Source organism: Tursiops truncatus, chromosome 17 (genome assembly GCF_011762595.2).
Source record: "Tursiops truncatus isolate mTurTru1 chromosome 17, mTurTru1.mat.Y, whole genome shotgun sequence".
Taxonomy (NCBI): Eukaryota; Metazoa; Chordata; class Mammalia; order Artiodactyla; family Delphinidae; genus Tursiops; species Tursiops truncatus.
The window spans coordinates 55,377,458-55,449,546 of record NC_047050.1 but is presented as its reverse complement, the minus strand read 5'-3'; positions in this window follow the sequence as shown (position 1 = coordinate 55,449,546).

Genomic DNA, 72,089 nt, shown 5'->3' with positions numbered 1-72,089 from the left:
CTTGACACCTCCTGCTTCTTCCCTGAATTATCCATAGTCTCTGGATCTCACTCTACCAAGTGGCTCAGTCCTACTTCTGGAAGATCTGCTCAGTTTTCCAGTTATAAGCATTTGTTATTATTGCGTAGTATATCAGTTGGTGATCTTGTGGAAAATGCTTGTACAATTATAGAATGAGTCTGTAGTTAGTCTAGGTCCTGGCTTGGTCACAGTGACCTCTGGTTTCAAGTTTCAGTCTATGTGGTTCAAATTTACATGCTCATCAGTTTTTCAAAAGTCTGAAAGGAAATTAATCAAGAGAAAGTTGAGAAAACCAGCAATAATATGATGGTGTTAGTAAGAATGGAGAACAGACAAAATCAAAGGCTTTTCTTGTTGGTAGAATCAACAAGAAGACTTGGCATTTTCTTGGGAATGTTGGGTAAAAAATGAAAGATGACTTCTGTCTTGAGGAATTGGGCGGGTGAAGGTATTGTTTACAGAGGTAAGAAAAACTAGAAGAAGAGCAGATATGGAGCAGGAGAGAATGGGTTTACTCTGAAACATACTGAGTTTTAATTGTTTCCGAACAATCTAAACATACAGAGGGATTGATATCTGGATATATGGTTCTGAAGTTTAGGTGAGAAATACTAGACTAAAATTCAGGCTTTGTCATAAATATATATACATCATTTATTCCATAGATATAGTTTTTAAAACGTTAGAAATTCACCTTACTGGAATTAAATGCCTTTAATGTACTGATCTCTTGTCATTGAAAGGATTCAAGCAGAAGTTGAATGGTTTTTGGTCACCGTTATAGTAAATGGACTCATTGGGCAACTTCAAATTCTCTAATTTTCTTTCCACATTCTTTCTTAATTATGTAAAAATTGGAAAATTTCAGATGCTGGTAGATATAAACGTTTTTCACCACAAAAGTCAGTACTTATGTAATTCAGTAAAGGTCTTGTTCAAAGACCACGAAGAGAGCGCTTATGCTACCGCCAGAGACAAGCCTCAGATCATATGCAATGTTTAACTGCTTAGAGAGATGATAGATGAGAAAAATACTGTCAGTGAAGTAGCAGAGTAGGAGGTGCAAAATGAAAAGTTCAGGGGAGGTGAGAGTCAGACAGATTTTTGTTCAAATCCTGGTCATGCAACTTATCTGCTACTTAATGCCAGACTACTTACGTAATCTTTAAATGTTCTCATGTTAGATCAGGGAAGTGAAATCTACTAGTTGTGATGATGAAATATAATATCTATAATGTACTTAGCATGGTGACTTTCATATATGTGGAGCCTAGTAATATCAAGTGGTTACTACTATCAGCAGTTCGCAGGTTATGACTTAGATTAAACAAATTTAAAAAATTTGTACAACATCTGCATTTTGAATAAACTCTGTAAGTGCAGGAAGTAAATTAAAATATATATATTGTTTAGTTGAAAGTAAAATATGAACATGTGGAAACAATAAAAATTTTTACTAAAATTTTATGGTTACTTGACACTGAAGCATTTAAAGAAAACCTGCATTCATTCGTTTATTTTTTTCCTTGCTATGATTTGCATAAAGTGATGAGAAATTCAATTTTGGACACCATTTGGAGTAAAAATAACTGGATTGGGTTTATGGTCAAACATAGAACGTTTAATTATCTATATTCCCTGAACTGGAACTAATATTAAGATACAGTGCTCACTTTTAAGCTAGTTAAGGAAGGACGGAAGCCATGCACAATGTCATATTTCCTGTTATTAAGGGTGCCCTGATAGCAAATCACTGAAAGCCAGGAAAGATGGGGAAAATCAGTGTCCTTTACTGCATGTTCCCTTAGTGGAAAGATGGAGGGTAAAGTTCTGAGAAGAGGAGGACATGCCTGGTGATCACAGCTCAGGCTCCCAGACCAAAGTCTCCTGACGTCAACCCCTTCTTCCCTTTCACAAACCTGTACTCCTTCTATAAACTGCCAGGCAGTCTACACCACAGCAAAATAAACCCACATGACAGAGAGCCTGTATGGGTTCTTAAGCTTGAGAAAGCATGCTGGGAAAAGCTGTGTTGGATAAAACTATATTGCCTTCTTTTGGATCTAGACTAATTATTCAATGAGTCCATTATGATGAGTGCGTTATGTCCGTCCAAACTGATCCATGCAGCTTGCTGGGGCTGTAGTTACAAGGCTATGGCTTGGCTCGTCATGATTAGATCTGTTCTGTTTACTTTGAATTTTCCCAGGTCTGAAGCTTGTTCTAGTTATAAGTGTTCAGTTGTAAGTGATATACCTCTGCACCTGAAATCCATTTAAATTCTCAGCTGCCCATGGGGTTACAACTCAGTCTCTGCATTGTTTTGAAATGACCAGCTCCAGGACGCCAGGCCATCGAGATAGCTGGTGAGTAGTAGCTGATTATCTCACAAATGTTCCAGCCAGACACTTCCCAGCTTCAGGGCAGGAAATGGTATTTAAAAATGGAGATCTTACTTCCAGATACAGATACCCTAGCAGATACAGCATCTTAGATATTCAAGAAAGAGCATGATCTAAAAACTATTTTTATGGGAACCATGCACACAAACAATGAAGAACTCCAGCCAGCAAACACTCATTTTCAAGTTTTTCAAATACATGATAAAACCTATGAAAAACTGCCAACTATTTTTCAGTTGCATCTGGGGTGGAGGGTAGGGAGTTAGTCTACTTCTACTTTATTTCTCTATCCCATATAAATGTGGATATTCTCCAAGACTGTATATTAATTTCTTGTTTCTCTCTAACAAGAGTATCTTAAATTACATGGATCCTAGAACAATAACATGGACAGTGCTTGGACAGCATTGCTTTAGATAACAGGAAGACATTTCACTCCAGGGAGAGACATTTTCATATGTCTAGTCACATTTAAAAAGTAAATAAAGAAAATCAGGTGAAGTTAATTTAATGATATATTTAATTTAACCCAATAATATTCAATGTATTATCATGTCGACATGTAATTACTTTGGAAATTTTCAATACTTCACTTTTTTGGTACCAAGTCTTCAAACCCTGATGTGTATTTCACACTTTAAATATTTAAATTAGGATGCTAAACTTTTAGCATTTAAAGTGAAATGAAGTCCTGCTTCCTAATCATTATGTTTAACAAGCAACAACACAAAATTTGCATTGCTTCAGCTTTGACATTTCAATTAACTGAAGAGAAGTATCAACAATTTAATTTCCAGTCACACTAGCCACATTTCAAATGCCCTGGAGCCACAGATGGCTGGTGGCTACTGTATTGGAAAGCTCATATTTATAAGATAAAACTGAAACTCTATTCTATGAGTTATGGAAAATGGCTCTTGCTGCCACCTCTTCCAACACACCTTCCAGCCATAGCAAACGTTTTTCCATTGCCCATATGTACCGCGGTGTACTCATGCCTCCATGTCTGAATATCCTTGTCTCATATTTTTACAAAAACTCTATTCACTCTCAAATATTTGGCTCTTATATTAAGTCTCTCATGACAACCCTTTTTATTCTGCTGCTGTCCCAGCCCAAATACGAACACAATTCTTCCTCTCTTCTCCCACGGAAATGCGCTGTTGCTGAGTACCTGCAATGGGTATGTATAAGCCTCTTTCACACGTGTTTTCTCATATTAACCTGTCACTACAGGGAAAATTGAAACTCAGAGAAGTATTTTGTCCACAGTCGTTTGTCTAGAAAGTAGGGAAGGAAACAGAAGTCATTAGCCAGGAATTACCACCATGTTCTGAACACCACATATACAAATCCATCTACATTTGTATACGCCTTCTCTTTTATCTTCTGTGACATTGGAGGAAATAAATCTCCAATATAAATGGTGGCTTGTATTATTACCTTGTAAAATAGAACTATTATGTTACTTTCATAAGTACTTTAGATAATATAACTTTTCGTATTATCAAGGACTGTGCTTGTTACTACAACTTGGTATCATCTAAGACATAGAAGAAACATTTAGCAGTTGTCTAATTCACAATTTTCTCCTATCAACCTTCTCCACCTTCTATTTTGTTTTTGTTTTTAGCTCCAGAACATTTTGTTCACACATAATGCTAAAGATATAAAAGCTAAAGGCATAAAAGAGTAAGAAGAAAGAAAAGACTAAAAAGAAGCAGAATATATTGTCCAAGATCATTAAGCATACCACTAGCAGAACAAGGACAAAAACGTGGACTTTTTAGTTCTTGGTTTGGTGCTCTTTTCATTTTGTTGCAGCTTTTTCTCCCAAAGCCTTTACTTCATGAAGAAGTAAACTGTTTCCCTTAAACTTCAATGAGTAGAAAGATATATTTATGGAATTTCATCAAAAAAGCTAAGACAAAGCCCAAGAGTTATAAAAATCAAGTATTTGGCGCTAGGTACTGATGTTTTCAAACTGCAGGTAATTTAAATTTCTGCAACCATCAGGATACAATTACGTATTCAGCAGGGGTTAAAGAGCTAATTTTCTTTTATTACTATATTCCTTTGGCATCCAAGGTGTTCTTGTAATTATTTTCAAGAGTTAAAACTTAAATCTTATTTCTTTCTAATGCCTATAAAGTATTTCTCTTCATGTCTCTCTGTAATTTGTGTAGGAAAAGCAAGTGAAAATGATTAACTTGGTGAGTAAAGTACTTTCAGGATGTCCACTTGTTAAAACATTTCCCAACTATCAGTACTTAAAATTAAGCTTTTAAGTGAATGAAATAGAAAGCGTTCATGTATCGAAATAAATAGCAAGATCTTCTAACCAAACATTTTTTCTTTTATTGCAAAAGCGTATAAAACCTCTTTATATTTTTTAAACAGGTTTTAAAAATATTTTATTGGAGTATAGTTGATTTACAATGTTGTGTTAGTTTCAGGTATATAGCAAAGTGAATCAATTATACGTATACATATACTCTTCTTTAGATTGTTTTCCCATATAGACCATTACAGAGTATTGAGCAGAGTTCCCTGTGCTATACAATAGGTCTTCATTAGTTATCTGTTTTATACATAATAGTGTGTATATGTCAATCCTGATCTTCCAATTTATCCCTCCCCCCACTTACCCCCTGATAACCATAAGTTTTTTTCTACATCTGTAACTCTATTTCTGCTTTGTAGATAAGTACCCTTTTTTAGATTCCACATATAAGTGATATTATATGATATTTGTCTTTCTCTGTCTGACTTACTTCACTAAGTATGACAATCTCTAGGTCTATCCATGTGGCTGCAAATGGCATTATTTCATTCTTCTTTATGGCTGAGTAATATTCCATTGTAGATATGTACCACATCTTCTTTATCCATTCCTCTGTCAATGGACATTTAGGTTGTTTCCATGTCCTGGCTATTGTAAACAGTGCTGCAATGAACATTAGGGTGCATGTGTCTTTTCAAATTATGTTTTTCTCCAGCATTTTTTTCTTATCAGAGTGGAGTGTGTATTCTGGTTAAAGTCAATGAATAAAAGAAGAATGGAGACTATGTCAGATTGTCCATAAAAACATTTTCAGAATTTTCTACATCGTAAAGTGTATGGTCCTGCATATGGACTTATAATAACCAAAAGGGCTTTAAAATACATCTAAGAGATTATCTTGATTATTAATTTGTAAACCATATATACTATTTTATATTATTTAGGATATGGGGGTCAGACAGATTGACTGAATATGACATGGCTAAAACAGGGGAGATGTTGGCTACCTATGTTACCCAGGTATCATGGAGGATTTTTCCTGTCCTTTGTGACCAGATAAACCTGGCTTAAACTCTCAGTTTCTCAATTTATTAAATGTATGTCCTCCTGTGATTCTTACAAAGTTATAACCGTTAGATCACTTTCTTTTATGCTTCTCCTCTTGGGTATAGAACACTGCCCCTTAAAAGAAAGTGGCACTTAAATATGGCCATTAAAAGAAACGTAACTATAACAGGCAGAACATTGTTTTAGTTACTTCACTGGGACTACGTGGCGGCTTATTTGCAGCAGGTAGAAATGAAATGGGAGCTACTGTTTTTCTGTTTGGCTTCATCCCTGTTTTCTCTTTTTGGAGACAATATATATCCCACCTGCAGCATAAAACCACCTGGAAAGGGGCCAGAATTAGCTCCAGCGGCTCTTTTCATGGAACCTGCCTTATTAAAGCTTTAACATCTTTCCTAGCCAGCAACCACCCCCATTCACCCACTAACCCACCTGCCCTAGAATTCTGATGGAAAATGTGTCTTCCTCCTGTGCAAATCCTGTGATCAGCCCTTGTTATAGCCCTCCTTAGCCCTGATTCTCACTTTTGTTTACAGAAAGACGGCTCTCAGTGTCATTAAGAAAAATCAATCTCTCTCTCTCCAATTCTATTCAACACACACACACACACAATTACCTTCTCTGACTTCTACATTACAGTGGATATTCAAAAGCTATGAGGCTATGAGAAATGGATATTACACTACACCACACCACTGTACAACTCAACGCAACATGATACAATACAATACAATTTAATGTAAATAAGCAGCAAAGCCAGCTCTCTCTGACTTTTAACATTCCTGACTGTTAACTGCCCAGAATAAGGAAAGGTTCATTGTTTAATTCCACAAACATTTATTTAGAGTCATCTAGACGTCCTGTCTTGCACTGCCCTGTGTTGGATGCAAGAAAGTGCAATGAGTTTGACTCACCCTCTTACCTTGAAGGAGTTCATGGTTTGATAAAAATTACAGATAATATCTTTCTATTAATTTACCATTAACAAACCAGTAGACACAACTGTTATCTTTGTTACCTTTACAACACCCTGTGGAGGAAACACCCTTATCCCCAATTTGCTTATGATCACAGCTCAGGGAGTTACTTTTATAACAAGGTGCCCATTCTCCCCAGTAACCCCTGGCTTCCCACTCCTCTCATACCTGTCAGTGCCAAAGGCCTCGGATTGCTTGGGACCAGTGGGAAGTTTACCAGCCTCACGCTTGATTTCTCCCTTCCTGCACACAGTAGAAGTTCCCAGAAAAATCTCATTCAAAGGGCGCTGAAGCCTGGATCTCAACTAGTGAGTGTCTTGTCCTGCTTTTGTCATTTCACATGTCTGTTGTGTCTCTGGACTATGGGAAGGCCATTTTATTTCACCTCCAACAAAAGGTGGGTTACAAAAGAGAGGCTGAAAATTTGAATCAACTTATAAAGCACTCTAAAAAGAGTCTTAAAATCAGAAACAAAAACAAACAGACAAACAAAACCCTCTGCGCTAATAGAGGTTGAATCCATGAAACGAAGAGAGGCTTAGGTTTGTGAGCAGTCCCGAACCGTTCCTGCATCGTCAGGGAACTCATACAAACCAAATGCATACTGTTGGTGGAAAATAGTTGGGATGAGAAGTGAGAACAAAGGGACAAGAAAGGACTTTCGGATTCTGGTTCTGCATGTGGGGAGCTTAGAAACTGCCACTCCATCCTGATAAGCCCAAAGTTGAACAGATTGAAGAATCAGGAACTGCCCCCAATATTGGAGAAACAGGCAAATACAGGAAGTCACGGCTTCTTTGAGTCCGTTAAACGCACCAAGCTCTAATGAGGCTCAGAATATTCACACCTGCTCTTCTCTATTTCCTCAGGGTGTTAACGATCCTTCACCCTTCAGATCTTAGCTCACTCCCCAATCTAATCTGAATCCACGCTTTTTGTTCATTCTCACGGCACACTGAACGAATGAATGCATGGGAACATACTTCATTGCATTGCACCTCTCCTTTTTCCATACGCCCCACAGTAGCCCCCTTTTAACAAACTCATAGTTAATGTATAGCAGTCATTTTTAGGCCTTGGACCTTGAATCCGTTTTCACTGTATGGCCTGTTTCTATTTACAAAGCGGTTTCGTAAGCAGTATGCCATTTGATTCCTATGAAGTAGGCATTAGTTTTATTGCTGTTTTACAGGAAGGAAGAGCTTCAGAAATAGTCACGTCCATTACATGGTAAATAGAATTCTCTGTTCTGATAAAAATGCTGGTGTCTGCTCCTAACATGAGGGATCTTTTGCAGCAGCGATGAGAGGTGTTACAGGACCCAGAGACGTAGTAGAGGAATACAAATCAAACAACCTAAGGGTATGTTACCAGGCTAGTGTAGGCTTTCGAAGCAGCTACTGATAGGTTTCAATATTGGCTTTTCCATCCTTTAAATTAGTTCATCAGTAAAAATGTAGCTGCAATGAAATCAAATACCAAAGACATTTTAAAAATGGAGATGAAAGCAATCCAGGGCCTGGATAACCTGAATTGTTTATTCAATTCCACGCTCTCCTTGAGTAGGTAAAGCTAGTTTGAGTTTCAAAATGAATTTTCTTCTTAGCTATACGTGAAAAGATGCCAACCATCAGACCCAAGGAACATTTGAGGCAGATATCAGAAAAGCCTCCCTTTAAGCACTAAACACATAGTGACAATCATGAAAAAGACAACTCTTCTCCCACCTCCCTTGGAACCATCCCCTCACCACAAACACTCAAACAGGCCATTAACTAGGAGAGAAAATGCGTTCCAAATACTCTACTCCAATTTTGATTTCTCGATGTGATTATAGCAATGAGGAAATCACTCAGAACAGCTGTGTGGAAATTTCAGATGTTTATCAGCTTGGCATTTCTGGAAAAAAAAATACATCTCTGAAACCTAATCATTCTGTGTAACATGAGATTACACAGACCCCTAAGAAATAGTGGGGCTTTTAGGATTGTGATATCCATTAAAATTGGAATGTTATCTCCAAGTAGATTCAGCAAAGCAGGAAATAAAGGAAAGCTCATTATGATTTTCTCATATACATAATTTTCTCATTATCACTTGTATGTAAATTAAGTGTTAACATAAATAGTAAATAGATATTTTAATATGTAGGCTTTTATTTTTGTCTGTTTTTTTTGAAGTAGGTAACTAATCTTGCTGGAAATGTTCAAGTAGAAAAATATGTTGAGTAATAACTACATAGTCTTGGGGATTTTCAATAATGTTTGACCATAAACCTAGATAATCCTCTTTGGTTTCAGAAGAGAAATAAGTTTCAAACAAGATGGAAACTACAGATTGAAAAAAAGAAAGCCAGTTTTGCTCAGCTGTCAAAGTACAAAATAAATCAGTGGACCCTGTGTAATAATTCAGTCAACCACTTGCTGTTCAGTCCAAATAGGTAGGCCAGACTCTCGTTTGGTGTAGAGTAAAAATTCTAAGTTTTCAAATGGATATTTTTTTATAAGCTAATGTAACCTGAAAACTAGGTTTATTCTAGCTTCTCTTGATGTCTTAAAAAGACATGTGTGGCAATTTCTACAGGAGATATTATCAAAAAGCTTATTATATTCATATAAATACATGGAAAACACCTTTGATATTTGCTACCATCTTTATTTTTTTTAAGGTAATATTCTTTTCATAATAAATTTATTTATTTTTATTTATTTTTGGCTGCATTGGGTCTTCGTTGCTGCGCACTGGCTTTCTTTAGTTGCGGCGAGCGGGGGCTACTCTTGTTGCGGTGCGCGTGCTTCTCACTGCGGTGGTTTCTCTTGTTGCAGAGCACGGTGTCTAGGTGTGCGGGCTTCAGTGGCTGTGGCACGCGGGCTCAGTAGTTGTCGCTCATGGGCTCTAGAGCACAGGCTCAGTAGTTGTGGCACACGGGCTTAGTTGCTCTGTGACATGTGGGATCTTCCCAGACCAGGGATAAAACCCGTGTCCCCTGCATTGGCAGGCAGATTCTTAACCACTGCACCACCAGGGAAGTCCCACTACCATATTTAGATGAGTTGCAGGTTTAAAGAATTCTGGTTGAGCTTATGACTACTTCAGCAGATAGAACATGGTTGAAGTGACACCATATGGTTTATGAGACGGAATCAAAAAGGTAATGCTCTTTCTCCCTTATTCATTTAAATACTTGCAAAGGATAACCTCAGTTGCCATGTAAAAAATTCCAGCTACCCCGATGCCACCACGCTGTGAGGACCCCAATCACATGGAGAAGCCATACATAATGGTAGGTGTTCCTGGCAGCATAAATCTGCCAGCCCAGGGGTCATACGTGCGAGTGAACAAATCTTTATATGACTCCACCTCCCAGCCTGCAAGTCATCTTCAACCTCTAAGTTTTTCCAGGGAGGCCCCAGATACTGTGGACCAGAGACAGTCCGTTTCTGAGGTTTCCTATCTAAATTCTTGTCCTACAGACTCTGTGAGAATAATGAAATGATTGATTTGAGCCACTCAGCTTTGGGTTAATTTTGTGATGCAGAAATAGGAATTGGAAAAATGGGAGACTGGAATTTTCTTCCAGTGACCACAGCCTTCAGAACATAACCCAAATAGACTTCCCAACTCTTTGGCAGGCTTCCTCTTGGATGATGTTAGCAAAGAGGCCCAGCTGAGCTTGCAGAAGCAGAGGTGCTAATCCTGCCTTCCCCACAGAGGCACCAACAATGTACAAGTGAAATGGAGACTAGAGGAAACAATTCACATGATTGAAGGAATATTTTAAATAATATTGTCTCAATGACCTGGAGGTATCAGGCAAAGTTTTTATATAGTTTGAATTATCTTGATATTAGTTTCAATTCTACTTCATTTTGCATATATCATCTGATCATGGTACGAAGACTACAGAAATGTCTGAATTTGCAAAGACCACATGGAAAAGTCCTCATCTGTGAATAGCTAATACTAGTCAGCTCTTATGAGCTTTGACATAGGGATTAGTAAACTGTGTGAAAGCATCTGGTCCCCAGAGAATAACTCCACAATAACTATTCTACAATAATCATCAATCTGCTTTCCGAACTCTGTGACCAATGCCCAGATTAGGCCAACTCAGCAGCAGGCAAGTGGAAGTGATAATCATTTACTTTGTATCATTGGAAGGAATAGTGCTTTCTCCTCTCTTATCGTAATGATGTAAAGAGAGAAGGAAAAATCCCCTATGTTCATATTCAGTTTCCTCCTTTACCCACTCAGTAAGGTGCTGGAAACCAGCACCTCACTGGTTCCTCAAATACTATCAATACATGTCAAAGTCATTAAAGAACTGAGGCAACATTTAGGCTAAAAGAGGGTAAATATTCAGGAGTGAATTGATTCATAAACTCACTTGCAATTCTCTTCTCTCCAAGAGAGGACAGAATAATCACTGTGGCCAAAAGAAACTTATTTAAGAGTGGACATATATTATTTTAAAAATACCTAAGTCCTTTTCCTTTTATTTGGAAGAAATTGTTTAGTGAGAATATGCTGGGAAGGATATACATTGAGTGTCTCCCTCCCCCTAAGTATAAAATTTGATCTCCCAATAAAATAAAATTCCAACCATAAATCTTTGGTAAGGCAGGGTAACATTTGATTTTATTCTTGAGCTTAGTAATGTCTGCTTCTATAATGATAAAATTTGTGTTAAGTCACACATACACGCACAAACACAGCCAAAAAAGGGGGTGGAGAATTAGTAAACTTTGTTCATTTCAGGCTGTGTAAACAGCTAAATTTGACAACTCAGAGACACACACTAAACCTATATTCATTGTAGCAAAGTGGTGGGTAAGCAAATTTTCAACTTCACTTTGGACAACTAGGTCCCTTTAGCTCTACTAGGTGAGTGCATGTACCAGGAGAACCCAGGACATTAGTGACTTCTGAATGTAGTGGAACAGAAAATGGCCAGTCTACAGGCGTAATTAGTCATCAAGCAAAGATTTTATTGCTGTGACACTACAGGCATGGAGGGAGTCCATCATCAGGTTAAAACTGAGATCAGGCCTCTATTTTAGGTCAGTACAATGTAGACTTCTATACAGGCAACCTGTATAAACTTGTACTTCTAATGGATTCATTGAATGCTACAGGTATTTTGTGAAATAGACCTTTTTTTTTCAATTCAGTAAAGAAAAGGAGTAGTTATATAACTCACTCATTCCTCAGTGGAATCTCTGTAGGTAGGTTTTATAAACAACTTATTTTTCAGCCTGTGTATAGCACGTGTATGTGTGTGTATGTGTGTGTGTGTGTGTGTGTGTGTGTGTAAGCATGCATAAACTCACACACAGATATAAAACAAACCAACCCCAACCAACTTTTGTAATTTTCTTTTTGTATAGATTTAAGAAATTTACCTAATCTGGAATAAGGAATTCTTATTGTTCATGAATAAAATCATTCTATAATAAGCCCATGAGTTTTATAAGCATCATTATCGACCTGCATCCATTTGTGTTTTGGGGAAGTGGTATCAGTCATAAATATTTTTTCCAATGTGGGCTTAGCTCAGTTGGTTTCAAAGATAACTTGGCAACCACACTTTCCTTCCCACACTGTTCATTCAATATACAGACCCAATCTGCCTTCCTTTCTTTCACTCAACCTATGTGTATGTGTGTCTGTGTGTGTGTGTGTGTGTTGGGGCAAGAAGACTTTTTCTCAATTTCCCCTCCTTTACATAGCCGCTTAATAATTCATTTAATTAAGAACAATATGTATATGACACTGTTCCTTGCTTACATGAATCTACTTTAAAAATAAGTTCATGGAAAAATTTTAAAAGTTTCTTTTTTTACTGCAAATAATAGCAGATATTAACAAATATAAGCTTTGATTATTAGCAAAACGGTTGAATAATCTGTGGTATATTTCTTTGATGAAATATTGTATAACACAGAATGAACAGACTTTTCCTCCCTGCAATGGCATTAATGGATCTCACAAACCTAACATTGGGCGAAAGAAGTCAGAATCCCAAAGAATATATTCTGTACAATTCCACTTATATGCAATTAAAAATCTACTCTATGATGTTTGAAGGCAAGTTATGTTTACTCCTAGGGGTCTTAGGGGAGTAACATAGAGGGGGCTTCAGACTGGCTTTTGGGGTGCTGATAATATTCTTGTTCTTGATCCGGGTGCTAGTCACCTGAGTGTGTTTACTTTACAAAAATTCACCAAGCTGTACACTTATTATTTGTGCATTTGTAAATAATACCTTAATAGTTTAATAAGAAGTTCAGAAAATAAACCCAAACCAAAAAACTTAAAATAGGGAATTCCCTGGCAGTCCAGTTGTTAGGACTTTGCCCTTTCACTGCAAGGGGCACTGGTTCTATCCCTGGTTGGGTATGGTACCCCCGTATACCATGCAGCACAGCCAAGAAACGAAACAAACGAAACAAAAATTACAAAAAGCTTAAAACAAGAAAACCGTTTAAGCCTATTTCTGCATCAGGCAGGCGGACTCTCAACCACTGCGCCACCAGGGAAGCCCATGTTCCATTTTGGATATGAATTTTTTTTTTAAGTTTCTTTTCACAAGGCCTGCAGAATGTTTCCCTACATCAGTGGTTTCCATCTGATGTTTGCCATTCAGGTAGGTAAATGGTGCCTTCAGAGCTTCCTGGGCCAGAACTACAAAACATTTTCCAAGGGTTAATCAATTTATCTGAGATTGGCCACTCTTGGCAGTAATTAAAGCAGATGAAGTTAGTGTGCAGTCACTTTTTCCTCCTCCTTTTTCTCCCTTTCTTGTTCATATTTCCTTCCCTCTTTCCTTCCCTTTGTCATTTTTCCCAACTTGTTTTTCAGTACCTTTCTTGATCCCTGGGTTAAGTCCTTATAAGATATCAGGATTTACAAACCTTCTTTCTTTGATGGAAACCTACTTTGCTAATGGTGGACACATGTTCTTACATTTGTCCAAAACCATAAAATGTACAACCCCAAGAGTGAACCCTAATGGAAACTATGGACTTTGGATAATAATGATGGGTCCATGTAGGTTCTCAGTTGTAACAAACGTACCTCTCTTGTGGAAGATGTGACTAACAGGGGAGACTATGCATGCAGGGAGAGCAGGGAGTATATAGGGAATCTTCGTATCTTCTGCTCGATTCTGCTGTGAACTTAAAACTGCTCTAAAAAATAAAGTCTATTTAATACAAAAAAAAAAAACCACCCTACTTTGCTAAAAGGAAAATTTCTAACAACTTTCCATGTGAATTAATGTATTTATACTCACAGTCCCTTTTTAAAAGAGACAAAAATCAAAGAAATACATGATGACTAAATGAAAGAAGGATGATCAAGGTGTTCTGAGACCAACATAGGTAAATCATTTGGGGGAAAAGATTTGTAACTAACCCCTGCCATCTCCCCACAACTACCCTCTTGCCCCTATACACACGTACAACATATTAGAGGTCAATAGTGCAGAGAAGGTATGTTGTTTATCTTTGATCCCCAGCATTGATCACCTTAACTGGTGCACAGTAGGAACTAAAAAAATGTTTAACAAAGGACGAACGAATAAATAGATGGTATAGCCTGTTTCACTTTGTAAGTACAAAATGGCTCAATCTCTCTTATTTTTCCAATCACTGTTCCAATAACTGTTTTTCTGAGCATCACATGCTCAATTACAAACATATTTAGTATTTACATTAGTGGACCTTTTTTTCTAGCCCTCAGCTTTTTTTTCTCTAAATAGCAGAAGACATAATCCAAAGAGGGTTATTCCAGTTTGCAAACAAATAATGAGAAAAGACTAGACTATAATTAACCTGGGTGATGCCTCCTTTCGTGAGCATTAGACAAAGCGTTCCTTCCTCAAGTGAAAATGAAATTTGCTGGAAGTGAGTTTATTATTGCACAATCTGAACAGCCTGGTCCAGGAGAGCTTTTTAGAGCCATAGAGGCTGTGCACACATATACGCCCTCTCAAGTAAAGCAACCTGTCACATTCAAAGTAGGGTGAAAGTGAGTGAGCAGGTGGAATTGATGTCCACAAGCTGAGACTGGACGAAAGAAGCAACCTTAGGAGAGCAAGGGCCAGGAACAGCTGCTCCAGTGAGCGGAAGACTGTGCTCCTCCAAATGTGTGTGCGTGACCATGTGGATTCATACGTATTATGCTGGGGTTGCCTCTCCTGCAGCTCCAGCATCTAGCCAGGACGCCTACATTTTACTCCATCATTGAAGAGATAAAAGGTGTCTCAGGCTTCCCTGGTGGTGCAGTGGTTGGGAGTCTGCCTGCCGATGCAGGGGACACGGGTTCGTGCCCTGGTCCGGGAAGATCCCACATGCCGCGGAGCGGCTGGGCCCGTGAGCCATGGCCGCTGAGCCTGCGCGTCCAGAGCCTGTGCTCCACAGAGGCCACAACAGTGAGAGGCCCGCGTACCGCAAAAAAAAAAAAAAAAAAAAAAAAAAAAAAAAGAAACACAACCTTTTGAATGCCCTGTAAGAGGAGTCATGGCTCTTAAATCCTGCTTCTCCTATTAACTGTCCTGCCGATCCAATGGACTCACTCCTGCCGGGGAATGTTGCTCTATATTAGGCACGGTGGAAGAATGTTACTTCATACTTCCATGCTCAGTCAGTCTCCGGTCAATCTCATGGTATCTAAGTATATAGGAGCTTTCAACAATACGCATAAACTCTGCCAAACCAAATCAACTATCTCCCACCAAATACACCCCTTTTCTTGAGCCTGGGTTACCAGCACAACCTCCTATTCCCTCAAGGTAATTTTATTTCAAGGAACGTATTGACTTTTCCTAACTTTGGTGACAGTCACTAATAAGATTGAGCATTGGTTCTTTTGCTTCCCAAATCCCCTCAGTTCTCTATGCAAATGGATCCACTTCCATGCTAGATTCCATTTGGAAAACCAGATATCTCAGAGTAGTTGTTTTGTTAAAGTCAGAAAATATTCTTAGCCTCACTCCCACTAATCTTTGCCAGTAAGTGCTTCCTTGACTTATATTTAAGTAACTAAGAGACCTGGTGCTAGTGTTTCATTCTAGAAAATGATCTACTTAAAGGTGCACAATATCTCCTTTAGCTCTAACTACACAGAGGAAAAAAATAGTTTGTTTTTCAAAGAAAATATAAAATAAAATTCTGTCTTTGCTTTTAAAGGTATTTTATTAAAAAAAGATTGTGCAAATGAGAGTTTGGAATAAAGAAGCTATAATGAGAAAGTTTTTACAGAGTTATAGCTTGTTAGTTTCTATCAAATCAGAAGACATTTATTTCACTCAGACCAGCCGAACTGGTTAATATTAATAAAATAGTTGCATTAGAAAGAGTAGATACATTTTTACTGATAGCCATCATTTGGAATGAAGTTGATTTTAGTCCACAGTTTATATTATTTTTTTCCTCACAATTTAGTTTAACATGCTCTGAATGACTTGCTATGAATAAATAATAAAACCATGATTTCTGCCGGCAATCACATTTTTTAAGTGCAAAATGTAGGAAATTAATTGACCACCTCTCTCCTCTTTTATCCCTACACTTGTATAATCTGGTTTTATTTTTAGAAACCAAATATCAGATTAGTTGAACATATTTTGATAGGTTTAAATGTCTTCGGTGCAAAGGAAATGTCTGAGGCTTTCTAATTTGAGTGAATTTTAAAGACAAGCTGGCTGGCATTAGGCAATCTGATAAATTCTTTTCCTGTGGAGAGCTGTAAGAAGGTCAGAGAAACAAAGCACTTACAAAACTCTTTCCCTGGAGAGAGAAGGGGAGGAGGGGGACAGCAAGAGAGCTGAGAGCCAGCTTGTTCAAGATGTTTCCATCCACTGGGTGTCACTGCTGATATGAGACTGAACAAACTGAAAGATATTCCTGTGGTAGCAAGAATTTCTGAGAGACAGGATGTGAAAACCCCAGAGGTTTACATGCTATCACTTTGACCTGCTGCACGACTGAAAATACCTTGCGTTTATTGTGTCAGAGTGGTGAGCATTCTGAAAAGGGTCATGGTACTCTATATAAAAAAAAAAAAAAGAAATATTAGAATTCCTCCTTGTGGCGGAGTAAGCCTTGTTAATAGTTACATTCTTGCATGGATTAAATACGCTCTTATGATATGTGTCTGTTTTTCTCAGTTTAGCAAAAATGTGTTTAAGAGAACAGAGCTCCACTGAGGACTTTGGCATTGGAACGTGCCTGCAGTTTATTCCTCGGGCTTTCCAGCTTGCAGGTAGTGAACTTAACAAGCCTCTGGGCTGCCCAGACAGACAAGAATTATGTTAACACTGGAGTTTTCTTCTCATTTTGTTAAACAGAGTTGGCATCTATTCATGACTTAGGCTTCCTCTGGAGGTTTTTTTTCCCTTTTTTCTTTTTTTTTTTTTTAACCCATTAATCTTTTGCTAGAAATAGTTTTAAAAAGGAGATAGAAATTGAAACAATTTTCTCATTATGTGATGTTCTGTGTCTTGCTTGTGATATAAGACTAAAGTACTGACATAAAATAATGAGGTACAAATTTGGTGATAGGAATGGAAGGAGCATCCATTAGAAGATGCAAGGGGGAGAGGAGTATCTTTCAAATAAAGAAGGAAATATGGAAATAAATCACTAGAAGGAGGTGCAGGAAGAGGATAAGGGATAAAAGCAAAGGAAGTAAGAAGATAAGAAGAAGAAAAAGAAGAGGGGGGAGGAGGGGGAGAAAGAAGAAGAAGAAGAAGGAGAAGGGAGGAGGAGGGGAGGAAGAAGACAGAGGAGAGAAGCAGAGAGAGGGAAAAAAAGAGGGAGGAAAGGCAAGAGGAAAAAGAGGAAATATTTTCCCACCCTCTTATTTAATGATTTTGAAGTGGGTAACTTTTGGTGCTATGTGTGCTTAAGTTGGTGACAGGTTGGGGGACAGCAAAGGGCACCACCTGTCACTTAAGGTAATTCAGAAACCCAGGAGTTGAATTGGTTATTAATCAGAGTAACCAGAGATGCAAGTTCAGGGCTGGCAGAGAGGAGACTAGCTTGAGAAAGAAATGAGGGATTCCATGACCATTTTCAAGGCACAGAATATTTGAAAGACTAACAGCTGAACTTTGAATTGAGGGTACTGCAAAATGCTCCTACGCTTACTTCATCCTTGCTAGCTTCTTGCATTCATACGAACAGAACTGCCATAGCCGACTGTGACGGTTGTTATTCCACAGAAATGCCTTCAGGTAAAACGTGGATCCTATTTAGGGTTCCCTAGTAAGCTTCCTGGCATTCTGAAATAAGTTGATAAGGGTGGAGGTGACAGGTTTGTGTAGGATATGAGCTTCAGAAGATAGGTATTTACCTGGCTGGTTTGTTCACTGCTACGTTCTTAGCACTCAGCATGTAGGAGATATTTAGTCAATTTCTATTCAATTGTTCAATTGACAAGTCTCCCAGAAGACTGAGTTTGGCACCTGTGACTCCCAAACATTTAGTTACATCTTGCCTTCCCCAGCATATGCCCTTGTCTCAGAAGTGGATATCCTTGTATATACTTCAGATGTCTCATTAGTACTGAGACTCTTGTATCCTATTGGATACTTCCTGGATCATTCAGCAGAGGGAGGCTTGAAAGTCTGTCTATTAATTAAGTTTCAGCAATGCTGGAACAACTGAAAGGGGAAAGAGCATGGTGTCAAGTCACCAGAAACGGTGCTACAAGTATCTTGTTAAAGGGTTATCTTGATGACTAGGTGACGCCATAGACACAATGCTTCCTTTGTTCAAAGTTAACACTCTTATTTTTAGAACACTACTTAATATGTTGGTTATGCCTGCCGGAATATTTTTTCTTTCCAGAAAAATTAACCCATTCTTGTGCTTAAAAATTAGAACAAGCCTGGTATGGCCAACAAAAACAGTGAAGTCCAATTGCTTTTTAAATTAATTAATTAATTAAAAAAATTTATTTATTTTAGACTGCGTTGGGTGTTCGTTGCTGTGCTCGGCTTTCTCTAGTTGTGGTGAGTGGAGGCTACACTTCGTTGCGGTGCACGGGCTTCTCATTGCGGTGGCTTCTCTTGTTGTGGAGCATGGGCTCTAGAGCGCAGGCTCAGTAGTTGTGGTGCACAGGCTTAGCTGCTCTGTGGCATGTGGGATCTTCCCGGACCAGGGCTGGGACCCGTGTCCCCTGCATTGGCAGGTGGATTCTTAACTACTGCGCCACCAGGGAATTCCCCCAGTTGCTTTTTAATGTAATTTTGGTTTGGTTAAATGTAGTTACACACAGGTTGCAGCAAATAGATTGCTTTAATTCTATTCATTTAAGTTATGGTATTTAAAACCTTTTCCCCTCCGTCCCCAAGTGGGCAACTCTTGTATAATTATTGGCATTGGAAACAGAAATGACAGAATGCCACCACCTCCTCTGCTCTCTGTTTTCCACAATGTGAGGCTATGATTACCTTAACTGTACATCTTAACTGGAAATATTCTTGAGAGAAAAAATGTTTTCTCCTGCATGTTCTCAACCATAAATAATGTTGCAAACTTAATTGATATTAAAATTTGCTCTGGTTGAAATCAGTAATACTGATTTCAATTTTCGTTTAGGTCTCTTTTCTATAAAGTATGTGTGTGCATGTGTGGAGGTGTGTATGTGTGAGTGTGTGTGTGCTTACAGGCCTTATATAATATATGCACATGTTCATTTATATATATGTGTATATATGTATATATATATATTTACTTTATTTAGCTGAATTGCCTCAGAGGAATGGCAAGAAAACTAGTCATAAATATAAAAGAGCAGTAAACAGCAGTGAGCAAAGCATTATTACCCAATGCCAGGGAAGTCAGAGTAGGACAGTTAGTTAAAATCTTTTGATACTACTGATTGGATTTTGAGATAATCTCCTGGGGGAAGAAACAGAGACTTCCTCACTAAAGACATATACAAACTAGATTACTGAAAACATCAGTGGCTGTATTATTGAAATAGTTCTCTATGGATGTGGGTCTGTATTAAAAGTCTCCTTAGTTTTTTAGGTTTACCTCGGGCTTTGTATTATTTTTATGTTCAGTTTTGTCCTTCTCCACTTTTTTCCTATAATTGCTTGAAAATAGTACCAGAGGCTAGTCTTTCATTTTCATGCTTATGGTGCAATTTTCTTTAAGTGCATACATATCATTATTATGATGATTCAATGCATGTGATTAAATCAACACGATTAAAAGTTAATGAGAAAAAATTTCTAAGATCTTGTTTAATAATTTACACCTCGATTAGCTATTCTTGGTCTATTTTCACATAATTCGTGAGGCAAAATGTGTGTGTGTGTGTGTATGTTGCCCGTATGTGTTTTCACTGGCAAATAAGCATACAGTTGAGAAATGAATCTGTAAGCAATTCAGGGAAAATGAAGGAAACAAACAGTAGGGTAATAGTAAAGGAAAAGGCGATTGGGATTAACATATACACATTACATATATAAAATAGATAACTAATAAGGACCTACCGTATAGCAGAGGGAACTCTACTCAATATTCTGTCATGGCCTATATGAGAAAATAATCTACATATATGTATAACTGATTAACTTTGCTATACACCTGAAACTAACACAACATTGTAAATCAACTATACTCCAATAAAAATTAAAAAAAAGAAAAAATTATTTTTTGGTACAGCAACACCATTATTCTGAATACTGAGCTGTTTTGCACACAGGGAGCTGACAGTTTCTATACATGGATCAGTATTTTCTATGAAGCACTATTTGGAACTGGTGAAAATGTGTCCCCATATAGATAGGAAGAATAAAGAGTTACCCTAATGTCCCTTAATGAAACTTCCTCTGTGAGAGATTGAGCCTACATTGCTGGGGTAAAAGCAATACGTTTCAGGCTGGAATGTGTACGCACAAGAGGCTTTATTGATGTTTCATGGCAATTTAATGCAGCATAACTTGCAATCTCTAGGGCAGTGCCGCCCCAAAACATAATTTTCATTGACTTCCTAGCATTTAAACTTCCTAACAATTTACATCTTTTTAAGCAGGTCAGCATAAGCGAAAGCCTTATTGCCTACAAGTAGTTTCATGGTGGGCATAAGCTTTAATTGCCTCTGTCGGCGAATATTTAGTAGTATTGCATGTTATGTGCAAAGAAAATTATAACCAACAGTAACACGAATAGTTACCTGTTAAAAAGAGTTATAGTTGTTCTGTTCTTTTTGGTTTGACTATATTAGATTATTAAATGCTCTGGTCTCTCAAATTTATTAGGTAGAGACCTTAAAGAAAACAAGTCTTAAAGATAAGATTACTAGCTAAGATATTACAAGCTCTATTTTTTCCCTCATTTGGACTTTCCCAGTCCATGAAAAAGATCATAAACCATGACATGAGTTTAAATTTTTTATTTTTCCTCCCTCAGTCAGAAGACAATGTTAATGTGGTGAGTGTACTATGTACTTCTCCTATTTCATTTCACTGAACAAAGTGTTTCCTTTTGGATTTTAAAGAATACAGGTTTTCTTATCTTTCATGAATAGTTAACCATGTCTCTAAACAGTAAACAAAATATTGCCAAAGAATTGGGATTTAAGATAAAGTTCATCTTATTTCCACCGAGCCAATGAACAACATAAGGTCTCCTGAATCTGTTCATTTCACGTTCTCTCCTGTTATTCCCAAGTAAACAGATTCATTCTCTCAATTTGTCTAAGTCGTCTCAGCAGACAGGAGATAATGGAATCCTTTAACCCAGTGGTATCACCCCTCTCCCTGGGAACACTGGGCAATATTGGAGAATGATTTTATCACATGCCTGGGGATTTCCACTGCCATTTCTTGGGTATTGGCCAGGGGGCGCTAAATGACCCGCCATACAAGGTACAGTTCTATACAGTGAAGGCTATTCTCATCCAAGGTACCAAAAGTGCTTTGTAGAGAACCAGTTAGCTTTATCCTTAATAAGAGAGATACCTCTGGTCTTCTCTGATTCCCACCTAGGTCATGTTAAGTGTTCCTATTCAGTGTTTCCATAGTAGCTTTCATATATATTTAGCACACTATTCCACACTTAAAAAAAATTGTCACTCTGTGACTATCTCCCACGGGTAACTTTTAGCCCTTGCAGCATATGGCTGTTCTTTGTTAATTTTCAAGGTGGGAACTCAGTGCAAAGATTTTTAATGGAATAAACTAGTGGGGCATCCAGGAAGCTTTTTAGACAGTATGATTTTAAAAGGACAAGAAATGTAAAATGTGTTAAAAAGTGAAATAGGATTTAACATTAAAAATTTTTATTATTCAGATAAAAAGAGGAGTAATGTTATTTTGTCTTGTGTTGAATCATGAAGCATCATATTTTGATGAAAATATGGTGTGTTTAGAACTTAAGGAAGAAGTTTCCTCCAAGGTATTAGGATCATGATATATTGGTGGTTACCTAATCTATCTCATTTCATGGGCTTCCCTGGTGGCACGGTGGTTGAGAGTCCGCCTGCCGATGCAGGGGACACGGGTTCGTGCCCTGGTCTGGGAAGATCCCACATGCCGCGGAGCGGCTGGGCCCATGAGCCATGGCCGCTGAGCCTGCGCGTCCGGAGCCTGTGCTCCGCAACGGGAGAGGCCACGGCAGTGAGAGGCCCGCGTACCGCAAAAAAAAAAAAAAAAAAATCTCATTTCACAAGTGACAATCCAAAATCAGAGTCTTTAACTGATGTGTTTAATGTCACATGACTTCTTGTTCACATAGATACTTTATGATGGGGTTAGCACTAACATGTGGAAGTATTAAAACCCACAGGGACAGGGGCTGGGCTCCCCAGCACCTAACATGGGGAGCCTGCCATTTGTGAGAACTCTACAGCATCAGTTGAATGAGTGATGCTTCTCGTCCACAGCTCATTCAATTACACCATATGGCCTCTCTGGGATGAAGGTGATGGATGATTTGAAGATAAAACAGATACCCATTGGTCCGGAAAAGATAGTTTTCTTTGAGCCAGGATAAATGTCTTCTGTTAACTCAAATCTTAGAAGGCGGTAAATCGAGCAGCTCCTTAATAGCAAAGTTCACATACTGCAGTCAATTATATTATCAGTTGGACTCTGTTACATGATGACCAAAAGAATCAAACTACATAAAAAAATTACTACATGAAACTTGTTTCTTGGAATTCACCTGCACCTGCACATGGATGGATCAATTTATGTGAACGGGATGAGCCATACTAATAATATTTTAGCAGCAATCTGGTTCCCTGCTGTGATTTATATTCCGATGTATAAAACAAGACTACATATTAACTATATATTATCTTCTTTTAGCTGCATATTTCCTCCCTAACAACAATGTGAAGTTGACAAAAGCAGTGGCTGATTATCTTTAATAGCAAATGATAAAGGGGAGTAGCTTCTCTTTATCCACGATTTATCAATGTGTGAAGAGCAGCATTATGAATAAAAATATAAATGTGCTTACATCTTATTAAGCATATTAACTTCCTCAATCATACTGTTCAGAGTTGTCTTTCAACCATTCTCATTTATATTCTAAGCTTCATTACCTGCTGTGCTGTTCTTATTTTTTCCCCTCTCTTACGGCTCACAGCTCAATGGAGAGTAATTTGATGAGTGATATTGTGTACATAAAACTGCACCAATTCTCTGGTTTGAAATTCAGATTTCTCCAAATTTGGGTTGATCAAATTGCATAGGTAGAGAGGGAAAGACTTTCGTGGCTATTTCTAGCACATTTGAGGAGTAAATCTACATTCATATGGCTTGAAAAGAAGTGATAGAAATAATAACAAATAGCAAAAGATATGTCTAATATGCACTCATGTATATTTTGTCACTGTGATTGATACCATGACAAAGTGAGAGAGCGGCATGGACATATGTACACTACCAAACGTAAGGTAGATAGCTAGTGGGAAGCAGCCGCATAGCACAGGGAGATCAGCTCGGTGCTTTGTGACCACCTAGAGGGGTGGGATAGGGAGTGGGGGAGAGAGACACACGGGGGAGGGGATATGGGCATATACGTATGCATATAGCTGATTTACTTTGTATACAGCAGAAACTAACACAACAATGTAAAGCAATAAAAAAATATATTAATAGGAAAATAAAAAAAATTAATGCATGTCAAAAAAAAAGATTGTTTGAAATGAACATTAGTATTTCTGTTATCTTTTGATGTAAAGAGGGCCACCTCAAAACTTAGCAGCTTAAAACAATAATTTATTATTCTCTTCAGAGTTCTGTGGACGGATCAGGTTCAGCTGGACTCTTCTAACTAAGAGTCTGTCATGAGATTGCTGTAAAATGGTGGCTGAGATGAGTTATTTGAGGGCTCAGCTGAGCCAGACATCTAAGACAGATGCTATATCCACACGGCTGGTGCCTCAGATGGGCTGGCTCGAGCCCCTGGAAGGTTCCTGGGTAGCATACTCTCTCTACCTGACCTCTCCACGTGGCTAGTTTGGCTTCCTCAAAAAATCGCAGTCTCAAGAGAATTGAACTATATATATGGTGACGGATTCTCCCCAGCATGTTTCAAGAAACCGAGGTAGAAGCTTGTGACTTAGCTTCAGAAACCAAGCAATTCTATTGTTTACACAGGGTCAGACCAAATTCACTACGGGAGGCATAAATTGCAGGGAATGTGGTTCATTGGGGAAACTTCTTGTAAGAGACTTGCTATCTTAATTTGTCTAGGTCATCTGCTTTTGCTGTCTTAGTCACTTTCAGGACCCTCCATGAAGTGTATTGGGTTATCACAGGTCAGTAATACTGTTTAAGTGGAAAATAAATAAAATTGTAAATTTCTTATTAACAAATTATTTTTCAGTTTTACATATTTCACGTGAATTCTTATTCTGATATTTCTTTAATTTTTATCTTTTCTGAGGCACCGTGTCCAGATGATCTTTTCTCTCCTTGACCACTCTCAATGCATAAATGTGCCAGTTATTGATTTCCAGTGGCAATACATTGACAAGTCATGTAATAAACAGTTTAAAAATTCTGGGGCTTCCCTGTGGCGCAGTGGTTAAGAATCTGCCTGCCAATGCAGGGGACACGGGTTCGAGCCCTGGTCCGGGAAGATCCCACATGCCGCAGAGCAACTAGGCCTGTGCGCCACAAGTCTTGAGCCTGCGCTCTAGAGCCTGCAAGCCACAACTACTGAAGCCTGTGTGCCACAACCACTGAAGCCCGTGCACCTAGAGCCTGTGCTCTGCAACGAGAAGTCACCACAATGAGAAGCCTGCACCCCGCAACGAGGAGTGGCCCCCGCTCGCTGCAACTAGAGGGGGCCCATGTGCAGCAGTGAAGACCCAATGCAGCCAAAATTTAAATAAACGAATAAAAAAAAAATTCTGTCAAGGCATGAAAAGAAAATTTTACAACCTGCAGATATGAAAATAAAGACATATGTGGGCTTTAAAACTGCAGATAGTGCCACTGCTTGATCCCCACTTATTGCTTTATTGAACATTTATTAGACAGCTATAATATGCTGGAAAATCTGAATGCCAAGCGACATACAACATGGTTTCTGCCATGAAATAAATGCTTTTGTAAGGTGTTCTTCTACATCAGTGGTTCTCAATCTTAATGTGCAGCAGAATCACTGGAAGGCTTATTAAAACACAGACGGCTGAGTCCTACCCCAAGTGTTTCTGATCCATTCAATCTGGGAGGGGATTTGAGGATTTGCATGTGAAACATACTACCAGGGGATGCTGTTACTGCTGGTCGGGGGACCATACTTTGAGAACCACTCTGCTAGACAATAATCTCATGATGCCTGCTTCTCACTTGATTCAGGACGAAGTCAAGGTCAGGCAAATTGTGCCAGTTAGAAATAAACAACCAAACAGCCCTCCGTTCACCTCCAAAACGATGCCTGTGGACTGAGAACAATTCCTCGGTTCAGTTTTTCCTTGAGTAAACCCAGACTGACCCCAAGGGTTTTACACTCTTACTGAATCAGAGTCGGGAATGACTGAAAAAGTCAATTGGTCAAATTCAATTTTCAGTATTGGAAAAGCCATCAACTGTTTCCTCATAATTGATTTACACAGACAAGGCCTTAGAGACAACCTAATTTCCAGAAAGGCAATAATATAATGGAGAGACCATGGAATTTCAAATTAGAAACTAGGATGAGAGTTTTGATTTTACCACTTACTGGCTATGGCACCTTGGGAGTATTTCCTTTCTTCCTGGGAATATTTGTTTCCCTTTCCAATAAAATAAAAAAACATAATGAAATTCACATTATAAAAGTTGTATGAAAATAAGCTGAGGTGGCATACAGGAAAGCTCCCTACAAGTTAGTATACAGGCCTACCAGATATTCGAGGTCATTATTGACTAGGAATTGAGTTAATGCTGTCTTGTTTTGCTGCTAATTGGAATGCAAAGACCTTTTGGTCTTTACTTTCCATAGTTATTCAGGCCAACTCAGATGATTAATTGATTCATCCTTGAACATACCTTTTATCTCTCCTGTTCTTTTCTTTTCTATGGTTGCATCAATGTTGTCAACTTTATTATTTCCATTCCGGTTAAATGCAGTTTTCTGCCTGCAGGCCAATATCTCTCTGAAACCCACCCCCCCTGAGACCCCACATACATACCCAAATAAGTATTTATTTATACTATAAATGATCCTCTCAGGAAGAAAAAGAAGAATGCTAATAAAGATGATAATCAAGTCATTATTTACTAAATACTATGTTCCAATCATTGTGATCAAAAACTATCTGTCCATTATCTTTTTTTAACATTTACAACAACTCTTTTAGGTAGACTCTATTATTTTCTTGATTTGATCATTGAGGAAGCTGAAATCTAAACAGATTTCCAAGATCAAGCACAAGTAAGGACTGAAACTAGAATGCAAATGCAGGTCTGTCTTAGTCCAGAGGCCTTACTTTTAACTACCCCATAGTTGACCCTAAGCCCTTCATGTAAACCTTATCTGTACAGCTGGTGTTCAGAGCCTGAATAGTAGGATAAGAAAACAATCTAGGCTTTGGAAGGATCCTCCCAATTACAGTTCTCACCTCCTCTACTCAGTCTGAGCTTGTTTCCTTATTGTTCCTCTAGCTATCATTAATTCACACATTCTTGAATGCTTTGATTCATTTAACACACATATCCTGGAGCCAATAATGATGATGATGATGTTGATGATAACAATAAGAATTCATCTTTATTGAGTACTTGTGATGTGCCAGAACTGTCTTGAGTTCTTTGTCTTTACTAATTTTGTAGAGCAACATTTAGAAGTAAGTACTATTATCCCCATTTTGTACATGATTAAATTGAGGAACAGGGGTGTCTAGTAATTTATCCTAAGTCACATGCTAGTAGGTTGAGAAGCTGGTGTTCAGGACAGATTCTCTGACAGCAGTCCATGATCTTAATGCCTATATTATTTGGACCCACGGTGCCCCATAAGACCTACTACCTTTTCCCCTCATATATCTCCTCCATTTAAAAATACCATGCTCTTTTTTCTCTACCTATCAAAATCCAAAAATATTTTAAGGATTAAGCTAAAATTACCCTTTACAAGTATCTTAGGCTGGACCACATCACCCAGCCTTTACACCATTCATTTTATCTGTGTATCTCCATAAGCATATTTTTAAAATTTCTCTCAAGTTAATAACCAAACAAGTTTCAGTCACAGGGGATATTTTCTACTCCATTTCTATGAAGCTTTTTATAGATTCTTCCCCCTAGAGTGAATACCTTCATCTCTGATTTTATAGCAGTTGTTGTCACAACATACATTTGATTGTTCTGTTAGAGTTTTATTACAAAAATTTCTGATGTGAATTGACAGAATACCAATCAGTATTGAGCTCTTTAGGTGGCACTGGTTGGAGTTGTTTAGTCTTCTTTATGAAATACTCAGAAGATTACTAGCTTTAACTGCTAGTGATGTAGGTGCAAGAAAAAAAAATGTACAAGAAAGTAAATTCCTGGAAAGGGTAGATATTAAAAGACACATGCAATAAGTCTGAAAATCCTATGAGGAACAGGATTATACTGCAGATACTTAACATTTATAATATCCCTCATATCCTAGAAATGAGAAGGAGAATTGACGGGTTTCAGTGCCATTACCAGTGAAATCCTGTCTCTCACATTAAATGCAGGTTTCCCTGATCCTCTACATGGTGTACTAGAACTGCTGCTGGCTTTTCAGTTCTTTTTCATTTTGCTTTTCTGAAAGTCATATTGAGAAAGAAAAGTCTGAAATCGACAACGCTAGTATTCACACCAAGTACACGGACAGATGGATATCCCAATCCATATTACTTACCATTTTAAGAAAACTAATATTGGTTAAAGTGAGGTATCTGTAGAGCAGATGTCCATCTTTCCCCAACAGCTCTGAACACCAGCTGTTCAGATGAGGTTTTCATGAAGCGTAAAGTCTGAGTACTGCTGTTCTGTGTCCTGTATATTCTTTTTATTTTTTCACAGCAGTAAAAAAAAAAAAAAGAAGAAAAAAAATGGGCTTCAGGAAGAAAGTGAGGCAACTTATTGGAAAGGTATTGCACTCGTTTCATGCTTTTTCTCCATTCATATGTGTGCAAAGTCTCTAAGACAGGACTTAGGAGCAAAAAATTGAAGGGATACCAAATATTTCCTTTTCATGTAGGAAATATGCAGAACAACTTTCCTTGCTTGATGATAATTCAATTTTATAGGATTAGCAAATATTTTTCTCTCCAAACTTTAATATCAAGAGGACTTTTCAATTTAGAAATAAATATCCTGCCTCTACCAAGGGCTTTCCCGTGATTAACCTTTCTAACTAGCTGGGGAGGTTGCTTACTATGAGTGTGTTTGCATGTGAACTTCAAGCTGGTTTTATTGACATAAGAGGTCAGTGTAACAAGGTCCTAGCATCAAGGGAGGAGAGCAGAGAAGCTATACTAATTGTGGCCATGAAGAGCATGTAAGTTTTTTCATTAAAAGTCAATACTTATGCAGATTTTTAATTCACCATCTGGCCCTCTTTGCATTGATATTTGAAATGCAGGAAACTGATTTAGTTACCAGATTTCTTCATCAATTTGTCATATATTTATAGACGACCTTTGTACCATTTTTAGGTAATGTAAATGAAAGCAGGGTAACATATTTTCTATGTTTTATTTTGTGTCTTTCTTTGGATATTTTGAATCCAAATTGCAAAATATTGCAAAAATATAGTTTTACTTTACTATTTAGGAAGAATTAACTTGACTATCTTATTAAAAATATACACTAATCTAGGAACTGGAGAATCATTTGGAAATGTATGCTTAATATGTAACTAAGTTTATCTACAGAACTGTTGGTTTATGTGTGTTGGGGGTATGATGGGGGGGTCTGTTCTCAATTCTCAGATAGCTCTATGGAAATTACAAAGAGTTTAGCAGGTAGAGGTTAGAGCTACAATTGACTTCTAGTAGCATATATAATCAGAAATTCTTATTTCATAGCTGATTTTGTTATTTACTCTATTACTGCTTGGTTCAACATGTGTGGCTCATATATGAGGGTGACACTATTAACTAACATTCTTTGATCCATCTTTACTCTTTTGCCTGTTTTTTAAATAACGACAGTAACAACAACATGAGTCTAAATGAATAAGACTGAGAGATTTGGGACACTTAAAAGTAATCATTCACTCAATTAATGAAAATATATTGGGAACCTAATATATGCTAGACACTGTTCTAGATGCTGGGAATTCCTCCGTAGGATATAATAAGAGCAGCTGATATATAATGAGAGTTTAAGTCCTTTACATGCATTGTCTTGTATAATAATCACAAAAAACTCATGAGACAACCCTCCTCCTCCCATTTTACAGATAAGAAAACTAATTCTGAGAGGAGTTAAATAACTACCTAAGTTTTCAGAGGCAGGATGCAGCATTCTGGGATTTAAAACCATATTTTTCTGGCCTGGCTTCACTGTCCATTTGTTCCGATGCTGACACTCAGAAAATGTTAAGGGAATTGGCATTTAATGTTCTGCCTTTTTGTAAAATTCAGCCAAATGCTGTATTTGTAAATTCCATCCCTAAAGCAATTGTCCTTTGTTCCACTTATCCCCTCTCATCGTCCATGATCATACTTTTCTCTTTGTGTCTGTGTTCTTGTGTTCACATAATTTATTTCAGTTGGATCGCTCACTGCTCTTCCCTTCACTCCTTAGGTAAATCTTATGCTCAGTGCCCCTTTTTAAGTTCAGTGAAAACTCAGTTATTCCCTCTCCAAATCTTCTGTGTCTTCAAATCTTACTGAGCTTCCTTTCCTCTGAACTTCTCTAGTACTGTCTGTTGTTCTACCAAATTGAGTGCTAAATTAGGTATTACGTTGTCATGCATTATTTGCGCATTCTCAATTATATTTTGACATTTTAAAATAAATAACTGTATCTTCTTTAGCATTTCCACCAGTCAGACAGACAGACAGTAAATCAGGATGTTAATGCATGGTAGAGAACAAATTAACCAGAGATTGAGTGGATTAGTATATCAAAAAACCTTAATCTATTCTAACAGGTCTGCTGAGTAATGTGAAAAAACCTGCTTTTTTTCTTCTGTCAGTAAAATAGGGAATAAAAATATTAATTTGTGGAAAATGCCACTTTGCAGAACAAGAAATGACTGACAACAGATAAGGAAGTGAATAAGAAATCCATGTCAGGGAAGGGCATCTCTGCAATCTCAGCTAATCCAATCACCACCCTCGGGCAGGAAAACTACCCAGAAGTTATCACTCTTCAGCATACATTGGAAATATTTTATTGATAAGATTAAGAACTTTCACAATGTCATCAGAGGCCTGGTCCCTTTAAATGCGATCAAGTTTAAATAATTTCAAAATGTGAAAATCACAATACATAATGAAGGTATTTTGCAAGATTAAGCTTGTTGCCTCAGGGACTATGGCAAACGTTTTGGGTGGTTATCATAAAGTCTAAAAAAAGGAAAGTTGGTAAGAATCTGTCAGTATGCCTCCCTCCCAGCTTTGATGACACTCTGCCCTGATCATAGACACAAGTATGCTTGCCTATAATGGAAGATGACTCATTAGGTTTCCATGGCATTATGAAAATATTATGTAATCCACACTTTATTGGGTATAAAGTGATTAAACAGAAAGTCTCCCAGCTACTGTTGCCTTGGGAAGTTTTAATGATGCTATGCAGTAAGAGTTATGGTTGTTGCCCAAATGGAGAATCTATGCCTCCTTCAGTCTCCAAGCAGGAACAGACTACCCAGAGAGCCTTTAGAACCCCTTTCACACTTAGGTGAAGAGAGCACATCATTGAGGCAGAAAATGGCATTTTTCCCCACAGACAGACCAGGAGAGAAATGATAGACACAAAATGCTCTATTCAGAACAATGCAACAATGAGTTACATAGGTATTTGAGGGGTTAACAAATAAAGGTTTGGTTTTCAAAATTCCTACAGTAGGGGTTTATGTTAACAAAGACCAAGTCTTGATACGATGGACCCTGAAGCAAGAAGCGAAGGTCTCAGACCAGAGGAGAAAAATAAGGAACACAAAAGCAAAGTCAGATTTTACCATTATGGGGAATCTTCTGCGAGCCATACTGGTTCACACTTACCACTAGCTCATTATAGCTAATTAGACAAATTGTTATGTGCCAGACACACGCTAGATAGATACTGAAAAATCAGGGGAACGCAAACGGATGTGATTCCTTACTCTCATGGGGTTTATGGATTAATAGAGAAGACAGTAAAATAAGAATCACCCCAAAAGAGTATAACCACAGAATATTTTAAGCATTATGAAGAAAAAGTACAAGGGAGAGGGAATGATTAGAGTTTTAACAAAGTGACTAAATAAAGCCTGGGAGATGGAAGAGTAGGGAATTTTACTAAAAAACTACCATTTAGGCTGAGATCTGAAGGATGAGTGGGCATTAAGAAGAAGGCAGTGAGGGGTGGAGAGAGTTGGACAGCTTACCAGCTGCCGAACCTCGGTGTTGCTTGGATCAGGAAGCTAGCCAGCATGGCTGGAACTGAGAAAGAAAGGGGAAAGGGAAGTGTGGAGGCAGATCCTCCAGGCCTTTATGGGTCTTGTTTAGTATTTTGGTCTTGATCCTAATGGGAAGTTACTAAACTCTTAAGATTAAGAGGATGCCATTATGTACAATTTTAAAAAGTGTCTGTCCATAATATAAACAATAGATTACATGGTACTGAATGAGTTAGAAAGGAACCAAACCAAAGGAAAACAGCCCTTCCTGACTCTGCTGTCAGCTGCAGGTGAAAGGAAACTGTACTGTGTTTTTCAAGGCATGTAAAGATGAGGTCATGTGGTCTACCAGGTAAAAGGAAGAGAAGGGAGCTACGAATGTGATGGAAGGTGGACAGAGTCACACCAAAGAGAAGTTTGGAGAGTTCTCCCTGGTAGTGGGGAGAGGATGAGAGTTTGCCAGTCCTGAGATTGGCATGGGTCCTGGCAAAGAACCTGCTGAGAGATGACTGGATCTCTGCTGTAAGAGCTCATGAGTGTCAGTCTGTGTTGGTTATTCCTGATCAGTGAGGCACTAGCCTTGGGAACACCAGGTTATCATGGGAGGTGGTGCCACTGCCTTTCTCAAAACACCCTGTGAGAATAAGCAAGGAGCATGGAGTAGACCAGCATGGTCAAAGTAGATTGCTCTCCTATAACTTCATACCATACAAATTAGAAGAAAGAATCTTCAAAACTTGCAGGCTGAATTTCTCCTCGTTAGTTAGGTAGATGTAGGTAGGGAGAATGATGAGTTGGCATTTTAGGCCACTGTTTGTTATACAGCAAAAAACAACTGGAACGTCTAAAATTGCCTCTTCCCTACTCATTTGTTAGAACCATCATCTTCCACAACTAATGGCAAATAGTGACTTTTCCACTTTCTCCCTCCTCCTCCCTTCTCGACTTTCTTTAAATCTCCACTTGACTTGATGAGTAATATGTCATAAGGAATTGCCTTGCTTTTTTTTTTTTTTTTGGTACGTGGGCCTCTCACTGTTGTGGCCTCTCCCGTTGCAGAGCACAGGCTCCGGACGCGCAGGCTCAGCAGCCATGGCTCACGGGCCCAGCCACTACGCGGCATGTGGGATCTTCCCGGACCGGGGCACGAACCTGTGTCCCCTGCATCGGCAGGCGGACTCTCAACCACTGCGCCACCAGGGAAGCCCGTTGTTGCATTTTTAAAATCAATTTATTTATTATTTTGTACCTGTCATGCTGTCTTATAAATGTCATGCTTCTATATATGTTTCTTAACAGAATATCATATTTGTTTAGAGACTAGTAATATATTATAACGTGTTAGTTGTATATAGGTGGGTGTTTTATATATGTATGCTTTACTTATGTTTTAGGAAATTAATTACAGGTTTAGTGTTCACATGCAATGTATTATAATTTTCCCACTTTAAATAATGGGAAACAAGTTCCTGTTTGGAATTTCTTACCCAGAATATTGGATTTTCCATAAATGAATTACTGATAGTATGTGGGAGGTGCCTGTATTCAGGTTTTCCAATTTCCATAGTGGAGGAATCAAGAGAGAAAGGACTGCTCTGTTGGGTTACCACAGAATAATGTGTGCGAGTGGGTGGAAGATACTGAGTTTGTTTTGGATATGACAGTTGTCTGGTGTTTTCACACATAGGTAGAGAAGCCAAGTAGACAATTTCTTAGTAAGAAAAAAAAATTAAAACCTTTAGAAACCACTGGAAGTCCTTTACAGTGAATCAGTTGTGTTCAGGTCAACTGATGAAATCATGAGAGGGAACTACACACATATAGTGGCCCAGGAGGTCCAGCTCCCAGCTCCCAGATGAACTCACTTATTTTACACAGATACTACCTAATATTCACTCCTTTGAAGCCAGAAGTTGAGGACAGGTTGCTGCTGGTCATAGCAGTGGTTTACAGAATCTTCCAGTTTTAACTCATATAATAGAAACTCCTCCGGATAAGAGTTATATTTCATATGGGCAGAACAATTGACTCCGGCTCCTAAAGAGATTAAATGTCCCTATGTTTAGGAGAGAAATATAGCCATACATTTCTGTGAAAATTCCATATATGTACAAGTGAGATGCAAAGAGCATATGTTCAGCCAAAAATATGTTCATGTAAAGCAGACCAGTCCTCCTGTGAATAATCACATGCCAAGACATGTGAGGAAATGCAGATACAGCGCTCAGAAGCGTTCTTGGCACTTTGTAAGTGCTCAATAAATGTTAACTGCTGTAATAATATTACTTTTATTCTTTTCCTTCTGTTTCTACTCCTCTTCCTCCTTTTCTGCACTTTCTTCCTCCTCATATCCATTGCTTCTCTGATAATGCCATTACAGCTCTGCTACTGATTCACAGGCATTGACATTCAAAACCAGGGTCATGATTCATTCTCTTCCTTCCCTTTTCCAATTCATATCCTTCTAAGGTCAATTTCGCTCGCACATCCTTTAGCTGTCTCCACCATTTCATGCTCACTGCCACTCACATGTTTAATATTCCTATGACTTCTTTTTTAAAAAAAATATCTTTACTGGAGTATAATTGCTTTACAATGGTGTGTTAGTTCCTGCTGTATAACAAAGTGAATCAGCTATATGCATACGTATATCCCCATATCCCCTCCCTCTTGCGTCTCCCTTCCACCCTCCTTATCCCACCCCTCTAGGTGGTCACAAAGCACCGAGCTGATCTCCCTGAGCTATGCAGCTGCTTCCCACTAGCTATCTATTTTACATTTGGTAGTGTATATATGTCCATGCCTTTCATCTAGAAAGCACTAGCCCCAAACCTAGGGTGGATTATCCAAAAGGCAGTCAAGCATAGCCTTAGAGCACCACAAAACAGGTATATCATAAAGTTCAGTTTTGACGAAAATTTCCAGGATTTTTCTATCAGAAAACCTAGAAAAATATATTGAAATTTGCTACACATGTTTCATTCTTAATAGTTAAGCATTGATTTTCCTTTTTGATCCACAGTCAGGGGAGGTAATACCATAAAATGTTCAAGCTTTGGGGCTCCTAAGATCTTTTAATCTTACCCAGCTCCTGACTTATCTCTTTGATTCTAGCTGTTTCTTTCTCATGTGTATTCTTTTCAGGATAGTGAATGCCTCTGTAATGAAATTTCACTGTTCAAAAATTAACAGCGATTTATAGTGATTAAAAATACCCAGCAGGGCTTCCCTGGTGGCGCAGTGGTTGAGAGTCCGCCTGCCGATGCAGGGGACACGAGTTCGTGCCCTGGTCCGGGAAGATCCCACATGCCGCGGAGCGGCTGGGCCCGTGAGCCATGGCCGCTGACCCTGCGCGTCCGGAGCCTGTGCTCCGCAACGGGAGAGACCACAACAGTGAGAGGCCCGCGTACCGCAAAAAAAAAAAAAAAAATACCCAGCAACCATAGGGAAGTATATCAGAGAGAATTCCATAATGTTGTAAGGGTCTGAATATAAAGAATAGGCTTCGATAGGGACACATATAGCAAGGTGAAGCAAGAGAAGACAGTCGTCTCCTGATGCCTCATTATCCCCTAGAGAGATTCTTTGAGGACAGGATCCTTCTGGATACAACAAGAGTTTGTGTTGCAGGTGGGCATAACTGTCTCTGCTAGACTACCTCTTTGTTGTACATGGGGAGAATCCCTTTGGGAGAGGCAAGAGTCAAAGTTCAATATGAGTATTCATGCCAGTTCTTCAGAGTTGTCTGGAAAATGCCAGTTGCTTGGGGAAGGGACTTAACTTAGACCCACAGGAAGCTGAGCTTGGGTTGCAGTCCCTGCCACCAAAGCAGGGGAGTGGTTGGTCTCTGTCAGTCCTTTGCAAGGCAGTCTGAGCCTCAAGATTTATTCACTGGACAATCTTGCTTGTCTTTCTCCACAACCTCTTAAGTACCACCAAGTTGGTTTTTTAAAAAAAAAATTTGGCCACGCTGCACGGCATGTGAGATCTTAGTTCCCTGAGCAGCGATCGAACCTGTGCCCGCTGCACTGGAAAAGTGGAGTCTTAACCACTGGACAGCCAGGGAAGTCCCAAGTACTGCCAAATTTTGACCTAAAGCTACCTTTCTGATACTACCTCCTGCAATCCCCCTTCATGCATTCTGTGCTTTCCTTTTTTCTTTGAATATTTCCTGTTCTATCTTTCCTTGAAGGACTTGCTCATATTGGAACATCTAACCACTAGCCCTGAACTTGCACTTATCTCCTCCATCAACTTCACATTTCTACTACATAACTTTCAGAAACTGTATTAAAAGTTGCCCCCTTTATAGAGTCTCTCTTTCCACTCACCTAACATATTCTGGATTTTGACAAGGAAGTGCAACATTTAAAAAGCTAAGTATACTATTTACAAATTAAAATACTTCTTGAGTAACTGTGTATTTATTATATTCATCAAAACTAAGTAATACAATATTGCCTTTGTTCGAAAATTCTATTTAATTAATTAAAAAATGCAAGGGACCCAAACTGACTCAGAAATGTCAGGATATTTTGTAGGAATTAAAGTTTTATGAACCATATGAAGAGGCCAAGCCAAGATATCACTGTCAAACTTCTGGTAAAAGTGACTACAGACTTCTAAGCCACAATTTCCATGAAGCTTTGTCAGTCAGGCAATGAAATGTGAGCTTCCTTTAAAAAGTATATAAAATTGCGTTATTCACAAGTTTAGGAATATAGCATATGTTAAATACAAATGATTTTTGATGCAAACTGCAAAACTCAAGTGGGACCTAAAAAGACTCTGAAGAAGAAAGACCATACCTGAGACAGACATTTATTAAACTTTGAGAAAGTATCAAACAAGAATTTAGGTAAAAACTCATGTGACACTTAATTGCACCCAAGTAGCTGGCACAGAGTGTATTTCAGAATGGTGTGAAATTGCTTCTTGGCTAGGAAAATGCATTAAATAAGTAAACAGAGTTTGCAAAATAATAATCTCTATTTTGGAGAGCACTAATAAATAAACGTATCATGCAACAGAATGTACTACTTGTGATTTGTTTTGTTGAATCATTACCATTGGAAAACGTTTCCTAAGTACTTATAATGTGTGAAGAACTCTCCACAACACAAAGACAGATGTGGCCTCAACCCAGTGGTTCTGCAACCTAAATAAAACTGGTAATAAAGCAGACATAAAAACACCAGAAGATAGATGACCTACACGGAGGTGATGCAGTTTGCATATGGTTTCATTTTTTGGGTTTCTACTTTAGGACCTCACCCATTGCTCTAGGATTTTAAAAGGGTGCCATGTGTGAGATCACAGAATTGGTCCTGTTTTCTGCTTCATAAAGAGTCTAGTATGAGGCTAATGTTAAATCAGTATGTTACAACTCAGTGCATTCAAAGGTTCTAGTTAATAAGAAAATGAAAATATTTTTCTACATATTTTCCCTTATTCTAGTTTTATTTGTTCATACATGGCCAAAATATCATGTTTGCTAGGAATCTGTTATGTGATATCAACAATTTAGTAGAGGACTGTTTTTGATGATGGCCCTTAGAATATCTTTTTAAAGAGTTTTTTTGGTCACTATCTTCAAGCATTTTGCTTTGTAAGTACACAACAGTTTTTTTTTTTTCCTGCCAAAAAAACAAGATAACAAGAGAAATAAAATTGCTGAGAAACAGGTAGTCTTAGGAAAAACAGATCAAGCATTATTTCCTGGAGGAGCAGAGGCTCTGAGGAATATGTATCTCCTATACTAGAGGGTCTCAGGTATGTTAATTAAGTGTGTGATATAGGGAGGTCTTATTGTACTACAGAACTGCACCAGCAGCCTTGAAATTTTAGAAGAGCAATGGCTCCTTGGAGGTGTCTCTTTATCAACAAGGATAGACTACCAAAAGACAAGAAAAATATAAGATGGACAACTCAGGTCCAAGGAGGTATTTGGTGACCATCTCTTTCATTATTCATTCAGAAATCTGAATTGAGTGCTTTCTAAAGCACCTATCAAACTAAGAAAATGATGATCACTTTGTACAATTAAGAATTATAAAACTCTTAAACTTTATTGTCTTTTAAATTGTGCTTATATTATAAATAGCTCTTTCTGAATCCCAGTCGCAGAGAAGACTGAGAGATAGGAAGTAAGTAGGCTGACATTTCTGACATGCTATTAGATGTTGAAGTTTCAAAGGATAAGAGTAATATCTATGCATCAACTAGGATAATGCTTGCTTATACTAGGTGCTCAATATTGCAAGGTGAATGAATGAATACACTGTGATAATTGATAGGGAGAAATGCTGGTGCCATAGAAGAACATAGATGATTCCTTGGGAAGAGGAAATCTGCTAATGTATCAACTAGTCAGCTGAGCAAAGCCATTGTAAGCATTTTTGAAGAAGTTGAGAATATTTTAGGTCTTAAGATACAAATTTTCCAGGATGACCAGTGTTTATGCTTTGAAGGATGGAGAGAGAAGTGTTGGGGAGAGAGGGGGTTGAAAAGGTGGGCTGGACCCAGATCTAAAAGAGTTACAAGTCATGCAATTTTAATTAAGGGGGTGATGAGATCAGTCTGTTTGCTACCACTCTGGACGCCACTGTTATTTGAAAGCTTATTTAAAGCAATAATAGCCCCAAACTTCCCAAACTGGGGAGCGAAATAGACATTCAGATTCATGAAGCACAAAGTACATCAAATAGAATAAATCTAAGTAAGTCTATGCTGAGACACATTATAATCTAATTGACAAATTCAAAAACAAAGAATAAATTTTGAAAACAGTAGAGAAAAAATCTCATCACATACAAGGGAGTCCCCATAAGACTATCAGCAGATTTCTCAGCAGAAACCTTGTGGGCCAGAAGGGAGTAGGATGATATATTCAAAGTGCTGAATTTAAAAAAATATCCAAACAAGAATACTATACATATCAAAATGGTTCTCCAAAAATGAAGGAGCGATAAAGACTTTCCCAGACAAACAAAAGCTTAGGGAGTTCGTCACTACTAATCTGTTTTACAAGAAATGCTAAAGGGAGTTTTTCAGATTGCAACAAAAGGATACTGAACAGCAATACAAAAGTACATGAAAGTATAAAACCCTGGTAATGGTAAATATAAAAACAAATATAAAATACTATAATTCTATAATGGTGGTGTATAAATCATTTTTAATTTTATAATAAAGTTAAAAAACAAAAATATTAATAATGACTACAGCTACAAAAATTTGTAAATGGATTCACAATATAAAAAGATATAAATTGTGACATCAGTAACATAGAGTGTGTTGGGCAGGAGAAGTAAAAGAATAGAGCTGTTGTATGCAAATGAAGTTAAATCATTATTTACTTAAAATAGACTGCTATAACTATAAGATGTTTTATGTCAGCCACAAGGTACATAAAAATGTACCTTATGGTACAAAACATGCATACAAATATGCACCAAAAAAGAAGAGAAAGAAATCAAAGAATATGATTACAGGAAATCAAGTAACACAAAAGAAGATAGCAAGAGAAGGAAAAGAGAACAAAAAACTGCAAAACGGACAAAACCCAAAATAGCAATAGTAAGTTTTTCCCTACGAACAATTACTTTTAAAGTAATTGGATTAAGTGGATTACACTCCTCAATCAAAAGGCATAGCATGGCTGATGGATAATAAAACAAGACCCAACAACATGCTGCCTACAATGGGGCTTATTTTAGAATTAAGGACACACATAGTCTGAAAGTTAAGGGATGGGAAAAGATACTTAATGTAAACAGTAACCAAAAGAGAAGAGAGGTGGCTATATTTATATCAGACAAAATAGGCTTTAAGTCAAAAGCTGTCAAAAGGGACAAAGAAGAACATTTTATAATAATAAAAGGATCAATTCATCAGGAATATATGACAATTATATGTGTACCCAACATCAGAGCCCCAAAATATACACAGCAAAAATTATAGGAACTCAAGGGAGAAATTCATAGCAATACAATAATTGTAGGAGATTTCAGTACCCAATTTTCAATAATGGATAGAACATCTGGGCAGAAAATCAGTAGGGAAAAAGGGGACTTGAACAAAACTATAGCTCAAATGAACTTAACAGACATATTCAGAATATTCCACCCAACAGCAGCAGAATACACATTTTCTTTTTTCAAATATACATGAAACATTGTCCAGGATAGATCCCATGTTAGGTCACAAAACAAATCTTAACAAATTTAAAGAGACTGAAATCATACCAAGTATTTTTTCCAACCACAATGGTATGAAATTAGAAATCAATAAGAGAAGGTAAATGAGAAAATATGCAAATATATGAATATTAAACAATACATTCCTGAACAACCAATGGGTTAAAGAATAAATCAAATGAGAAATCAGAAAAATACCTTAAGACAAATGAAAATGAAAAAACCACATGCCAAAACTTATGGGATGCAGCAAAAGCAATATTGAAAGGGAAGTTTATAGCAATAAACAGCCACATTGAAAAAGAAAGATCTCAAAAGAACAACTTAAATGTAAAGCTCAAGGAACTATAAGAAGAACAAAGCCCAAAGTTAGCAGAAGCAAGGAAATAATATGTATTAGAGTAGAAATAAATGAAATAGGGACTATGAATACAGTAGAAAAGATAAATGAAACCTAGAGTGGTTTCTGAAAAAGAGAAAGAAATTGACAAATCTTTAGCTAGACTAACCAAGAACAAAAGAAAACCCTCAAATTAATAAAATCAGAAATGAGAGAATAGACATTAAAATCGATGCCACAGAAATAAGAATTATAGGTAGCTACTATGAATTTTTCACCAACAAACTGGATAATCTAGAGGAAAAGTATAAATTGCTAGATACATACAAACTACCAAGTCTGAATCATGAAGAAAAATAAAGTCTGAACAGAAGAGTAATGAGTAAGGAGATTTAATCAGTAATAAAAGCCTTCCAACAACTAAAAATCCTGGACCAGATGGCTTCACTAGTAAATTCTACCAAGCATTTAAAGACGAATTAATGCCAATTCTTCTCAAACTCCTCCAAAAAACAGAAGAAAAGGGAATACTTCCAAACTCATTTTGTTAGGCCAGAACTACACTGATATCAAAGCCAGACAAAACCACCACCACACAAAAGAAAAAAATTACAAAAATCCTCAACAAAATACTACCAAACCAAAAGAACAGCACATTAAAAGTATCATACATTGTGATCAGGTGATGTTTATCTTTGAGATGCAAGAGTGTTTCAACATACACAAAGCAATAAATGTGACACACTACAGTAACAGAAAGAAGGATAAAAATCACAGGGTTATCTCAATAGTTGCAGAAAAATAATTTGACAAAATTCAACACTTTTCCACAAAAAATGCTAAGCATAGATTCTATGAACCTCAATATAATAAAGGCCATATATGACAAGTCCACAGCGAACATCATACTCAATTGTAATAAATTGCAAGACTTGTACACTGAAAACTGAAAAACATTGATGAAAATAATTAAAGGAGACACAAACAAGTGGAAAGACATCCCATGTTTATGGATTAGAAAACTTAATATTGTTAAAATGTCCATACAACCCAAAGCAATCTACAGATTCAAAGGGATCCACATCAAAATCTCAGCGACACTTTTTGCAAAAATATTCTAAAATTCAATATGGAACCATAGAAGACTTTGAATTCAGTCAAAGCAATACTGAAAGCAAAACAAAGCTTGAAGCACCACACATCCTGATTTTAAAATATATTACAAAGCTATACTAATTAAAATAGTATAGTACTGGCATGAAGGCCGACATATAGACCAATGAAACAGACTAGAGAGCCCATAAATAAAGCCATGCATATAAAGTCAACTGATCTTTGACAAGTGAACCAAGAACTCACAATGGGAAAGGATGCTCTTTTCAACAAATGGTGATGAGAAAACTAAGTATCTACATGTAAAAGAAAGAAATGTAATCAAAATGTTATCTTATACCATGTACAAAAATTGTCTCAAAAAAATTAAAGACTAAACATAACACCTGAACCTAAAACTCTTAGAAGAAACCAGGGCAAAAGGCTTTTTACTTAGATCTTAGCAGTGATTTTTGGATATTATACCAAAAGCACAGGCAACAAAAGCAAAAATAGACAAGTGGGACTACATTGAACTAAAAAGCTTCTGCATAGCAAAGGAAACAATCAACAGAATGAAAATCAACCTACTGAATGGGAGAAAGTATTTGCAAATCATACATCTGATAAGGAGTTAATTTTAAAAATATATAAGGAACTCCTACAACCCAATAGCAAAAAAGAAATAACTCTATTAAAAATGGACAATGGACTTGAACAGATGTTTCTCCAAGGAAGACATACAAATGGCTAACAGGTGTATGAAAAAACATCATTAATTGTCAGGGAAGTGTAAAACTACAATGAGATACCATTCATACCTGTTGGGATGGCTATTACCCCAAAAAACAAAGGATAAGTGTTGGTGAGCATGTGGAGAAATTTGAACCCTGTATGTTGTTGGTGGGAATGTCAAATACTGTAGCATCTGTGGAAAATAAGCCTTCCTCAAAAAATGAAAAATAGAACTACCATAAAATCTAGCAATCCTACTTCTGGATATATATCCAAAAGAATTGAAATCAGGATCTTAAAGAGATAGCTACACTCCCAAGTTAACTGCAGCATTATTTACAATTGCTAAGATATGGAAATGACCCAACTGAACATTGACAGATAAATGGATAAAGAAAATGTGGTATATACATACAATGGAATATTATTCAGCCTTAAAAAAGACGGGAATCTGCAATTTGCACAACAGAAGGACAAATACTGTAAGATTCCACTTGTATGAAGCATCTAAAATAGTCCAACTCATAGAAATAGAGGAAACAATAGTGGCTGCTGGGGGCTGAGGGGAAGGGGAAGTGAGGCGTCATTTAATGGATATAAAGTTTCACTTACGCTAGATGAACAAGTTCTAGAAATCTGCTGTACAACATAGTGCCTTATAGTTAACGATATAGCGTTGTGAGCTTCAACATTTGTTCAGAAGTTAGAATTCATGTTAAGTGCTCTTCCAACAACAACAAAAAGATCAAGCAAAAACAATGAGGCACAAGGAAAGTTTGAGAGCAGCTGGATATGTCTATTACCTTGATTGAGGTGATGGTATCATGGATGTTTGCATATGTTCAAATTCATCAAATTATACATTTTAATTATGTGCTATTCTTTATGTATTAATTATAACTTAATAAATGTTTTTTAAAAAGAGCAGGGGCTCAGGTTTCACTAAGGGGCCATAGACTGTTGATCCCTGCTATAAATCTTGACATAGGAGTTTTGTATGTTTGTTCACTGTCTAATTCCCACATCTAGAACAGGGTTTGGTACACAGGCACTTAATAGATACTTGTTGAATGATATAGGAAGTGAAAACACACTACAACCAGTAAACACTACAACAACTATAACATATTACAACCAGAGAAATCCAGTAATGGTTAATTTATAAGAATACCTGTATTCATACATGGATGTGAGAATTTTGTACGGGGAAGATTTCAAGATTTAATTTTCAGTAGTTTTTGATTTTAAAAATCACTTTTTATAGTATAAGTACAAGTCAAAAGACAATAAAGATTAAGAGTTTTTATAATTCTTAATTGTATAATGTAATCATCATCATGGAAAAGTTGTTAATTTTATTGATTCTTGGAAAAGTTTGGATATGTTGCCTCCTCCCACTAGGAGGTGCAAATTGTACGTTTGAGCCGAGCATGGATTGTCTCTTCCTTGGTGTTAAGTAAGTTTTCCCATCAAGTTTTTCAAGTTTGTGGATGTCCAGTAAATTATCTCCCTTGACCAATCTTTTTTCCTACAAATAAAAGCTGATGAGAAAGTTTGACTCCAAAATAATTTCCTATTAAATTTTTTTCTGCCCAACCCAAACAAAAATTAAACTATTTTAAAACTTTAGACTTAAACATGTATTTAAATGTAAGTGTAGTAAATTATGTTAATGAATTACATTATTTCACTAACTGGTCATATTAAGAAACACACATGCACACACACTAACACCTGAAAACACAATACTTCTGACCCCCTTCTTCCCTTACCTAAAGGGAGAGAGAAAACTTTCCCTCAAAGCAAAGCACATCTGATAGAGACATGAAGCAAACATTTTCACTTGCCTGAAAGTTTTTAAGTATATTTCAATACTAGTATAAATGAATTATAACAAAGTTTATATTTATAACCATCTGAGGTTTTGACTTCTTAGCTGCAGGTCACATGTACTAGAAAAAAAAAGAGTCTTAGATTATTCTATTGTTTATAGTGAAATAGTTTAATGGTATTGCTGTATAATACATACACACTGTTACAATAACTGTATTATTAAAACCCTATCCAATCAAGGTCATAGCATGGAATCCTGGCTTCACCAGTTGGCCCATGAATGAGGTTTAGAATAATTAAATTACTCCATTCAAATAATAATACTAATGAAATAGATATGTACATAGTGCTTGTCCCAGAGCCTGCTGTGATCAGTTTCCAGGGAAAAGAAAGATCTAATCAAGTATGTGTATTTTTCAAAGTATATATGTTAATTTGAAAGCTGAGTAAGTTGCAGAAGTGTTTCAGGATCAATGACTAAAAAGAGGACAAAAAGCTTGGTCCTTGGCAAAATAGAGTTGGGAATCATTAATCATTTTAAAGTAAATGTTTCTCTACCTGAATCTCTGCCAAAAGCCTTGACAGAATGCAGACTTCCAGAAGATCCAAACCTGCTGATGACAACAATGTTTGCTATACGGTATGCAATATTATAAAAGATCCTTTCAATGTTTGAGCTTTTGAAAAGATGCCTGTGTCTAGGATTTCTGATAAAACTTACAATTGCTTTGAGTGATATTCAGTTTTAATATATAAGGCTTCATGCCATTACATGCACCAGTTCCATCCTTCATGCTGCATTGGAAGGCTCAGTTAAACCATCTGGGGCCAGTTCTAGAAGCCTTCTTGCCAATGATGACATGGCTTCCTGTCCAGAACCTCTAGGGTATTCTTGTGTAGTCTGACTTACAGAGAAGCCAAAAATTATTGGAGACTCAGATATTTTTGAACCACACCTTGCTTTTTTAATCAGCAGAACTCGATAGAAGTGCTGTGAACTACTTCATGCTCATATTGCCTCATTCATAATGAGTCTGTCACATAAAATTATCCGCCCACACTTTACCAGGAAGAATCTTTGCCTGCTCCTTCATCCATCAGAAGAAAGCACTCCAAATATAAATTTCTTGGCTGCTTTACAGGTCACTACCTATTTTGATCAAGAAAGTGGATGACAAAGCCTTTCAAGTAATGAAGGTTTCCATAAGACCATTTTAACTTGAAATGTTATGATTAAGCTTTTGATATGCAGTCTTATGGAGGTCAGAATTTAGATAATAGAATTTTTAAAAGACAGAGATAAATAGAAAGAAATGTCTACATTACATAATTACAGAACTTACAAAGTACGATATTCCTGCTGGGGAATCAATTTCCTATGCTCCTGTCCAGAACACAAAACAAAACAAAGAAATATTGAACATTTATTGTCCTTTATATATCTGTATCTTACTTTTGTAGATAGACAGCCAGAAAAAAAGCCTGACTTGATAATATTCTGAAAAAAGTACAGCTCTTTAGATCCAGACATATACCTGTGACACTTCCAGGAGATACTCTTTAACTTGAGATGTTATATAGACTACAAAAAGATTTGTAAAAAAATGACTGCGCTCAAATTATAGTAAGGGAGTTATACATAATTTACTTTAAATTAATTAGAGTAGAATTATATAATGAAATTAAACTTGTGAATGATATAGAGTGAAATTGTAATGTTTCATCATTATGAAATTGGTAAAATCTTTAGTTATGAAACAAAGAATTTCTGGCAGGACTGGTTTCAATGTCTCCAATTTATCTTCTTTAATTACTAGCAGTGTTTTAATAGTCTTCTCTTTATTCCATCCCATTCTTGTACCACTACAGCTTAGGTTGAATTGCCATTTCTTTGAATAAGACACTTTATTATTGTTCGAGAGACACACTTTGTTTTCTATCCACAATTGCAAAAATTTCTCTTCAAGTACAGTGTTGATTTTTTAAATTCAGTTTTCAGTTGTACTTTGAGTCCCTGAAAAGCATACTGCAAAATTCTTGCCAGTACATATGTATTACAGAATAATAGTATCACTATTTCTGAGACCCTGGGGTAGGTTCATGAATTTACTTTCTGGTCAGGTTTGTTTTCACAAAGCGTCCTGTTCCACTTTGAATCAGACTTAGACTCAAATTCAATTTAAGCAATTTGTTTAGAAAATGTTGCATGTCTTGTTCTCTTTCCAGGGTTACAGCAGGTAGGGTTATTCAAACCAGTCCTCCCATTGAAACCAACAACAGATGCTGGATAAAATATTTTATGACTACCTTTCAAAAACCATCAAAAATCTGATGAGATAGTAAGGAATTACCAAGCCAAAGTCCAAGGAAAATCTGGAGTGCAAGAGGTAAAGGAGTACTGAAATTGTTTTTGCCCGAGATGCAATTATTAATCAAGGCTAATTTGTACTTTAGTTTTGATGGCTTAAACATGAGGGGAATAGAAGTTAAAGCCCAAAATCTGTCAACCACACAAATCTGATAAGAGATTTTTCCTACATTAAGCTAGGGCTTCAGAGGACTACAGCATTAGAGTAATAGTAAATCAGAAATGAATCTCCCTTCCATCCCCTGAACATTGGGGAAAGTTGCCTTAGAAATGTGTAGAACAGAGTGTGGGGAAAGCCCTAAGAAATGATAATTATAACCAACTTGAAAAAAAGATTTGTAGCTCAAATTAACATCGTCTGGTAGTTATAAAATAACCTACAAACTGTGAATACATTTCAAAGCGATCACAGAGTAGTAGTGCCCCTAGGTGTCTTCGAGAAACCAATGCAAATCTGTAGAAAAGTATCCTTTTTTTAAAATTTTCAAAATATCCACAGCTGTAAATTTTCAAGACCATGAGCAGCACACAGTTGAAAATACCAACCATATAAGGATTCATAGCCTTACATGTCAGAATCAGCAAAAACAACAGATGACAGAAACATAGCCACAAAGATTAGAGATATTGTAATTTTCAGAGACAGAGTATAAAATATACTTACTGTGCCTAAAAAATAAAAAGATAAGCCTGAAAATATATACATGTAGAAAAGTGAAAAAATGGTCAAAAGATTTCTTTTTTTAAAAAACAGAGAACTTCTATTCAACAGGCGTATGAAAAGATGCTCAATATCACTAACTACTAGAGAAATGCAAATCAAAACTACAGTGAGGTATCACCTCACACCAGTCAGAATGGCCATGATTAAAAAGTCTACAGATAATAAATACTGGAGAGGATATGGAGAAAAAGGAACTCTCCTACACTGTTGGTGGGAATGTAAATTGGTACAACCACTATGGAGAACAGTATGGAGATTTCTTAAAAAACTAAAAATAGAGCTACCATATGACCCTGCAATCCCACTCCTGGGTGTATATCTGGAGAAAACTCTAATTCGAAAAGATACATGCACCCCAATGTTCATAGCAGCACTATTTACAATAGCCAAGACATGGAAGCAACCTAAATGTCCATTGAAAGATGAATTGTTAAAGAAGATGTGGTATAAATTTATAATGGAATATTACTCAGTCATAAAAAAGAATGAAAGAATGCTATTTGCAGCAACATGGATGGACTTAGAGATTACCATATTATGTGAAGTAAGTCAGACAGAGAAAGACAAATATATCACTTATATGTGGAATCTAAAAAAAAAGATACAAATGAACTTATTTACAAAATAGAAATAGATTTGCAGACATAGAAAACAAACTTATGGTTACCAAAGGGGATAGCAGGGACAGGCGGAGAGATAAATTAGGAGTTTGGGATTAACATATATGCACTACTATACATAAAACAGATAAACAACAAGGACCTGCTGCATAGCACAGGGAACTACACTCAATATCTTCTAATAAGCTATAATGGAAAAGAATCTGAAAAAGAATACGTGTGTGTGTGTGTGTGTGTGTGTGTGTGTGTGTGTGTGTGTATATATACACACATATGTATAACTGAATCACTTTGCTGTACACATGAAACTAACACAAAATTGTAAATTAACTGTAATTCAATAAAAATAAATAAGAAAAAAAGGAAATCTAAAAAAAAAGAGAATTTCTTGAAATAAAAAATGCAATAAATGAAAGTATAACCTCAATGGATAATTTTAAAAGAGGACTAAGTTGAAGAGAGAAGAGGAACTGAAAGATTAGTTAGAAAAAATTATCTTTAAGTTAACACAGAAAAATTTAAAGATGGATAATATGTAGAACAGTTTAGAAAACAAAGGAAGATTAAGTGGTATGATTAATTGGTTTTCCAGTAGAAGGTGGAAAGAATGGAGAAGAGGTAATACATAAAAATATAATGAATAAAACCTTATTGAACTATCTGAACTGAGAAAGAAACAGATTTAAGATTCCCAATGGATCTCAAAGAGGACTTGAAATAATAATTATTTCAACCTCAGTCACATTAAAGTGAAATTTCAGCATATCAGAGACAGAGTGAACAATCTTAAAACTCGCCCAGAGCAAAAAACACAGATTACCTTCAAAGAGTGGTGTGTGGATTAATATTTGACTTCTTAAAAGACATACAGAAGTCAGAGATATATTATAAAAGAAATGAAATAACTGATAATCCATTGAAACTATCCTTCAATAACATTGGCAAAGTAGAGATTTTTTTTAAGACAAACAAAAACTGAGAAAGTGCAATGCCTGAGACATTGTAGATGCTTAGTAAATATTTGTTGGTAAGTCAGCTTCTTTGAAGCATTCATTCAATAGCTCCTCTTTTCCTAATATTCTTAGAGGCAGGATCTCTTGCAAATCTAGGTCAGTTTGTATATTATTAAGATACATAAACCAAACATTTCATGGCCCAAATACCTGTGAGTTTGAAGAGTAGCAAGTTACATAGTAATTCCATATTTGAAGTGTTTATGGTCCAGAAAACAATCATATGGTTATCTTCATCTCAGATCCTAATGGCTTTGGACAACATACTAGTCTCTGGAATACAGGAAGCATAGTTTCACTTGCTTCCTATGTCAGAGTAGCAATATTTAAGCATTGTTGATTATCACTTGCTAGTGTTACCAAACACCAATGCCACATTGTCCACATCAACTCCTTTCATTATAATCAGATATTTGGGGAATCGTTCACACAAAATAACTAAAAGAATAAATAATGAACTTGACTTTCTGAATTTACAATAATTGTCTATACGTTATATTCAGGAGCAAATATTTGGTGTGTACTATAATTTATGTGGACACATTCTCAAATATTACTATGATTTGGCTATATATTCAATTCAGACACTAGTTTTATGCATGTGTTTGTACGTGTGTGTGTTGTGTGTGTGTGTGTGTGTCTATAATATAATGTACTCCAGAACAGAGGGGAGGAAGACATTTTGAAGCAAGTGATTTCTTTATGCTTCCTGAATTAGGTGGTTTCACAATATGTGTGCACGACTCTACTCAGTACTCTGTAATGACCAATATGGGAAAAGAATCTAAAAAAGAGTGACTATATGTATAACTGACTCACTCTGCTGTACAGCAGAAAGTAACACAACATTGTAAATCAAATATACTCCAATAAAATTTTTTTAAAAAAGAAAGAATTGACTTTTATATTGTGCATCATACAAAGCAGCTTCATATTTGACTCATTTCATCTTTACCAACATTCTTTATGACAGTCATGGAGCTTATTGAAAATTCCATTTTTAGATAAGTAAATAAGTAGCTATTCAGAGAGATTATGTGACTTGCACAAGGTCATATCACCACAAAATGAGGTGCTCAGAGTGACATGGCTGGACAGAGACTGGTACCAAGGACATTTGGGAAAGAACAATTGGAGTCAGGAGATTGCATTCAATGTGTGGGACCTTCTCCTTGCCAAGCCTTGTAGTCACTGGAGATATGGAAATAGACAAAGGCAGATACTTTCATTACGATGTTCTTATTCTTATAGGGCCCGCAAGACCAGGCAGCAGTGGAGAGATCACAGTGAAGCTCAGAGAGCCATTAGAAAAGGGAATGAAAATAAAAAGTTCCTATATACCTACAGAATGGGTAAGGTACAAACACTGACAATACCAAATGCTAATGAGGATATAAAGCAACCGGAAGTCTTACTCATTGCTAGTGGCACAATCACTTTGGAAGAATGCTTAGAAGTTTCCTACAAAGCTAAACGTAGTTTTACCACACAATCCAGCAACATGCTCCTAGGTATTTACCCAAGAGAGTTGAAAACTTATGTTCATAAAAAACTTGTATACAAATGTTTATAGGAGCTCTATTCGTAAGTGCCCAAACTTGGAAGCAACCCAATGACCTCCAATAGATGAATGGATAAGCAAACTGTGGTACATCCATACCATGCAATATTTATTCACTGATAAAAAGAAATGAGCTATCAAGTCACAAAAAGACACAGAAGAACCTTAACTGGAAATTGCTAAGTGAAAGGAGCCAATCTGCAAAGCCTGCATACTTTATGATTCCGATTATATGCATTCTGGGAAAGGCAAAACTATACAGTAAAAAGATCAGTGGTCATCAATGATGGAGGGAATGAATAAGTGGATTTTACGGGGATTTTAGGGCAGTGACATCATTCTGTATGCCAGGGGTCCCCAACCCCTGGGCCACAAACCACTACTGGTCCATGGCCTGTTAGGAACCGGGCCGCACAGCAGGAGGTGAGTGGCAAGCGAGAGAAGCTTCATCTGTATTTACAGCCACTCCCCAGTGCTCCCATTACCGCCTGAGCTCCCCCTCCTGTCAGCATTATGGTGACTTGTATAACTATTTCATTATATATTACAATGTAATTATAAAAGAAATAAAGTGCACAATAAATGTAATGCACTTGAATCATCCCCAAACCATCCCCCCGGCTCCCAGTCCGTGGAAAAATTGTCTTCCATGAAACTGGTCCCTGGTGCCAAAAAGGCTGGGGACGGCTGCTGTATGCTACTCTAATGTGGATGCATGACATTATGAATTTGACAAGATCCACAGAACTGTATAACACAGAGTGAACCCTAATGTAAACTATGGACTTTAGTTAATACTGTTCATCAATGATATTGGTTCACATGTGATAACAAATATACAACACTAATGCAAACTGTTAACAATAAAGGAAACTGTGAACGGGTTGGAGAAGATGAGGTATACGGGAACTTTCCGTACTTTGTTCATTTCTCTGTAAACCTAAAATGGCTCTAAGAAATAAAGTTTATTCAATAATAATTTTGCAAAAGATTATGGGCAAGTGCAAGCGGCAAACAGGAGAGAGTGGTAGGGGTCAGAAATGAGGGTGGGTGTTCCATACTTAGGGATAGTAGGGATATTACAGAGAACCTCTTTTGTCACACCAGAGTTTTTAATGGAGTCCCCATAAGTAAGAGCATCTGTTCTGGACACAAAGAACACCAGTGTATCTCTGGTATTAAGGCAGGCAGATGAGAACTGGATTTTTATCCTCTGACTTCAAATCCTGGACTCCTTCCTCTACTGCAAGTTACTGATATAATTACCACGAATTATAAGGTAAATATAGAAAAGGAGGAGAGTTCTGGAGAAAACAGTAAAAGTTATTCTGAAGGAGAACTTATAAAGCAGATATGTGTTCAGAATGGACTTTGCTTTATTCAGCTGGCCCATTGCTCTTTTCTCTTTAAAAACAATATTCAGCAAACAAATTCACATTTCAGGCAGTCAGATGCATTGCTCCCTGAGGATTTAATGATTAAGGGGAAACACTAAGGGAATGGAAGTTACTCTGGAATGTAATTTTCCGAAGTGTTAACTAGATCAGTGTTTTTAGTAAACTCCAGTAGATGGAGCAAGAGAGTAGGCAGCAACCCGTCTTTCAGGGTGCATTTTGAAATAAAGCAGCCGTATTTTCAACAGCTCTGAGTCTGTGTGATTCCTGGCAAGACATTTAGCAGAGGAGGAGAGCAGACAGTTTTATAGCCTCTGTCACTCTTCTTGGCAGAGCCAGAAGACCCTCTGGTCTATTGGACTTGAGGATTCCTTTCCTCGAGAAATGTCTGATGGCAGCCAAGTGATTGCATGTTCCAAGACCCTTGAAAAGGACTCTTCTGCGTCACTGATGGTCTTGTGTGCTCGAGGGCCTTTCCAGCTCTGTGACTGCTGGCAGGCAGCTAGACTAAAATCTGTAGAGCTCTTCTGCTTTTGCCACAGGAAGCTACTAGAGCATTTTGAATTTTTAAAAGGCTACAAAAACAAACAAAAATTATGACTCACATCGAGTGAAACAATATTTTTATTCATAAGTGCAACATTTACTAGTAGCACATCTTAGTTTCTCTTTTTACAATTAACCACCTTCTAGAATGAGACAGAACAACATAATAGAGAATAGTATAATTAGAATTTAAGAAAATATCCAAGTGAATATATTATAAATTGAGTCTGGTTACCTATAGAGTGAAAGAATTACAACGCACCGGAAAGCTGTCCCTTCGCTCACCCCACCAAATTATAAAGGAAACGTCAGCGGCCTCAGTGAATTTTCTGATTACCTACCACTTTCTCTGGGAGCCAAGAACCATGGAACTGTAAATTATATATATATGTATATATATATATCTATATATATATATATGTGTGTGTGTGTGCGTGTGTATAGTCAGTTTTCTACATATGATAGTATCTGATTTTATAGAGTTTCAAGGATAATTTTTACCTTCTCATTGAGTAAGTTATTCACTTGTTTCACTATCTGCCAAATCATACTTCTTTTTTTTAAGGCAGCTTCTTGCTCTACCTTTCCTCTTACTGTAGCTTCCTTCTTATAAGGTCATTTTTTTTTTTTTTTTTTTGCGGTACGCGGGCCTCTCACTGTTGTGGCCTCTGTGGAGCACAGGCTCCGGACGCGCAGGCTCAGCGGCCATGGCTCACGGGCCCAGCCGCTCCGCGGCATGTGGGATCTTCCCGGACCGGGACATGCACCCGTGTCCCCTGCATCGGCAGGCGGACTCTCAACCACTGTGCCACCAGGGAAGCCCCTAAGGTCAACTTTTGATTAATCACATATGGATTATTTTTGGTTCCTTTCTGTAACCTGTAAATAAAGTTATTGCCCCAAAGTCACTCAGTCAGGAAACAGTATGAGGAAAATAAGCATATGAATGGATATATTACGAGGTATTCAGTGCCTATTACATACTTGGTATGGAGGAATATAAAGATGAAAAGAATAAGGTCTCTTTCCTCTGGAGGTTCGTGATCAATTATAGGACAAACCCATGTGAATGAATTACACTCATATAAACATTGCTATAATCAAGGTGTGAATAGGACGTCATGGGAGGTCAGAGGAGAAAACACTTATCTGTGCTTGAGGATATCAAGAAAGGTGTTTCACTGGAGGTGATAGTGGGGCTGAGTTTTAAAGGATTAGCAGAAATTCATCAATTGGACCAGGGAATAAATGATGTTAATGACCATGAAAGCGATATGGACAAAGGTTAAATAATATCTGATTTGTGAAAGGGAAGTAATTTATAATGGTTAGAGTACTGGCTAGATGTGGCAGGAAGAGAGAAGTTAGATATAAAAACATAGAGGGGATAAAACCTGAAAGCTTTAACAGAATGCCTGAGGATCTGGGCTTAATTCAGCATTGTCCAATAGCACTTTCTGAAATGATGGAAATGTTCTATAATCTGTACTGTCCAACATGGCAGAGATTAGCCACATGAGGCTATCGAGCATTTGAAATGTAGCTAACGAGAGTGAGGCAATTCATTTTTTGTTTTGCTTAATTTAAATAGAGATTTAAATAGTCACATGTGTAGTAGTGACTCTTGGACAGCACTGTTTGAATGATGGCAACTACTGAAAAATCATCATTAGTGGAATTTAATGATTTGACTTAAAATTAATGCAAAAAGAACACGGATTTTAGTATTCCATTGGAATATATGGTGCTTTTAAAATTAAATATCTTTAAATATCACCACTTATTACTTGTAGTTATGTTCATTTGTGTAAGCAAAGCAATTGCAACTGTCCACTAAGACAAGAATGCTTTTCTAGGCAAGTGAGCATGAGAAGATGTAAATAATCAAATACATTTAACCTAAGTCTGCAGTCCATACAGAAGGAAGTTATGCACCCATATTTGGAGTGGGAAAAAAATATTATTAGAGAGAAGTGATTCCCACCAATTAAGGAATTTCTGCAGAAGAGAAACTTTTTCCAATAGTATACAGATCTACCCAAATCACTTTGAAATCACTGACTTATTGAATTCATAGTATTTGTGTCTGAGTGATGAAAGAGACAAAGCTTGGTGAAAATACGGCCTCTGAAATCCGAGAGCAGTAAGCCTGTGGCAACACTCAAGGCTGGCTTGCTCTTCGATTCCTTCAGTGGATTTCATTGGAATTGAGACTTTCGTTCTTCTCTGTGACTTGGCTGGCTGCCTATTTCACTGGCAGGTATGCCTAGCAGCACATCTCTTTTGGAAAGACAGGAAATGCTTAAAGTCAGTATAACAGCCAGGATCACAAGAGAAGGCACTTAGAAAGGGCTTCTGATCAGTTTGGAAATTTGTCTTAAAATGAAACATTGGCAAATTCATTTTGAATTCTTTACCCTTCCTTTTCTACTAGTTTTCTACTGCTATATAATAAGTTATTACAGACTTCGCTTACTTGGTCTTTAAACAATACCCCTTTATTATCTCAGTCTCTGTAGGTTGGAAGTTGAGTCACAGTGTAGCTGAATTCTCATTTAGGGTTTCACAAGGTCAAAATCAGATATTGGAGAAGCTGCATTCTCATCTGGAGCTTAGAGTCTTTATCTATGCTCACTTAGATTGTGGGTAGAATTCAGTTCCTTGTGGTTATGGGGCTGAGACTGTCACCTTCCAGAGAGGCCTGCAATTTCCTGCCATGTGACCCTTTTCATAACATGGTGGTTGGCTTCTTCAAGGCCAACAGAAGAGGAGGGTGTCCGTTGCTGCTTTGAGTAGTTGACTTCTGAGCTAATCTGTTTAACTCAGGCCCACCTAGGATAATCTCCCTTTTGCTTAACTCAAAGTCAACAGATTCAGGATTAAGACTCAAGGGGAAGGGGTTATACAGGCATGTGCCCCAGGGGATGGGAATCTAGGGATTCCATGTACCACACATGGTCAGGGCACTCTACTCATATCTGTATTCTAATACTTTATTTTCCCTCATATAATGACATATGCCTATATATCTGTCTTTTACATTAGAGACAGGGATAATATTATAGTAACCTCATCTTTCACAATAGACTCTACAATAGGGTCTTACAGAAGGAAGGCTCTCTCTCTCTCTTTTTATATAATCAGTAGAGTGCCTTTTATATAGTAACTTCTCAATAAAAGGTAATTCTTTTTATCCTGTTTTTGTTATGTCAAATCCTTAAAAAATATACATGTATTTTTATGTGTGTGTGTATATATATACACACACACACATATATACATAAATCTCCCTGTGCAATCAGAGAGTAAAGATTAATTTGTTGTGAAAATAAGACAAAAATACATTTTGAAGTCAACTGGGAGTTCTTGATGTATAAAAGAAACAGTGTTTTGTGATGAGTCGGATGGACTGAGATAGAACTAAGAAATGAACCACTGACATAAAGACAAAGGAGATTTAAATTTGTATAAAGATGAATCACCTCAAAGGATAAGCATTTTATAGCTAGATTTGGACTCTTGCAAAATAGTAACTTCCACAGTTTCCATCTGAGTCTTTTGTTTTTCCTCTTTGCCAATTAGTAGAACATAACTTGCTTTATGGAAAAAAAATAGAAAATGTTTAATAATCATTCAGTCATTATTTTAGGTCTCCAACACATCTCAGGGTAGAGAAGTGTGTTATTGGAAATACGTGGAAGATGCTAAATTAGAGGATGAATTGTGTGTGTGTATTTGTTAACAAATTTTTTAAATGATGTAAAATATTCACTTATGAGGAGGATAGTCTTCCTTAGCCTAAAGCACCTGTAATGGCCTCCTCTGCTATAGCTACCTTACAAAACACTGCTGCTTCTCCTCATGACCTACCTGCACTACCTGTCTTAGTTTCTAGACCTATAACTAGACTCAAGACCCAGCAGTTCTCAAAAGATGAGGAACAAAGTGTGACCTGCCAGGAAGTGCGCTGCACCACATACAAAAAAAAACTGCATAACTGCATTATTTTCAATTTATATAGATAGAAATCTGTGAAATATGTGTGGGAATGGATATTAAGGGTGTAATGGGGGAAGAAACATAACGTTGAATCAGGCTAAATTTATTCATACGGGCTGTATTAGTCAAGGTTCTCCAGGGACACAGAAACTATAGAACTGAACTATCTATCATCTATCTATCTATCTATCTATCTACCAACTATCTATCTATCCTGGGCCTTAAGTAGGTACTGAATACTTAATCATGAGCCACAAAATTATCTTGTGGACTGAGCTTTCCATTGTGAACTGGGTGTTGTTTGACCCATAAAACCATAAATTTGGGCATGTACAGTAACCATGACATGAAGGTGGTTATAAGAGATCACGCTTGAGTATGCCTTAAAGGTGTAAGTAAGTTGCATGAAGAAGTAGCCCAAATACCCAAGGCCAATACTCCTGCTACATTGCCTCCTATCTTTTAGCTTGCACTTAGGACCTCATGGGGAATTCCCTGTGATGAACTGACTGGGGAAGGGAAAACTCAAGCCTGGTTGGTAGATGGCTCTGCATGATTCACAGGCACCACCTGAAAGTGGTCAGTTCTATCACGACACCCCTTTCTGGGATATTCCTGAAGGACAGTGGTGAAGGGAAACTCTCCTAGTGGGCTGTGCTTAGAGCAATGTACGCAGTTGTTTATTTTGCCTGGAAGACTAAATGGCCAAAGTTATGAGTCTAGGCCTATTCGTGGACTCTGACCAATTATTTGGCTACATGGTCAGGGACTGGGAAGAAATATAATTAGAAAATTCATAACAAGGAAGACTGGGAAAGAGAGTTATAGATAGCTCTTTCTGAACGCGCAAAGATTGTAAAGACATTGGTGTCTCTTGTTAATGCTCATCAAAGGGTGATCTCAACAGAGGAAGATTTTAATAATACAGTGGATAGGAAGATCCATTCTGTGGATACCTGTCAGTCTCTTTCCCCAGCCACTCTTGTCACGTACGATGGACCATCGTAGATGGAGGTTATTCTCAATAACATGGACTGCTACTCACTAAGGCTGACCTGACTATAGTCACTGATGAGTTCCCAGTCTGCCAGCAACAGAGACCTATACTGTGTCTGCAACACGGTAGCATTTCTTGGGATGATTAGCCAGCTAGCTGACGGCAGGTTGATAACAGTGGACCACTTCCACTACGAAAAGGGCAGAATTTTGTTCTTAGTAGAGCAGACACTTACTCTAATGGATTTGCTTTCCCTGCACACAATGCTTCTGTCAAAAATACCATTGCTGAACTTATAAAATACATTATTCTCTATCACCATATTCTAAATAGCATTGCTCTGATCAAAGAACTTACTTCACAGCAAAAGAAGTGGAGCAATGGGCCTATGCTCACGGAATTCCCTGGTTTTATCATGTTCCCAACCAACCTAAGGCAGCTTTCTTGATAGAATTGTGAAATGACATTTTAAAGACTGTTGCAATGTCAGCTATATGGCCATGTTTTCAGAGTTGGGGCAGTACTCTGCAGGAGGCTGCATATGCTCTGAATCAGCATCCAATATATGTTGCTCTTTCTCCCACTGGTATAGGAATGAAAACACAGAAATGGGACTGGCTCCACTCTCTATTACTCTTAGTGTTCCACCAGCAAAATTTTCACTTCTAGTCCTCACAACCTTAGGCTATGATGGTCTGGAGGACTTAGTTCCACTGGGAAGAATGCTTCCACCAGGAGACACAATTATTACTGTGGACTAAAAGTTAAGACTGTCACCCAGCCTCTTCACATCTTTGATCAACAGGCAAAGAAGGGAGTTACAGTACTGTCTGGGATGATATTAATTGCCAAGGGAAAGTTGCTACTGAAAAATGGAAGTATGGAAGATTTTGTCTGGAACACTGGAGATCCCTTAGGATATATTTTAGTTCTACCATGTCCTATGATTAAAGTCAATGCGAAACTAAAATAACCCAATTCAGGCAGGAGTGCTAATGGTCCAGAACCTTCATGAATCAAGGTTTGGGTCACTTTGCTATGCAAAGAATCATAATCAGTTTAGGCGGTTGCTGAGTGAAAAGGGAATAAAAAATGGGCAGTGGAAGAAGGTAGTCATAAACGCCTACAGCGACTGTGTTACTAGTTGCAGAAACAAGGACTGTAATAATTATGAGTATTTCTTGATTATTTTGTTATAAATATGTTTGCATATATATTAACCAAGTAATTTTGCTTTCTTCCCTCTCTTATCTCCTTATTATCGAACATAAGATATATTAATAATAGTTAATTGTATATCACAGTTTTTAAGTTACAGGATATCAAAAGAGAATAGTGAATATCAGGGAAGATCTTTGAATCCTCTTCTGGAGTTAAGTATTAATGTATTTTCAATTGTATGGAGGATAGCTGTATCATGTTAGATGGAAACATGACTTTGTTATTGTCTTCATTTGGATAGTCAGTATGGTTTAATAAAATGTATATGGGTGCCAAGTTGACAAGGGGGGGTGCCGTGATGATTTTTTGGACCATCATCTTGTCTAGTCTTCAGTACCCAGTAATTCAATCAAGTGCTAACTTACGTGTTGCTATGAAGGTATTTTTTAGATGTGCTTAAAATCAGTTGACTTTAAATAAAAGAGACTTTAAGTAAAAGAGATTATCCCCGATAATCTTGGTTGGCCAGTTCAATAGGTTGAAAGGTCTTAAAAACAGGGCCTTAAAACCTGAAACTTTCCTGAAAGAAGATGGAATTCTGTCTGTGGAAAAGAGCTTCAATCCATGCTGGAAAGTTCCAGCCTGACGTTTCTGATGGTCTGCCCTGTAGATATTAGACTTGCCTAGCTAGCCTGTATGATCGTGTAAGCCACTTTATTGCAGTAAATCTCTTAATATGTATCTCTTACTGCTTCCATACTCTGAACCCAGACTGGTACAACAGGCATTGAAGCATGTGAATGGAGAGTGGGAAGAAGAAAGGTTAGGATATAAAATAATCATATTTTACTTATTAGGTGATGTTCAAGATAGCTGATAGGCACAGAAGCGTTTTATGAGCTGAAAAGTTACTATTAGCTTGACACAAGACTGGTAAAGAGGCTAAGAATAAGAAGGCAAGAATTTTTTTATACAGAAAAGACTAAGAAGAGATTAAATAAAAGTGGTAAATTGGGGGCTTCCCTGGTGGCGCAGTGGTTGAGAGTCCGCCTGCCGATGCAGGGGACATGGGTTCGTGCCCCAGTCCGGGAAGATCCTACATGCCACGGAGCGGCTGGGCCCGTGAGCCATGGCGCTGGGCCTGCGCGTCCGGAGCCTGTGCTCCGCAGCGGGAGAGGCCACAGCAGTGAGAGGCCCGCCTACCGCAAAAAAAAAAAAAAAGTGGTAAATTGATAACAAAACAAATTTAATTTTCTCAGTAAGCCTCTTTTGCCTTCCATGCAAATATACTTTCTCTCATTTCCTCTTCATGAAGATGACTCTGAGGCCAATTTAAGAATGATCCTGAACTGTTTGTGTTTCCATCAGGACTAATACCCCAGGATGTATAATTCCTAGGTCTAAAGTACTTACGTGGGATGCATAATGTTTCCTGAAAAGGTATTGTTGAAGATTTAGCTCTGAGGTTTTTGGAGTTTTTGTCTATCAGCGGGTAGAAATAATTTCTTTCTCTTTTCAAGCTCACCTTGTGAAAGGTAGCAACTTTGTATTTTTGTCCCAAATAAAATTTCTCCCTCTTTTTATTACTGCTCCCTATTAATTAGATTATTAACTACAATGCTATATGTTTTTTTTTAGCCCATGTTTCATTAACGGAATCAAAGTTATGTCAAGATTTTTCCTCACTTTTTCCCCTTTACTTAGTACATTCTGTCTTACAATTAACATTAGTTCCTCCCATATACTAGCAATTGGTAGCTCTCAGTTTTAATTTTTGAAGTCATTGTGAGATTGCTATTCCACTGAAAAGGCTTCTCATTGGTCATTTTGGTCCAGTTGAAGGAGACTTTCTTAGGAGTTACCCTATACTTCCCTTCTGAGGACAAGAAGAATTCATCTGGCTTCAACTAACATGACTACTTGCTTTTATTGAATTTTCCTAGTCCTCTCTTTTCTAAGCTCTGCTTCTGGCACTATTTCACTTTGACCACTTCTTTCCATTCCTATTTCTAAAATTACCCTACCCAGCTTAAGTGTCACTTCTTTCAGGAGATTTATTTTTTAATAATTATTTATTTATTTATTTTACATCTTCATTGGAGTATAATTGCTTTACAATGTTATGTTAGTTTCTGCTCTACAACAAAGTGAATCAGCTATGCGTATACATATATCCCCATATCCCCTCCCTCTTGAGCCTCCCACCCTCCCTATCCCACACCTCTACATCACCACAAAGCAGCGAGCTGATTTCCCTATGCTGTGCAGCAGCTTCCCATTTGTCACTTCAACAAGAAGTGCTTTCTTTTCCCTATGAATCCCTAGAGCAGTGGTGGCAAGTATGTTTCTGTTACAAACATCGCTAATAGTCAAGGCGTTCTCCCATGCTGAGCTGTGGCCTCAGAATCCTTACGAACATAGCTCGCTATGTAGTTAACACTGGAAATGAAGACTAACTATGATCCTATCATAATTCTCAGACCTGAACTTAAAAGGAAGCTCTTTGAAGGTAGGGCACAAATCATCTTTATATTTCTCACAACATACAACACAACAATGTGAATGTATTAAATATCTAATTTAATACAGCTATCTCCCATTTATTAGTAAGAACCTGTTCCTCAAAATCAGACAGTCTGAATGAAAATACTAACCAGAAGTTTATTCCCATTATTTATATGGGAAAAAATATAGCAAGTTACTCATCAGCCCCGCACTCCCAATTTCTTAAAAAACAGTACAATTTTTATACATGTCTATTAACTATTTAAAAAATTTCTTCCAGGTCACCAAATGTAATTGATATGTTTATTTAAAAAACAAACAAAACATTGGAGTAACATGGGCTTCCTTGGTGCCAGCAGCATCTAAGATGAATATCCCCTTTGTTGAGATTTGTCCTTCTTCTCAAAATATCTATGTGATTTTGACATTTTATCAATTCTATTTAGAAAATTACTTTTCCCCATGTAATTTGTTTAAAGATGTCATATTGAGTTTTAGAGATATAAATGAATTTTTTCTATATCAATATTGGCCAAAAAACTACTGTGTTAAGAAATATATATTCTATAAAGTTATATTAAAAATGAGGCAGCCTTCTACAAGAAAAATATTTAACTCTATAGATCTGTGTATTTTTGCTTCATTTGCATATTTAATTCATTGTTTATTCATCCATTCAACTCACATTTATTGATCACCTACCACGGGCCAAATGTCATGTAGGCATTAGGTGTGCAAATATGAAAATCAATTCCTGAAAATTAACTAATAGTCTAATGAAGGGTAAGCATATATAGAAAAATAATTACAAGTTAACACAATCTCTAGTAGACTTGTGGGATCATAGTGGGAGAAGTTACTAATTTTCTTATAGTGATTATTGAGGCCTCTTATAAGAGGTGGCACGTGATTTACCTTGAAGAAATAATAAGAGTGTACCATGTAGACTGGTAAGAACAATTGCACAGAGTTATATTAAAAAAATGTTATGTTTGAGGAACTTCAAGAAGTGTTGAATGTCCACAATGCAAAATGTGTATAGGTGAATGGAGACAGATATGACCTAGAAGTTAGTTGGAGCCAGATTCTGAATAGTATATCAAATACTCTAGGAGTTTGGACTTTATCTCTTGGTGGTGAGGACCAAATGATGTAGGTGAGGACCAGATCATGTAGGCGATGTGGGGAAAGAGCTTTAATAAGGCCTCACTTTAGAAAGACAGCTGACAACATTGCTGATTATGGATCATAGTGGGAAGATATTATAGACAAATTTTTTTTTTTTTTTTGCGTTACGCGGGCCTCTCACTGCTGTGGCCTCTCCCGTCGCAGAGCACAGGCTCCGGACGCGCAGGCTCAGCGGCCATGGCTCACAGGCCCAGCCACTCCGCGGCACGTGGGATCCTCCCAGACCGGGGCACGAACCCGTGTCCCCTGCATTGGCAGGCGGACTCTCAACCACTGCGCCACCAGGGAAGCCCTAGACAAATGTTTTTAATGCTCTAAGTCCCATGTACTATGGTAAAAGCCAGTGACATCAACATATTTTTATGAATTAGAGAATATCAATAACTGATAATTCCAATTATAAGAAATTTCCAAAAATTTGTTTCCACGTAATGAAACCTCACTGCAAGAATGGGGCTACACAGTCACTGTGGAGGAGAATATTAGTATTTTATGATGCTGAAGCCTTATGATTATGCCTTAGTGTCTCATGAAAATCTTTCAGGTTCTGCTCAAACAAGGATCCTTGGAGCTAGGCATCTGAAGCAAATCGGAGACACACCTCAGGCTCTTCTTTCTATCCTATTTCCCCAGGCATCCCTTCTTTCTCCTTCTACTGAAAGCCTCATTCAAATTCCTCAGTGGAACGGACCTCACGCCACTGTTATTTAGTCATGCCTGGATATTCCCTTAACCCAGCACTGGTCAAGGATAGGTCAGGCTGGTACCCCGGCCAGACTTTACACGCAGTGTCACAAGACTCTGGTTGAAGAGGCTCAGAGAGCCAGCCTTGTGCATGCCTTTTCTTGAATCTCTAAGAGATATAAATTTGAGCAGCTCTTTATAAGAAGACTTTTGACACCCAGGGAGTTTCATTTAACTCTGATGCCTCATGCTTCCAAGTATGAGGTTAAAATGAATAGGGCTGTATCAGAGCAAACGCTACTCTGAATGTGTATTGATATGAAAAGAAATGTAAGAGAAAGTTAGCCGACCTATAGAAAATAAAGTAGCAAATAAACATAATTGTAGGCAGTGGAATTTATCCACAACACATAGTTAAATGCTCAAGAAGTTCTCTTCTCCTTGCTTGAAAATTTATTCCCATGTCTAATGGACAAACAGAAAAATATTAACACCTCAAAAGCATTCGGGATGTTTTACATCCACATGGCTCTTTTGAATATAAAAACTTCATGCGAAGGTATAATATGGCAAAAATGTATTTATCAACTTGATCAGTTTTAATTAATTTTTAAATGTGCTTTTGTTTAGAGGAAAATATTGTTAATAAGTAACTCAATCAGGCGTTGTTGTCTTGAAATTCCTCAGGTATTAAAGTTGAGAGTAAAGGTTTCTATGCAGAAGTCCACAAATTTGTTCCAAAAATTACTGAAAGAATTAGTCATTGAAAGAGGCAAAGTTTTGCTGAAGATTTTTCTTTTAGTCTCTAAGAGTGTACTTTATTTGGAGAAACTAAAGCCCCAGGTTTTCCTATTTTAGAAAAAAAGATAAAATATTGAGAAAATAAGTAAATTGGGAAAAATAGAATTAAATATTTGATGTCTGTTGAATGATCTTTTTTTATGTAGAGTTTTAAAATTTAATTTAATTTAATTTATTTATTTATTTTGGGCTGCACTGGGTCTTCATTGCTGTACTTGGGTTTTTTCTAGTTGCGGCGAGCGGGGGCTACTCTTCCTTGCGGTGCACAGGCTTCTCATTGTGGTGGCTTCTCTTGTTGCGAAGCATGGGCTCTAGGCGCACGGGCTTCGGTAGTTGTGGCACACAGGCTCTAGAGTGCAGGCTCAGTAGTTGTGGCACACGGGCTTAGTTGCTCCACAGCATGTGGATCTTACCAGACCAGGGCTTGAACCCGTGTCCCCTGCATTGGCAGGCGGATTCTTAACCACTACGCCACTGTTGAATGATCTTAAATTGATTACTAACGTTCTCTACCTCATTACGATATAAATGAAGAACTGCATAGCTTTCTACGGATTATACTGTTTCCATTCATATTGAAGTTATTTTATTTTGGTTTATTTGCAATGAGGCTGAAATTTGGAGAAAATTGTTAGTCTTACATAACTTGGCTTTGTGAAAAATGATGTCAGCTTATCCATTCAAAGAAAATTCAGATTTGGAGATTATATTTGGTTTTATTGAAAGGAAACATGCAACCTTTCAATTCTAATTCATGTTTATATTTTTTTCTTTCTTTTCTTTAAATTTTGCAGTGGTAGGCAAATAAGTCTTCAGTTTGGTGACTTTCAAAATGGCAATAAGTAAGTTCTAAACCCTATAGTATGGATCTTTTATACTTCAAATGAGAGCATAAATTGATATAATTGTAATTAAATACATCTTTATCTAATCACAAATGTAAATGCATGTCCTCTGTCTCAGCAATTCAATTTCTAGGAATTTATCTTACAGATATACTTTCACATGCACAGAATAATGTATGTATAAGGATAGACTTTGCAGTACTGAAAAATATATATCAATGGGGATTGTTCAAATAAATTATTGTAAATCCATGCTATGGAATATTATGCAAATATAAAAAAATAAAGAAGTTTTATAGGCAGTGAAATTGAAAGATCTCCCATTTATATCAAGTGAAAAAATTCAAGACAAAAAAAAGGCTCCATATGCTAATATATATATATATATATATATATATATATATATATATATATATTTTTTTTTTTTCCGATATGCGGGCCTCTCACTGCTGTGGCCTCTCCCGTTGTGGAGCACAGGCTCCGGACGCGCAGGCTCAGTGGCCATGGCTCACGGGCCCAGCCGCTCCGCGGCATGTGGGATCTTCCCGGACCAGGGCACGAACCCGTGTCCCCTGCATCGGCAGGCAGACTCTCAACCACTGCGCCACCAGCGAAGCTCGTTATATGCTAATATTTATGTTAAAAAATCTACATATAAATACTTATTTGTATATAGAATATCTATAGAAGGATATCCAAGAAGCTAATAGCAGTTGCCTTTGGGGACAAAAGCTGGGCAGAAGTGAAAAAGAAAATTAATTTTAATCATATATATGTTAATATCATTTGAACTCTGTTCCCTGTGCATTTATCACAACTTTAGAAAAATAAATTCTAAAAAAGAAAAGCTATAGTATTTATTCTTTTCTTTCTTGTTAATTTAAAATAATATATATAGATTTAACATCTTTATTGGAGTATAATTGCTCTACAATGGTGTGTTAGTTTCCACTTTATAACAAAGTGAATCAGCCATACATATACATATATCCCCATGTCTCCTCCTTCTTGCATCTTCCTCCCACCCTCCCTATCCCACCCCTCTAGGTGGTCACAAAGCACCGAGCTGATCTCCCTGTGCTATGCAGCTGCTTCCCACTAGCTATCTATTTTACGTTTGGTAGTGTATATATATCCATGCCACTCTCTCACTTTGTCACAGCTTACCCTTCCCCTTCCCCGGGTCCTCAAGTCCATTCTCTATGTCTGCATCTTTATTCCTGTCCTGCCCCTAGGTTCTTCAGAACCTTTTTTTTCTTTTTAGATTCCATATATATGTGTTAGCATACGGTATTTGTTTTTCTCTTTCTGACTTACTTCACTCTGTATGACAGACTCTAGGTCCATCCACCTCCCTACAAATAACTCAATTTCGTTTCTTTTTGTGGCTGAATAATATTCCATCGTATATATGTGTCACATTTTCTTTATACATTCATCAGTCAATGGACACTTAGGTTGCTTCCATGTCCTGGTTATAAAATAATATTTTAAATATATTTGTTTGTGGTCTTGGGGAAGATACTAAAGTAAAAGTTTAATATTATTAACAATATAGAGCAATATTTATAAGGATTTTTTTCCTCCATTATATAGTCCTAAGTCAGGCTGCTTTTTCTTATTTAAGTAGAAATGTCAGGGTCAGCCTATTTATGTTAGTGACCTTGCGAACAAATGGACACAAGGTGTCACAAGGTGTTGTGACTATTTCAGTCATGGTGATTGGGCTTTACTGTGAAGCCATTTAAATGTATAGGGAAAATGTCCTGATCTTTGTGATGTTTGCATATGGAGAAGCATAGCATAGTTTCACAACTGGTGAGTAGCCATCTGATTTCCTTACATATACTTCTGTAACCTTGAAACTTTATTTCAAAATATATGATGAATATTAACAGAAAAACTCTATCTCTCCAACTATAGCATAGTAGTTCTTCAAATTACTCTATTTTGAACGAGCTGTTGTCAGATAAATGAGGTTTTACTGAATATAGCTATTACAAATATATTTCAAAATATTCAGGGAAGACTATATTTTTATAAGACTTGGCAACTGAAACATATGTTGGCAGAATATTTGAAACATATTTCTAGAGCATTGAAAATTCTCCCCATGCAATTACGATCCTTTAGCTATTGGCATTGTTTCCTGAACAGTCATTTTATTTAGTTTACATTTCGTATCAGAGTGTATTTGGTTCAAGACAACAATGTTTCAAACATTTGGAAAATAAAAATATAAATCCCCTTTTCATTTTCTAAACCCCCCCATTTTTCCATAGAATCCTGACAATTCTACGCTTGGCATATAATCAAGTGATATGATTTTCTTTTTCATTGCCCTGCTTTTCACATAGTCAGAGGGAAGGCTGAGTGATTTTTCAGGGTACCTATAGTAAGTCTTAATGAGTCTAAGAATTTGTAAAGTTAGTGGAATAAAGGATTCCCTCTCTGTGACTGAGAAATAGAATCATACTTTTAATTAGCACCAGTGTATAAGAGTAAGTCTCTTGAGTGTATTTAGTATCTTATTACAGACAATCTTGAGTTAATGGATTATGCTGCATAGTTAATGTTTCTGATTCAATTTTTTGTAACCTCATTTTAAATACATTCATAAGATTTCACGTAGTTAAAGAAGACATACATAATTTGACTATCCCTTAATATTTGTTACTCTCCCAGGCAGTAAGTTGCAATATTTCCTTTGTAATATCAGATTCTCCTTCAACAGCTTCAACAGCTCCAGAATGTCACAAGCCTTTATGTTCACATTAAGGGATACCTTTATGCATCACTATTATATGAAAGGTTGTGTTTTCTCTCATAGAAGCTATCACATTCCCTTAAATTCTCCCTATGAAAAGGAAGAAAAAAAAGAAATTAAAAGAGTTGGTTTTCTGTTCTAGCTACATATATTGAAGAAGAGATGGTCCACGTAATTTGCTGCCATCCTGATCAACAGTCTCAGGGACGGGCATACTGCTCTGCAGAGATCTGTCATCTTTGATGCTAGAAGTGGCAGCAGCCCGTAAGTTTTCAGTGATCCATTATCTCAGTAACAACAACAACAGCAACAAGAATAAATTAAAATTCCATCTGCTAGATACCTTGATGCTTATTTATAAGAGACTAGATATTTTGCAGTCACAATTCAGATGTGTACTTATTTAAGTTGATTTTTTTTTTTTTTTTTTTTTTGCGGTACACGGGCCTCTCACTGTTGTGGTCTCTCCCATTGTGGAGCACAGGCTCCGGATGCACAGGCTCAACGGCCATGGCTCACGGGCCCAGCCGCTCCATGGCATGTAGGATCTTCCCGGACCGGGGCACGAACCCGTGTCCCCTGCATTGGCAGGTGGACTCTCAACAACTGCGCCACCAGGGAAGCCCTATTTAAGTTGATTCTGTCTTTATTTTTTAGTAAGTGAACTTAACGAGGTTGTGGAACTCCCATTTTCACAATGTAACCTGCTTAATCTAGAAAATTCTAGAAAACGAAGTCACTTCTGGTTTGCCAACAATCTCCCTCCTGAGGGAGTCTGACATAAATGCCATTGTCTGGACTTCCCTCTGCTATGGTATTTCTTGTTCTGTCTGATTCTGGCGCTCTGTAGACTGACATCCACAGCTACTTTCCCTAGTCCCTGTGGTCTCTGGTCATGTGGTCTCTCCACCTGTCCCAACTCCTGGCCAAAGTTCATTCAGTCTAAAGAAGACCCTGTGAGTGTGCTTCTGCCTCTCCTCACCCCTTGGGAGTTGTGTGATCTCATTTGCCCTCCCTACCACTCTTAGCCCCACTGGACTTTGTAAGGTGTGTCCTTAGGTTCATCCATGGAAACACCTCTTTGACCAGTTTTTAATCTCTCTCCAGGTGTGTCTTGATTTCAGGCACCTCTCCAAGTAAAGAATTTCAAAAAGCTTGAAATTTCCTTAGATGTTTCCTGTGATGTAAGGTATAAATTTTCTCTACTGGGATTTTGCCAATCCTTTCTGGGTATTTATATCCTATTTTCTTTTCTCTCCACTTCAACAGGTCAAGACTCAAAAGAGGGGATCTGGCGCTCTTTTCAGGAATCCAGAGAGCATCGAAACCTTAAATTATTACCTTCAAATATTCTCCAAACTCCTCCTTTTTCCAGAGGTCTGTGTGTGTTTAGCTATTCCCTGTGTAGCAGGGAAGCTGCTCTTTGGATACCATCCTCAGTTCTCCTTCACTCTGTGCTTGTTTCATAGACTTTATTTAGTCTTCTAGGCTCTGCCTCCTCTTCTTCCAAGACAAGCCTATTTTGTAATTCAAAACCACAAACTGAAAACTGTCCCCATAATAAATGCCTGGGGTCTAACATGTAAATAACTCTTTGGCTTTTAGACAGTTGTGTTTATGAATTTCAAAATCCATTTAGCTTCTCAGTTGAGTTCTTTGTTCTAAGTGATACTTGGATGCCCTACTCAGGACCCCAAGGCTAATATTCCTACCATTTTAACAGTGCAGAGGAGGATAAGAGTAATAGGAATGGGGGGAAAAAAGAGAGTTGACTGTCAAACTGCCATTCACTACACATTCATGCATCACATTTCAACAGTACATTCGTGAAGAACACAGAAATCTTCATTACTACATCTTACAGACAAAGGAATAGAGTCTAAGACATTATTTTTCTCTAGGATCACACATCTGGCAAAAACAAACTAGAACCTAGAACAAACTAGAACTCCTTTGAGTTCTTGTAATATGTCATGGTAATCCTCTGGTATACTTTACTCTGTTATCTATTTTATTTTTGTTTTAGCTGCCCTAGGCTCCCCAAGAATAGACTTTTATAGATTATTTACATGAACATTCTATATTTGGTGTGGCAGAGGAAAGGCACAAAATGACGTAGTAAGTGAAATGGCAACACCCAGAATTTCAGATTTATGCACAACATACCTCATATAACTTTCCATGTTTTATCTTTTAAAACAAGATAACTCCTCTCTCTTAGTAAGCCACCTGAAATCCACATTGACAATACAGTTTATTAGATTTATATATGTGTATAGTACATTTAAAGAACAGAAGTCTAACAAACTAACAACTCATCTCAACTTCAGCATTTCATTGTTATACTGCAGTCCTGCAGGTTGTATATACATATGCTCAATAGAGAAAGAGGCAGGTGCTACACACATTGTAATATAGATTCTTGTAGGCACTGGATTTTATCCTAAGTGCAATGAGAAGCTACCGGAAATTATAAGCTAGAGGATGAAGTGGTCTGATGACCATTTCTTAAAAGACAAATCGAACTGCTGAGGAGAGACCAAGTTGAGAAATTGCTGTGGTGAAGCAGGAACGTAAAGACGAGCAGAAGCAGAAGAGAGGCTGCTAGAGCTGCCCATGCAAGAGATCCCTCCAGTCTGAAGGAGGGCAGTGCAGAAGGAGACAGAGGTAGCCAAGTTAGGATCTGTGCTGGAGATAGAGTAGATGGGAGTTTCTGTACTCCTTACCTGGGTTCAGACTACAGAGGGATAAGAGAGGTCAGAAACTCACTCTAATTATCTCTTGTGGCTAAACACATCTAATTCAGCTTCTCTGCTAATCTAATATGAAACCTGCCTAAAAAAAAAAAATAGAGAGCTCAATGTACAACAAATAGAAAATGCTTTAATACCACATACTCTAAGAGTCTTAATTATTCATTATCATTTCAAAAGGCACAATGTTTAGAAAAATCATTCAACTAAATGTTGGCACACCAAAATAGACAGTTAATTTATGATTATCATTAATATTAGTATTGTTTTAAGGCCATTGGAATGGGACTTTCCGTTTTTTCCTAGTCCAAGAAGGGTTTATTTTTGTTGATCTTCTTGGCCTGGTGTAAAACCTATCTTTTGAGATTGGCATTCCCCAGTGACTAAGTGGTAAATTATGCTGTCTGGAAAGTTATTGTGAGTTCCACTGTGGTTTTGGTTCAGTAGGTTTTTATGTATTTTTACAAATTTTGTACATACACCCAGAGGCTTTTTGGCACTGACTACATTTTGACATTCAAGAAAATAAATATGAGTCCTTTAACAGTCTCCAATTCTAGATTCAGCATTTTAAATATATTGAAATATGTATATGAGGAATTTTCTGAGACATGGAACAGAGACTCATTTGGCAAACATTTTTCCTAATATTACAAAAAAGACCTTTCTTTGCAGCTCATTTGATGATATATTTTTTAGGTCATGAGGGGTATATTTTGAATTTGAGCTCTGGAACTTAAAGGAAGTATACTTAATATTCTGAAGATACGTTTTGCATTTTCAGAGACTGGATAAGACCAATGCTAATTGATTTAACCTATTCCTGGGAAAACTCTCAAGCTTATAGTCAGCTTGAATTATAGTCAACAGTGTAGTGAAATGCAAAAAGGTTTACGTGGAAATGAAGAAAATTCACTTTTAAAATAAAGCATAACTATTTCAGGGACATAAACGGATGTATTTGCTAATCTTCTTCCCCTCCCATTCATCAAACTAAAATAATCCACTGGCAAAGTAAAGCCAAATGGCATATTCTACTGAAAGTACAGTTTATAGTGACATAAAACCCTATAATTCTCATATGCATAATTAACCTTCCAAATTGCCTGTTAATCACACAAGTAAATTTATAGCAACCAAAGGAATCTTATGGTTATTAAAGGTAAAAAATTACTAAATATTCAGACTTATATAACATACATATTGGAAATTACCCCTGACCTTGAAACTGTGTGCCTCATTCAGGAAGTTATGATACACACTGACACATAGGTAATGGCGGTACTTTAATAAAGGGGAATTACTTTGTACATTATGACACCGAGACTATGTTATGACAGAGGTATACAAAAGTTTCAGAGGCAGCAGTAGTAGTTTGAGGTATAGGATTCTTGGTTCTGTTGTTATTTTCTGCCTCATAGTACCCTCATTTTGCCCACTGTTTTTTCATCTGCCAAGGGATGTCAGCAACTCTTGTCTCCTACCACCTTGAAATGTTGTCAAGGATCTCATATTTTGCTTGGTAATCCCTTGAGATCTTTGGATGAAAAGAACCATAAAAATCTAAAATGTTTTTCTAGGTGGGTGCTTCCAAAATTGGTCCTTTTCAGGGAGCCACCCACTTGGATATTGGATACCCTCCCTGTGTAATGTGGAAAAAGCGGTTGGTGAAAACGTACTCTTCTAGCATCACCAAAAAAACAGACGTCTTTATTGTTTAGAAACTGAAACACACCCATTGGGGAGCACTTCATCATTTTTTTTTTTAAGTGAATGAAAACATCACAAGTTGAATTGATGAAATGCAGGATAAGTGCAAACAGACTACATCCTTCCTCTTTCAGTCACAAGGAGTGGTGGTCCGCCAATTCTCCCCCTTTGCACCCTCCCTGTCTAGTAGAGAGCCCTAGTTGGCTCATAAACCATGCCCCTAACTGAGCTACAACTAATTATGCCACTGTTGAGTCACCAACAGAAAATCCCACAGGCTGGTTGCTTTCCTCTTTGTGGTATAGGGCAGTGATCTGAAAGAGAATTTTTTCCCTGTCATTTTTTCTCTTTTCATCTGCATTATTTCCACCCCCCCTTTTCTTACTCATTTTCATTTCCTCCAATTTCTAATTAACATCCCTACTTTACCCATCCTTTTCTAATCTCAAGG